At 41.7% G+C, this 72,089-nt stretch overlaps 1 protein-coding gene across 1 annotated transcript; it reads left to right on the forward strand.

The window, feature by feature from the left end:
* The first annotated feature begins 7,393 nt into the window (after window positions 1–7,393).
* On the forward strand, window positions 7,394–54,418 carry NDFIP1 (Nedd4 family interacting protein 1). The gene is made up of 8 exons (XM_081091767.1): window positions 7,394–7,684; window positions 28,769–28,859; window positions 33,762–33,892; window positions 37,944–38,031; window positions 38,900–39,024; window positions 42,659–42,725; window positions 44,600–44,705; window positions 53,244–54,418. The coding sequence occupies exons 1-7, from the start codon at window positions 7,622–7,624 to the stop codon at window positions 44,701–44,703; spliced, it is 669 nt and encodes a 222-aa protein (XP_080947893.1). The 5' UTR covers window positions 7,394–7,621; the 3' UTR covers window positions 44,704–44,705; window positions 53,244–54,418.
* The last annotated feature ends 17,671 nt before the right edge of the window (window positions 54,419–72,089 follow it).

Genomic DNA, 72,089 nt, shown 5'->3' on the forward strand with positions numbered 1-72,089 from the left:
CCTTCAGGATACCACTAAAATCACCCTCCCCTGGGGCATCTTTCCCAGCCACTCCAGCGCATGTGGCCATTTCTTCCTTTTCTGAACTGTTGAACTTGGTCAAAAATACATGGATGGAAAGAGGAGATGGATGGCTTGTCTTTTACCTGCCAACTCTAGACAGCTGGTAATGAGTGCTCAGGGCACTGCGTTGAGAAGGATTCTTAGGGGCCTCTGCTCAATGGGAGTGCTATGATCGATTATTGCTGTCTGTCCTGGGCCAGGATATATATGCATGTCCCCTGCCTTTGGGCATTAACTAGTTGAGTATTCCCCTTCACTCAACTTTAGGTACTTATAATGGATGCCATTGTGTTGTTATTGCTTTTATATTCCCTCAGAATCTCTCATGGAGCTAGGCATTAGAGTGCCCAATAAACGCTGTAATAACGCTATAAAAGGAGTACAACGGCACTCTGAAAACAGTGCTCTCCAGGAACACAATGGTTCCCAGGAATAGAAAATATCCCAAAAGTGCCCTCTGGTTTATGGTGAAGGTCAAGAAAGGTGGCAGGGAGTCGATGCAATGGAAAGAGGCATGTCTTTGCTTCTTGTATGTAAACAAAGCCTGCTTACCTTCAAGCTGTACTCACGGTGTGTGGGCTTTTATGGGGCAGAAAACACAGGAGTTTTTTAAACAGAGAAGGCTGCCCTTGGAGTGATAATTAAATATTATTTACTGAAATAAATGAGTGCAGGAATAAAAGAAAAGAACTGAAAGCACCCCTAACATGACAGTGTTCTATGGAGCTCAAGCATCACATGCCCCTGGCAAGAAGCTGGCAAGCTTGTCTTTGTCTTGAGAACAACTCCAGGTTAACACAGTGCCAGAGACTCCATTGGGAGGTCCTCCCGTGGCTGACCAAAGCCCTCTTCTCCATCTGTGGGCTGGCTGAAATTCATTTTGCCTCCTTCCAGCATCTGCACCCCGTTTTAGCCGGCATGAGTACAGCCTCAGAATTTCTTTTTTGCCATGGCCTTATCTCAGCACACGAGGAGTTACTCACGGAAAGCCCAGGCCAGGAAAACTCCCTGGGTCTCTGTGGTTGGAAAATCTGTGTTACCCGAGGTGTCACAAGAGAAGTCATCCCTTCTGCTTGCTGCTGTTTTGAAGAGGCAGAAACACACCAGAGGCACGTGATAGTTAGTTCCTGGTATTTGCAATTTACAAAGCACTTTTACATACATTGTCCCATTTAGAAGGTTAACGACTAGGTCAGAGACCCACGCCTTCTTCCTGGAAGTCAGCTGGCTTTAACAGAGCAATTATTGCCAAAGTTCGCGAGCAAGGTTTCTTTTCTGCTGCCAAGAGATACTCCTCTCCCTTCCCAAGAAGGAAGCCTCGTCTCCAGGTGGGAGACAGGCCTCTCCTTAAGCAGCTGCTGGTTTGGGAGGGAAGGGCTTCGCTCCAGGAAGTGATGTCTGTGTTTTGGAAAGGAGGAGGGACTGACATTTTTAGGCTGCAAGCCTCTTCTGGGAGAGCTGGGGACAGACCTATTTTTAGATGCGTTCTCTGCCACCCACAAAAAACTCAAAGGTAACCAAGCACCTGGTGGGTTTCCTGTGGGGAAAGTTGTAAGGGCCAGAGCGCTTCTGCGTGTTCTGAGTCATGAAGTTTGACGTCATTACTAATCTGATGCAGAGCGAGCAGGATGCTCCCTCCACCCTTTGAATCATAGTTTGATCGCATGATGGCCGCGGACTTGGGGTCGGCACACATCCGCAAATCCTAAATGACTGGACACGGACTCAGAGAACAGGAGGCCGGGACGATGTGTGCTAACCCAAAGTGGTAAATTGTATGGTTCAAGGATGAAATGAACCTTGTGTTTAGGCATCAGCTCTGCCTCTTCCTGGCAATGTGAACCTGGGCACGTGACTTCACCTCTCTGAGCTCCGTTTCCTCAGCTCTAAGGTGAAGAACCATCAGATGATTTCTAAAGCCCCTTTAGCCCTATTTTCTACGCCCCACAGACACAGGCAAGACCATTAGCCTCCAAGCCACTTGTTCCCTCATCCACAGAATAGAAATAGAAATAGACTCCACTTCATGTGTTTATTGCAAGCGGTAAAAAAGGTAATAATTGTACATTGCTTGGCACAGTCCCTGGCATAAGGTAAGTACTCAATACATTGAGTTATTGAAGTAGTGTTCTTGGGCCAGGGACAGCAGAGCACCTTTGTTAGGGCAGTGAACAAGTGTGTCTTACAATTTTTATGGTGAAGAACATCAGTGGGGAGGTAAGCTGGTGTTCTGGATGTTTTGCCGACTAGTATATTGATCACTGTGAAGTGATACTGGCTTAACAGGAAATGGAAAGACAGGGCAAGAGGATGTTTGATGTTTCAAGAGCCCAGATCAGCTTCCATTCAGCCACTTAGCCTATTGTGCCATTTAAAATTGAAATCTGAGTTTTTGTGACCTGCTTTATGTCACTCAACTCTAGAAAGGCTTTGTTCCCAGGGTGCCATCCCACCCTGTACCACTCGCCAGACTCCAGGGGAGGCATCTGGCAGGACGGGGGCCTGTCTTCCCATCTGTGGGCTTTAGATACTGAAGATGTGAGGAGGGAGAGCCTCACACAGGATCATGTTAGAGAGGAGTGCTTGAATAATTTGGCCAGGATTTTTGCTTAAAAACGTAGGTATTATTTATTTCTCGGTCCTCTTATAATCTTCTTTAGAACTGGAGATTCTCTCTTGAACGTTGCCTGAGGCCTGCTCTTGGTCCCCCGGGCGAGTTCCCTGAAGACCTGCAGGAACCAGCCTTCTGCCCTCAAGCTGCTGCTGAGTTGAAGTGGCATCAGCTTCTCCAGCGGGGACCCTGGAGGGTGGCCTCTCGTCAGTGTCGCAATTAGCGCACGTTGTTTCTCCCCCGGCACACCACCAGCAGCGCAGAGCTCCCTGCTTCAGTATTTCCCCCGTGTCATTGGGTTTCCCATGATACCCCCTAAACTCGCAGAGAAAACTGCCATCCTGGGAAATGTGAGAAACCCTTTCTTACCTCACAAATCTGCCCGAGGGTTCGAGAGTGAAGAGCTTTCCCTACTCACCTTGTTCTTTTTTTCAAGGCAATTAGTTATCACAATTGGCTGGTACACTGTGTTCAAAGAGAAGGATCAGACAGTCGATTTCCTTGTGGACACTTAGCTGTTCCTCATTCCTTCGCCACCCACAATACCCCTAAATGTACTGAGGAATCATTCGAAGATTTTATGGGGTCACCATCTATAAGAGGCAACGTACAGGGTGGGGGTGTCATTTGCATAGATTGTAATGGGAGGCTATTCCTGGAGTGTGGCGGTGCACAATTGCACAACCAATTGTGGCAGTCAATACATGGGTAGCTGTAGCATCATTCCTGGCTGGGGAGAGTCCCAAAACTTTTGGAAATGCACAGACATGTGGAAATTAAATCACGCACTGCTAAATAACCAGTCAGTCAAAAAAAGAAATTATAAGGGAAATTAGAAAATACTTTGAGATGAGTGAAAATAAAGACATAGCATATCAAAACTTGTGATAGCAACTACACTTAGTAAATAACCACCCTTAGCATTTCTTAATTTTATTTCTTAGCATTTCTTATATGAGAAACTATTCTTTTATAGGTTCAGCTTCTTGGTCTCACATTCTGCTTGCCCATATTGGTGCTAAATTAATATTTGTTGAATGAATGAATGGTGTTCCAGTGGCAAGAAGATAAACCAAGGAATCAGGAGTCCATGTTGAATTCCTACTTAGCTAATCCTTATCCTCTCACACTTTCGCACATGTATTTATGTTTTAAGATCTTTGATAAATTCTCATCCTCTTCTCTTTTTCCCCTTCCCTTTCCCTTAGGCCTTCTGCATTACTTTGTGGTTTAAACTTCCTACCAATCTCTTAACACATAAACTTTTTTTTGTCCCCTGTTACTTAGCTAAGGGGTTGGCAGACTACTGCCTGGGCACCAAATCCAGCCCACTGCCTATTTTTGTATGATCTGAGAGTTCAGAATAGTTTTAACATTTTTAAATAGTTTTAAAAAAATCAAAATAATAATATTTCATGACATGTGAAAATAATAGGAAATCCAAATTTCGGTTCCCTTAAAAAAAGTTTTACTGGAACACAACTATGCCAATTTGTTTGGTATTGTTTATAGCTGTGCTTACAGTACAATGGCAAAATGGAGTAGTTGTGACAGAGAGCTGTGGTCCACGGAGTCCAACATATTTACTGTTTACCTCTTTATATAAAAGTTTGCTGACCCTTTTCATACAAGCATAATCCTGACTTGGTATGCCTTCCCTTTTTTCCATCACAACAAAGCCTTTTTCTCCTCAGATGGACCTAGTCCTTTTATGTCCCGTATTTCTCTCCACACCCAGAGCAGCGCTCAAGATTTGTAGTCCAACAGATGTGAGTTTGAATTGTGGTTTGACCACTCACTAGCTGAGCAAGGTATGTTCATATCCTTAGTCTCTTCATCTGCAGAATGGATTTGTCATGAGGACTAAGGAGATGATGTATTCAACTTTAAATCATGGGTCGAAGGCCCAGGAGGTGCTCCACAAACAGTAGCAATCACCAGTGGACACTTCCTTTATTTGTGATATGAAGATGTTACCTTTTGCCCTTAATGAAACTAGTAGCAAGTCAGTAAAAATGGAACCATTATCCATGGTTCAGCTGGAGGCCTGTAAAGATTAGCTGGAGACATTAAGGCCTGAAATGAGATATTAGGCCAGCGAGCCTTTGTTTAAAATTTAACAAACCCTTCTTGGTTACTCATTGAGCTCAGGGCTGCGTAGTCTTAGGTGGATGTGAAAAAAGACCTCATCCACTGCGGAGGAATTTTTTCTCTGAACTGGGGGAATAAGGAAAAACAGACGTGAGCTGTACTCTTATTTGTCTATAATATTTCTCTCCTCTCTCAGGATGGATGATTCAGAGTCAGCAATTCACATAAAAAGTATTGGGCATGGAAATTATTACTGTTATTCTGCGGGGAAATAAGTTTATAAGTGCAGCAATCTGCAATGAATAACTTTCTCTGTGGAAACTCTCTCGACAACATCTCGAGACGAAGCCAAGAAGTGCAGTTTTTACAGCCTTGGATGATCTTCTCTGTCTGCTTGGCTTGCAGCAGGCATGGGTCCATGAGTCAGAGATTCAGACCTTTTCCCTTTCCCTGTACAGTTTGCTTGCCAACTGGAGACCATACACAGTGGAGACTCAATTTCTCAGTCCCCAATATATCCATCCATTGAATCAACACAAATCATCTCAATTTACTTATTCAAGGCGTTGGGAGAAAATCATAGAAGGAAAAAAAAAAGGCTTAGTCTTTACTGTTATCACAAAACATTTGGGTTCCGGACATCAGAAAAGGAGTGATGCTCTCCCTTTCTGGAGCTTGCCAGAGCCCCGCTCTCCCCCTCCCCTCCCCCTCCCCTCCCCCTCTTCCCTCAAGCTGTGGTGCCTTTACCCTTCTCTCTCCTAAGCTCCAAAGGCCCTTCTTTTGCTTCTGTAACTTGCTTCCTGAGCCCATTTCTTCTACCACTCACTTCTTCTACCTCAGTGACTTTCTAAATAAACTTTCTCTTACAGTATGAAAAAAGAGAAAAGAGAAGGAGATTGGAAACTGGAGATCAATTTTTTTTTTCTTTCGAGAGAAAATATTCCTGTAAGAGAGCCCAGTATTTATAGTGTGATAAATATTTATGTCCATATGCAGGGAGTGTGTCGCTATTGAAAGGAAAGTGGTTTAGGAAAGAAGTAGATGAGAAGGATAACAACTCTTCCACAAAAGCCACGGTGCGGCAGACATGCATAAAGATGGCAGCTGTAGTTCCAAAAGCCGTATGTGGCAGCACAGACGCTTCGTTTTCACTCCTTCTTACATGTAAGTTTAGAATATGAGCAAAGAAGTCTGGATTTCCACTTTCTATTGATGAGATTTTAAAAAATTTCAACTTAGATTCCCCCCTCCCCCCTATATATAAGACCACAGGGTAGGGCATTGTTTGGGATATTCATTGTACTGTATTACATTTAAAGTTTTCTTTTTCTGGCCCGGCCAGTGTGGCTTAGTGGTTGAGCATCAACCTATGAACCAGGAGATCACGGTTCAATTCCTGGCCAGGGCACATGCTCAGGCTCGATCCCCAGTGGAAGGTGTGTAGAAGGCAGTCAATCGATGATTCTCTCTCACCATGGATGTTTCTCTTTTCCTCTCCCTTCCTCTCTGAAATCAATAAAAATATACATTAAAGTTTTCTTTTTCTGGATTAAAAACAACTGAAGGACAGAGTAAGAGGCATACCATTTAAAGACTCTCAGACTGGCATGTTGCCGGAAAAGGGACAGACATGTAGGAGTTGGGATACTAGCAGAGAACTCAAGGTGAGGAAGCTAAACATCTAGAATTTTTATTGATTACAGTGGCTCCTGTGTACAGAAACCTCAGAGTAGTTTCAAAACACAGCTATAAGTGTAATATTGTAACGAAATTTGAAAATTAGAAGTTATACCAATAATCATATTAATGCCAACCCTAGACTTCCAATGTGGAAAGGAAATCAGGAAGAAACTGCAAACAAGCCTGAAAGATCACGTTTTCTTCTGTGTTGGATAATATGGGTGGAAGCAATCCCAGATGGCTGGGTGTGACAGAAAGAAACAAGACACCTCAAATGCATGCTGGCTGAGCTATACTGTCCTACATGCTATGGGAGATATCGAAATATTTAAAAGACACACACTACTCTTGTCCACAACGTTTATAATTTATCTGCATAATAATGGTTTTGAAAGCTTTTACATTCCAGCTTTACCCCCTTACTAGCTCTGTGTTATTGGGTCAAATATTTCATCTCTTCCGGCGTAATTTCTTCATCTGTGAAACAGTTAAGGATGATCGCTTATATGCCAGGTGTGCCTGCCTCCCTTCAGCTCCTCCGCAGGCGAGCTCTCACTCCCGCCCCACCTCTGCCCTTGCTCCTGCACCGGGAAAGCTTGCAGCGTGGCTCACTCTGAAGGCTTCCGCCTTTCATATCAGCTCCTCGGAGAGCTTTGGTTCAGAAAAGGATCGTGTCTTTATCCATGGACAAGGCTGTTAGAATACTTACAGGATGTTATTATCATCACCCCTAAATAGGCTTTGAGATCAGGTTCGGGCTCGGCGGGCTGGGCTGGGCCGGGCGGGGCGGGGAGGTTCGGGCAGGACCGGGCGGGGCGGGGCGGTTCGGGCAGGACCGGGCGGGGCGGGCTGGGCCAGGCGGGGCGGGGAGGTTCGGGCAGGACCGGGCGGGGCGGGGAGGTTCGGGCTCGGCGGGCTGGGCTGTGCCGGGCGGGGCGGGGCGGTTCGGGCTGCGCGCGCCGGGGGCGGGGCGGCGGCGTCGTGCTGGTCCCGCCTCCTCCCGGCCGAGTCGGAGCCTCCGCGGCGGCGCGCGCAGCCCGAGGAGAGCGGCTCGCTTGGCAGCGGCGGCCATCGAGACCCACCCGAGGCGCGACCCCCCGGCCTCCCGGCGCTCCCGGCCGCCGCGCCCGCGTCCCTCCGCTCGCCCGCCCGCCCTCGTCCCCGCGCCGCTGCGCCATGGCGTTGGCGTTGGCGGCCCTGGCCTCCGTGGAGCCGACCTGCGGCGTTGGGTACCAGCAGGTGAGCGGCGCGGCGCCCCCCGCGGGGGTCCCGGCCCCGGCCCCGGCCCCGGCCTCGCTGCCGGCCGCGCCAGGCCTCCAGCCCGGCCCGTGGCCAACTCGACCCCGCGGTTTGGCAGGCCGCGCTGGGCCTGGGCGGCCGGGCGGGCGGGCCCGCGCTCGGAGTCGAGGCCGCCGCGGGCCGGGCCGGGCCGGAGCCTTCGCGACCTCGGGCGGGGCCCGGGCGGCGGGAGAAGCCCTGCCCGCGCCGTCCCGGCGCTTCCCTCGGCGGGCGGGTCCCCGAGTCGGAACCTGCCCCCGCCCGGAGCCCCGGAGCTGGAGGCCTTGAGGTTCCCTTTCCCAGCGCGGGTTCGATGTCATGGGGAGGGGAGAGCAGGCGTGAAATGGAAGGAAACGAGGCGGAGAGAGATTAACGTCGCCGCCGCCGCCGCCCCCCTGGCGGGACCCGATTATCAAGGTTTCGGAGCCGGGTCCGTGGCGGAACCCATCCCCCACGCCTCCGCTTTGAGACACCAGTAAAAAGCAAACAAACAGAAAACCAAGCAAAAACCGAGGCGAGACGCGAGCCTGCATTTTGTAGTAAATCTGGAAAAGGCGGTGGTGAACTCGGATGGTATCCCAAAATGTCGAGCTGCGGGGCAGGCTGCGGGGCGTGTGCCCGGGTGTGTTTTAATGCGGTTCTCAACCTGTGGGTCGCGACCCCTTTGGCGGTCCAACGAGCCTTTCACAGGGGTCGCCTAAGACCATCCTGCATATCAGATATTTACATGACGATTCATAACAGTAGCAACATTACAGTTACGAAGTAGCAACGAAAATAATTTTATGGTTGGGTCACAACATGAGGAACTGTATTTAAAGGGCCAGAAGGTTGAGAACCGCTGCTTGGCAATGACGTTTCCCGAGATGGAAGAGCGTAGCCGGGAGGGCATGTAGGGGGGTGACTGGGCCATTATCTAGGGTATGATTTGTGAGTTGAGGCCCGGGGGGAGAGCTGTCGCACCCCTCTCTGTGGCCGGGTTTCTCCCAGAAATCCGGGGAGGCTGAGGGGTTTTAGGGATTTAACTCGTCGAGACCAAGAATCCAGCCGGGTGGTCACTGGTGGTGATCGGACCGCAAGTAACTGCGTTTGGTCGTGTTTCGAATGCTTTCCGTATAATTTGCGTAAAATGTCAGTCGTGCTTCGACGAAATGAACTGTTCTGTCTGTATTTTAGAAATAAAGGAAAACCAAGACGATTAATTACATTGGAAGTGACCCTGGTGTGGCCAGTTACTGACTTCTGTTTTGCTGTCATCTTCCCGGTGTTGTAATTTCCTCCTTCCTGCAGCCGGACTCCTGAAATGACTGGTTGAGAATTTAGCTGCTTGGTTTCATAAGCAGTCTGGTCCTTCGATCCCTCACAGCCTGGGGTCTGGCACATGCTTTTTTGTATGACCTTGGGCAAGGCTCTGGGTTCCTCTCCGCGAATAAAATACCAATGGCAGGCGTCACTTAACTGTCACCAAGATGTTTGCAACCCCCCCCCCCCCCCAGTGTGATTTAATTCATTCTTTTCATCTTGCCTTGGATAAGGCAAGCGAGCAAAATGCTCTGGCTTTTCTTTGTACTGCCATCTTCTTGAGCTATTAGGTAGTGCTCGCATACTGCTAGAATACAAAAAATTGGTGGAGTACAAAAATACATTCCTTGGTGTAATAGCCTTAAATACACAAAATTCAGGTATGTCAGGGAGAGCTCATCATTATTTTGAAGAAATAAGCTTCAAAAGAGAGTGAAAAAGAGAAATGATCTCCTTAGAAAAATTGGAAAATATGAAAGCCAAGAAAAACAACCATCCCACAACAAAAACCTATCACCCATAGATAACCAAAGTTAATATTTTGATGTGTATCTCTGGATTTATAGCTATATAAATACAAGTGTATAGATCAGTGTATATGTGTACAGATAAAGAAAGCTAATATTGATTTACTATGAGCATTTACTATGCTTCAATCACTGCGCTAACTGCTTTACATCCATTTTTTTCACAAAACCCCTATGAGGCAGGGTTTGGTAATAATGTGTCAGTGGTTGCCAGCCGGTGGTCCGCGGGCCACTGGTGGTCCGTGAGGTCCAAAAGGTGGCGAACGCTGGTACAGATGACAATGAGGACTCCGAGAGGCTTGGTAACTTGCTCAAGGTCACAGCTTGTAAGTAGTGATTACAAGGATAAACACATACTCACCTACTTAACACACAGGCTCATGGTCCAGATATAGGCATATGCACCCATACACACATACACAGGCACAACTTTGTACACACAAGTGCAATTTTACTGATTATACTTTACACACACTTTGTACACATGTACACATGTATGTGTTTATATACCCATATGTGCGTGTGTGTACCATGTTCAAAGACATGTGCATTAGCAAATTTGCATGTATATCCATGTACATGTACACATGCACATGCATGCAAAGGCACACAATATAGCTATATAATAAGATGAGTTCACATTTTTATGTGTGTATAGCATGTAATTGTATGGCTGCACCATAATGTAACCAGTTGCTCATTGTTGGTCACTAAGGATGTTTACATTTTTCATTGAAGTTTCTTTTACGTGAATCTTCATCTATTTCCTTGGTATAAGTTTCTAGATGTGGAAATGTTTGGTCAGAGAATATGCATATTTAAAAGACTTCTGAGTTATAGAATGTTGGTGAATTATCCAGGCAACTTGATATGAGCATGATACTCTTTGGTTGCTACAAAAGGCCATTCTGACTTCTGTTTGATCTGTTTAATCAAATTGAGCTTGTCTTCTGTTGAAGTAAATGTAATGAAAACCATGTGATTATTTCATAAATGCAAACACAGTTTTGCCTTTAAAGGTCTTTTTATTGGTCATGCGGTATATGCACAACTTGAATTTAGCATCATGACAGACTATCCAGAAAGACTGGGCTCATAGCTTCCTAGCAGCTTTAGCCCTCTCTGCCTTTTTTTGCATTTTAAAACGGAGATTGTGTGTCCAAACACTCTGAAGCACTGTTTGAAAAAGGTCTGGGGAAGGACAATTGTTGAGATACCTGTTAAGTATTGCATTTATTCCTGTTCATCCATTCCAAGCCCTCTTTGCGTCACTGGAATAGAGCTTTGCCTATATCATGAATTTTGCCAAATGCTTTTTAAAATATTTTGAGATATAAAATTTACAATTTTAACCATTTTTAAGGGTATAGTCTGTTTAGTAGCATTAAATACATTCACGTTGTTGGGCAACCATAACCAACATCCATTTCCAGAACTTTTTCATCTTTCCCAACTGAAACTCCATACACATTAAATATTAACTCCCCATTTCTTTCTCCAACCCCTGACAGCCATCATTCTATTTTCTGTCTATGAATTTATTACTTTGAGTACCTCATGTATAAGTATTTGTCCTTTTGCGACTGCTTATTTTATTTAGCATAATGTTCTCAAGGTTGATCCATATTGTTACCTATATCAGAATTTTCTTCTGTTTTAAGGCTGAATGATATTCTGTTGTATGTATATGTCGTATTTTGTTTATCCATTCTTCCACAGATGGACACTGGGGGGCTTTCACCTTTTGATCATTGTAAACAATGCTGCTGTGAATATGGGCATACAGTTATCTCTTGAGTGCCTGCTTTAAAGTCTTTTGGATATATACTCAGAAGTGGAATTGCTGGTTCATATGCTATTAATTTTTGAGAGCCTGCTATACTGTTTTCCATAGCAGTGCACCACCTTATTTATTTATTTATTTATTTATTTATTTATTTATTTATTTAAATCCTCACCAGAGAGGATATTTTGTCAGTTGATTTCTAGAGAGTAGAAGGGAGGAAGAAAGGGAAGGGAGGGAGGCTGAGAGGGAGGCTGAGAGGGAGGGAGAAGAGAAACATCCATGTGAGAAATACTAGTACATCGATACTAGTACACATGCCCCACCAGGGCTAGGGAAACTGCAATCTGGGCTCTTGACTGGGAATCCAACCTGTGACACTTTGGTCTGAGGGATGACGCTCTAACCACTGAGCAACCAGCCAGTGAACTGTGCACCAAGCGAGTGTAGTACATCCTGTTGTTAAATTAACCTGACTTTCCGAATAGCACAATTTATGTTAAAAATTCTAAATACTAGCTCTAAATACTGATAGACTTTAAGAATGTTTCTAGTGGAATATTTCCTTACTGATTAAAGAAGTTCCTTTCACATGCATATTTGTGTATATACCACCCCCCAGCAATTTAGTATAATCTTTGACAGCTTTTCTTTTAAGTTCATGTATTACAGTAATATTAGGAATCAGAGGCTAGAATGTGATTTGGAGGTCTTTCTGAAGGTAGGATAGTTTATGAATAGAATTATAGCACAAGGGGTTAGGAAGTGGATTCTGTTTAATTTATTCAGTGCTTAACTGTGGTATTTAAAATTAAACATTTCTTGTTGTACAGGAGTACACAGATACATTCTTCATATATTAGAGTCCAACAGTAACTTTGTAAAGGAAAACTTGATTTCCCTTACCTCAAGTTTGGTGTGCATTCTTCAGGCTTTTTTCTTATTTTTCATTTGCTTTAAAAATGTATTTACATTTTTTAAAAAATAAGCTTTCCTTTTTAAAAAATATATATTTTATTGATTTTAGAGAGGAAGAGAGAGATAGAAACATCAATGATGAGAGAGAATCATTGATCAGCTGTCTCTTGCACGCCCCCTACTGGGGATCGAGCCCAGCCATGTGCCCTTGGCCGGAATCAAACCTGGGACCCTTCAGTCCGCAGGCTGACGCTCTATCCACCGAGCCAAGCCAGCTAGGGCGTACATTTATTTTTTTTTTAATATGTTTTTATTGATTTCAGAGAGGAAGGGAGAGGGAGAGAGAAAGACAGAAACATCAATGATGTGAGAGAATCATTGATCGCCTGCCTGATGCATGGCCCCTCCTGGGGATCGAGCCCGCAACCTGGGCATATACCCTTGACTGGAATCGAACCTGGGGCCCTTTGGTTGGCAGGCCAACACTCTGCTTTGAGCCACATCAGCCAGGGCTGAGCTGTACTTTTTGTAACATTTTTAGAATTTCAGAAACATTGAGAAGATAATACAGTTTTCATATATCCCCAGACCCCAGTTTCTTCTGTTAACATTTTACGTTCATATGGTACATTTGAGACAATGAACCAATATTGATGTATTATCCTATATAATAAAAGGCTAATATGCAAATTGTCCCCTCGACCAGGAGTTCAACCAGGGGGTGGGGTGGTTCGGCTGGCCAACGCCTGTGGCCCCTACCCCCGGTTGGCCCACTCCATCCAGATTGGGAATTTGTGCACCAGGCCTCTAGTTATTAACTAAAGTCCATGCTTTATTTAGATGTTTGATTTATCTAACCTCCTTTTCCTGTTCAGGATCCCGCATAGGTTACCACATTACATTTGATTATCATGTCTCTTTAGGTTCCTCTTGGCTATGATAGTTTCTCAAAATTTCCTTGTTTTTGATGACAGTTTATAGAAGTATTGACCATGTATCCCTCAATTGGGATTTGTCTGATGCTTTTCTCATGGTTAGATTGGTGTTATGGATTTTGGGGGAAGAAGACCATATAAGCAAAGTGCCGTTTTCATCACATTATATCAAGAATGCATACTATCAACATGACTTATCACTGTTGATTTGACCTTGATCACTTGATTGAAGTAGTGTTTGTCAGGTTTCTCTACTGTGAAATTAGTCTCCCTCCCCCCACCTTTTCATGCTGTACTCTTTGGAAGAAAGTCCAACCCACTATGCACAACCCACCCTTAAGGATTGGGGAGTTATACTCTGTTACCTCATTGAGTGCAGAGTATCTGTGTAAATTATTTGGAAATTTTCTGCATGGGACATTTGTCTCCTCCATTTATTTATTCAACTAGAGGCCCAATGCACAAAATTTGTGCAGTTGGGTGGGTCCCTCAGCCCAGCCTACGCCCTCTTGCAGTCCAGGAGCCCTTGGGGGATGTCTGACTGATGGCTTAGGCCTGCTCCCCACGGCAGTCAGACATCCTTAGTGCTGCTGTGGAGGTGGAAGAGGCTCCTGCCACCGCTGCTGCGCTTGCCAGCCGTGAGCCCGGCTCAGGGCTTCTGGCTGAGCGGCCCCCCGCTGTGGGAGCACACTGACCACCAGAGGGCAGCTTCTGCATTGAGCACCTGCCCCCTGGTGGTCAGTGCGCGTCATAGCGACCAGTCATTCTGTCGTTCGGTTGATTTGCATATTAGCCTTTTATTATATAGGATTATATAGGATGATATCAGTATGGACTCATTTATTTTATCCTTTGGGTTACAATACAATACTACTTTATTTTCTTGCTCAAACTGTTCCAGCTTTGGCCATTGGGAACTCTTTCAGTTGGCACCTGTGTCTCTTTGACAGAGCTCCATCATTGTTGTTGTTTTAAAGCACTTCCTTACTTTTTGGCAGGAGGCTCATCATGTATATTTCCTGTGTCTCCTAGAATCGGCCATTTCTCAAGGAGCCCTGGTTGCATTTATTAGAAACCAAGGTCTGAGCTCACTGCTACTAGGGTATCATTGCTTGTAGGCCTTCTAAGCTGACAGAGTAAAGAAATATATGTGTGTATATGTATCTTTAAAATTTTTCTATATGTAACCATCTATATTAAACTAGCTGACTCTAATCTGTTACTACATAGATCTCTCTAGTCCCCTCCCCTCCCTTTCCTGTACACTCCCAGTCCAACAGTGAGAAATCCTGCTCCCACAATCCACTATCCACTTACCTAATTCTTTAATTCTAATATACATGTGTAGCAGTGTCAGAATTGTTAACCCCACACCCCATGGCATGGGAAATAGTTTTATCAGCCAGAGGACAGGGTGTAATAGTTACAGATTCTTTGGCCTTTAGTCATACAGACTATTCATTTCCAAAGTAATTTAGGTACTTACTTTCCCCCACGTTCTTCCATGGGGGTGTATCATACATTTATAATGCATTTTAATTGTTTTGTCACATTCTGCAAACCATACTGGAAACTACCACCAACTTAAATGGTGTTTTTAAAAATTTTGCATATATTCAAGTTCATTCTTTGTGCTGTAAAGTTCTATAGGTTTTGACAAATCCATAGCATCATTTTTTTCCTTGCATTTTAAACCATACTTTTTAAGAAAAATGGTTGACGTGAGCCCTTTTTTATTTTCCAATTTTTCTATTGAATATTCCTTTTTGAAAACTTGAAATAATTTCAAGTTTACAGAAAATTTCAAGAACAGTATAAAATAACACCCATATCTATTGCCCAGATTTATCTTAAACATTAAGGTTTGCTTAACAATGGATACACTCCTATAAAAATTGAATGAATTACAAGTAAAATCTAAGTCCTTTTACCCACCATAATCCTTTTTCTATAGGATTCAGTGCTTATTTTGCTATTTACTTTGTTATTCAATTATTTTTAATTTACTTTGTCCTCATTACATTTAGATGAAATTTTGTAGATTAGGGAGTCAGGTATATAGTTTCCTTAGTATTCTCAAGCTTTCATTTTAGGAGCTTTATGTTATAGCATCCAAACTTTTTATATAGCTTTGTATTAGTAAGCAGTTTTGAAGCTTGTAATGTAGACTTCAGTATCTAGAAGGTTCACCTTGGGCCCTAAGTAGAGGCTGATTCGGGAGAACATAAAAGGACTTTATTAAAACGTTTAATCACCAATAGTCCAGCCTCTGTTATGAAGTAAGTGGTGTGTGACTGTGGGCAAGAACTTTAACCTCCTTCTAGCCTTCATTTTCTTACGTAAAATGAGGTGGTTGGACTAGATAATTTTGACTATTTGCAGCTTTAAAGTGTGGTGTGTGTGTAGAAACTGGTGGCAGAGAGACACCACTATTGATGACTTAGGAAATTCCTTTTGTAATACATAATTATTTTTAAAAGCAGATAGGTGAGTTTATGCCAAAAGAAAGAAGTTATGCATTATTTAAAGATACAGAAAATACCTTCTTAATAGTACATTTTAAAAGAATGAGTCACTGATAAAAATACAGAATACTGTTTTGTAATTTTGCAGTAGTAAAAACACTCTGTTTGTCTTAGCCTTCTGGTCAGCCTCAAACAAACATTGTATATCATGGCAAAAAATTAATAATGCTTTTATAAATCAGAAAAATTAATAAATTTTAAAATGTTCAAATAAATTATTTTTAGGGAAATTTTAATTCACAATAAAGTCAATCTTTTAAAAGCAAGGAAATATTAATTTTAAAAGTTTAACTTTTTAAAAAAGAAGCTGGCTCTTTGATTTCTAGTATTATTCGTTGCTTTTAGTAGTTGCATTTTCAGAAGTTTTGAAAACCTGCTTATATTACTATAGAAACAACATAAGAAGTATGATAGAGTTATCTGCAGCCTCAGAGATCTTATACATGGTTGAGGAAGGTTGATTGTCCTTATGTTGCTGAATTGCATTTTCAGATACAGTATTTTGAAGTGTGCTTACAGTCAGTTCTCAGTCATGCATGTTTAGGAGCAGCATTAGGTTGCTTAAATTATTATTTAACTGTCCCTAGTAAATGCTTTAATTATTTCTGAGAAATGAACTCTTTAAAAAAAAAATGGACTGACTTTCAAAGAATAGTTAATGATGAAGGAAAATTCCACCATATAGTGAATAAAAAGGTTATAGATTATTTCTATTCCCCCCAAAGGCTAGAAGGATATCTGAAAGATGGGATCATTGTGATTTTTATTTTCTTCTGTATATGTTTACCAGGTTTTCTCCTTGTGAAAGTACACATTTTTAATCAAGAAGAAAAAAGTATTTTAAAAAATCCTCTGTTCTTTTTTCATGATTGTAAAAATGTTATTTTTGTGCTTGTCTTAGAATATGTCTAGAGTACAATGTATATTTCTCCCACAATTTGTATCTTGGTTTTCAAAATGTCAAGCTACCATTCACCAAAGATGATTCATTTGTAATTTAAGTGGCATTTAGGAAGTGCCAGGTACATGTTTAAATGCTACGGAATGCACAGGATGCGCCACAGGCCTTCCTGGTTATAAGTTTACTAAGTACCGTGGGCTGCTGCTTTGTTTGTTGTCTTTCTGCCTTTTCCTCCCTTCCTTTTTTTCTTTTTCTCTCTTTTTTTTTCTTCTTTCCCTTACTTAGTAGTACCCTGCACAATTTTATGCACATATTAAGTACTCACTAAATTCCTGTTGAGTAACTCTAATCAATGAGACTATATTATAGTATTATATAATATTAATTATAGTAATTCAGAGAATGAGATAGTTGATAATTTAGAGAATGGGATAGTAGATAAAAGGTATCACTTTGAGATAGAAGAAGTTGCTTGGTTCCAGAAACTACTGGGAAGCTTCTGAGATGAAACTTGAGCCTGCCCTTGAAGGATGGGTAAGATGGACATGAGGGAGACAAGGACTTTTGGGGGAAATGGTGGATTCTCGTGATCTGTTTGCCACGGGTAACTTGTTCAGTTCCTATAATGCATCATCCTCTCTGGCCCGGAGACCCTCTGCACTCTATTTCCTCTACCTGGAATGGCCCCTCTCCCCTAGCCCCCCCTTAATTTTGGTAGTCCCTCCTAAGGGGAGTCTGAGTATCTTCTCCTCCCCTTAATTAGATTAGTTTCTGCAACAGCATGGATGGAACTGGAGAGCATTATGCTAAGTGAAATAAGCCAGTCAATGAAAGAAAAATACTACATGATCTCACTCATTTATGGATAATAAAGACCATTATAAACTGATGAACAAAAATAGATACAGAGGCAGAGCAGCATCGAACAGACTGTCAAACTGCAGCGGGAAGGCCGGGGAGGGTTGGGGTGGGGGGTAAGAGATCAACGGAAGGACTTGTATGCATGCGTATAAGCATAACCAATGGACACAAGACACTGGGGGGTAGGGGAGGCCGGGGGAAGGTCAAGGAGGAAAAAAGGAGACATATGTACTACTCTTTGTAATACTTTAAGCAATAAAACAAAATTAAAAAAAAAATTAGATTAGTTTCCCCTGAGCAAGGCATCCTCCTTTTGTGACACATTTTGTAATCATATTTTTATCTTTTCTTTTTACTTTTTATTTTGTTTTTATATCAAAGGTGTACACACATAAAGGTTAGAATCAAGTAGATTTTTTAGGATATTAGCAAGAGCAGCAGTCTTCTGCTTACCCCACCTTCTCCTTAGTTGTTCTAGCTGTTTCTTTTGCTGTTTTGCGATTATCTTTGTAGTTAACTAACATTTACAGTGTGTGTTTTAATTTTTCTGTTTTCAGCATTGTAAGATAAATATTTTTATTGACTTAAGAGGGAGGGGTGGAGAGAAAGGGAGAGAGAAACATCAGTTGGCTTCCTCCTGCATGCCCCCTACTGGGGATGGAGCCCACAACCCCCGCATGTGCCCTGTCCGGGAATTGAACCGGTGACCTCTTGGTGTATGGAACGACACTTAACCAACCGAGCCACACTGGCTTTGACAGTTTTCTGCTTTTTTTTTCGTGGCGGCGGCGGGGTGGGCGTGGAGAGGAGATGAGTGGGGATTAATCCTCACCTGAGGATATTTTTCCATTGATCTTTTAGAGAGAGAGTGGAAGAGAGGGAAAGACAGAAACATTGATGTGAGAGAAACACATCGATGATTGCCTCCTGCACAGACCAGGGCCTTGGCCGGGGAGGAACCTGCAACCAAAGTACGTGCCCTTGATGGAATCAAACCGGGGACCCTTTGATCTGCAGGCCAATGCTGTATCCACTGAGCCAAACCGCCTAGGGCGGTTTTCTGTATTTTTAAAATTGACATCAGTATGGGATATAAGGATTTAGCTCTCTTTTACCGCTCACACAACACTTCCTGTTTCTCCATTTTTCTAAAATAGTTATATGTGGTTAGATTGATATTCAGCATTTCAATAGTTGAAAATATGTAGTATACTGTGGTTACTCTTCTTTGAACAGTACTTGATTTTCCCTAAAGTTATTTTTTTGTTTGCTTAAATTTCTATGTACATATCATAAATTTGCCAGTAGTACTAATTCATCCTCAGGCTCTCACCTAATAATCTTAATAGTTTTTTGTTATGTTCAAACATATCAGATATTTTCTTGATTTCATTTAGGGGGTGTGGACCTCTTTCCTGGTCCTCTGACCTGTCCTAGAAGGTTGCTCTTCAGTTGTCATTCTGGGGATTTCCTTTCCCAGTCCTTTTCATTGAATTGCCTTTCCTTGAGTCACATATTTCTCTCTTGGTTTACTGCTTCATTTTCATGGAACACACCTCCAGTATTTTTTGAGGAAGAATGCATGGGAGGCTGACTTATCTTCACACTTACTTAGATTTCTGTGTTGGAAGCATTTTCCTCTAGAATTTTGAAGGCATTTCTTCAATTGCCTTCTAGGTTCCACTGTTGCTATTAAGAAGCCTGAAGCCAATTATGATGGCTGATTCTCAGATGTGGCCTCCTTTCTCAGCCCTTAGGCCTCCTTTTATCCTCAGCGTTCTTACATTTCACTACGTTGTAGCTCGGTGTAAATCTGTTTCCACCCATTGTGCCAGGTACTGAGTGGGGATTTTTGGTCTGGAAGCTCATGTCTGTCAGTTCTGAAAAAATTTTTAAAGTATGTATTTGATTTTTCTTTGATTGATTTTCCCCCCCTGTTCTCTTTGCAATTTGGACTTCTTGTATGGATTCTTTACATTATAAAAATCTCATATATTTCACCTCTGTCTTTTTCTCTACTTTCTCTGAGCCATTCTCAATTTTATATTCTCTTTGATACAATTTTAATTTCTTTTGTTATTTAATTTTTTTTGCTATTTATTTTTTAATATGTTTTTATTGGTTTTTAGAGAGAGGAAGGGAGAAAGATAGAAACATTGATGAGAGAGAAACATCATCAATTGGCTGCCTCCTGCATGCCCTCTACTGCGTTTTGAGCCCACAACCCCAAGTATGTGCCCTAACCGGGCATCAAACCAGTGACTTCTTGGTTCATAGGTCTGTGTTCAACCATTGAGCCACATCGTCTGGGTTACTGTCTTTTTAAAAAATGTCAGTAGTTCCTTTACTTGATATTTTATGTTTTACCAAGATAGTCTTTCTAGTATACTTTGAGATGAGACGTGGGCCCATTAATTTCATGACCATATTTCTAATGCATATTTGTTCAAGTATGTAAGTATTAAAATAATTCTGATATTTGCCAATTGAATATATATGTAAATCTGTATATCTCCAACCCTACTTGAGTCTACAGTGAATCTCTGTAGTTATGTCTAATCCAAAAATCCCTCCAATTGTCTCTTTAGTTTTGTTGAATTTATTGACGTGACATTGGTTAACAAAATTATGCAGTGGTTCTCAACCTTCCTAATGCCGCGACCCTTTAGTACAGTTCCTCATGTTGTGGTGACCTCCAACCATAAAATTATTTTCGTTGCTACTTCATAACCGTAATTTTTCTACTGTTATGAATCGTAATGTAAATATCTGATATGCTGTATGTTTTCCGATGGTCGCGACCCACAGGTTGAGAACCGCTGTTAGGTTCTGTAATATATCATCTGTTTATTATGTGTTCATCATCCCAATCTGTTGAATTTTCAAAACTCTTCTCTAATTGTTCCCCTTCTTCTTTTTTAAAATAGCACCCTTGTTATATGGTTCTATTTTTTTCTCTTGTTTTTCTGAGAGTATTGAATTTTTTTCCTCTCTTTTAAAAGTTTTCATCTTCAGCATAGTTGTTTCCTCTGCATTGCATTTACTCTCTTTGCTTTGACCTTTTATGACCTTTTTGTTAGAAGCTTGCTTTTGGTGCATGGTGATCTTTGCCTGCTTGGTTAAGAGTGCGTGGTCTGTACAGCAGTTTGGAAGTTGCTAGTATGCTTGATGGAGCTTCTCATTGAGGTCTGTAATTAGCGTGACCTGACTAGGCTTTTTCTTTGAGTGATAGTGGCTTCAGGTCTTTACTCCGGCTGGTCATTTCCCCAAAGAACAGGCCTGCCTGCTAGTATTCTAGGATCTGATTGGGGGGAAAAGGCTGGGGAATATCAACATTTAGTACATAAATCTCTCAATCGCTTTTTTCTGAGAGGCTACTCTTTCTCCTAAAACTCTGTGTCTCCAGCCCATAAATCTCTGCTTTACTTTCACCAGAGAATAAATCTCTAATCTTCTAATGGAGATTCTGGGAGCTGTGTGTGTTTAACTATATCGCTAACCTTTCTTTCTGCGTTTAAATCTCATTTTCACTCATACTTGCACCAGTACCTGGTGCTACCCATTCCTTTTTTCTTTTTCTTTTTAAAATTTATCTTTATTGTTGACAGTATTACAGATGTCCCCTTTTTTTCCATATTGACCCCCTCCTTCCGCACCCATGTCTCCCCTCTCCCACCCAGGCCTTCACCACATTATCGTCTGTGTCCATGAGTTATGCATATCCTATATAATAAAGAGCTAATATGCTAATTAGACCAAACAGCAGAACGACCGTCTGGGCCACCTTCTGGACGACCTTCCGGATGAAGCCCGGGCTGCGAGGGCCAAGGCAGCACCTGGGGCAGCTATGAGAGCCTACCCTTGCACAAATTTTGTGCTCCCGCCTCTAGTATGCATTTAAGTTCTTTGGCTAATCTCTCCCCACCCACCCCTGCCTTCCCTCTGAGATTCATCAGGCTATTCCATGATTCTATGTCTCTAGATCTATTTTGTTCATCAGTTTGTTTTATTCATTAGATTCTACATATGAGTGAGATCATATGATACTTGTTTTCCTCTGACTGGCCTATTTCGCTTAGCGTAATACTCTCCAGGTCCCTACATGCTGTCTTTTTTTTGGCAACTGAGTAGTATTCCATGTGGTGCCACTGATTCTTGAGAGTATAGTGCAAGAGAGGTTGTTTTTCTGCTTTCTGGGTTAGGATTCCGTTTCTTGGGTCTACTGTGTTACTGCTTCTAGCTTTCAGGATTTTATTGCTGCTTCCACCATTGTTACTTATCTTTTGCCTTACAATTAACAATTTTTTAAAAAAATATATCTTTTTATTGATTTTTTACAGAGAGGAAGGGAGAGGGATAGTTAGAAACATCGATGAGAGAGAAACATCGATCAGCTGTGTCCTGCACAACCCCTACCGGGCCTGTGCCCACAACCAAGGTACATGCCCTTGACCAGAATCGAACCTCGGACCCTTGAGTCCGCAGGCTGACGCTCTACCCACTGAGCCAAACCGGCTAGGGCTAAAATTAACAATTTTAACATTTACATTTAAGAGAGTTTTGGAAGGGATAAGAGGCACATGTGTGTGTTTAATCTTTAACTGGAACATTATAATTGTAATTACTTCTTTTGATTGACCTTTTTTACTAAATGACAGGCTTAGTGAGGTAAAAAACACTAGTCATGTTCACTGTTGTGTCCTCAGACTGCACAGCCATCCTGGCCTGATGTGATCATTGAATGGTGTTAATGTATCAGTTAAACACTTGTATAATGGAAGTTCTTTGATGATGGGGTAGAGAGAACAATATAAAATGCCTGCTACATTTCCCTCTTGACTCTCTCTTCTTGCAGGAAAAGGGGACCTCATGATTAGGCCTAAATTAAGGCAGGCTCTTTTTTTTTTAAAAAAATATATTTTATTGATTTTTCACAGAGAGGAAGAGAGAAGGATAGAGAGTTAGAAACATCAATGAGAGAGAAACATCGATCCGCTGCCTCCTGCACACCGCCCACTAGGGATGTGCCCGCAACCAAGGTACATGCCCTTGACCGGAATCGAACCTGGGACCCTTGAGTCCACAGGCCGACGCTCTATCCACTGAGCCAAACTGGTTAGGGCAAGGCAGGCTCTTTTGAATAGAATACCTTGTCCCACCATAATCTCTGCCCTAGCATGCTGGACACCAGGTAGCTGTGGTGGCATCGGTATCATTATCATAAGCAGTCATAGCTTTGGAACTTCTCAGCCTGACGGAGAGCTCAGTAGCTCATGGGCTAGCAAAGCCAAGCAGGCTGCATGCATCCAGCACATGTCCCTGGGTTGTAGGCATGTCCTTGTCACTTTCGGTGCCTAGATATTTGACTTCACTGTCTTTTTAGTGTAGACTGTTTCATTTTTTGCATATGCCACTTGGTTGTTTTTAATATATGTGAACTGGTAGTTAAGATTAGCTGCCATTTCTTCATGTAGTTTTCTGTTAGAGCTCCACCTCGGGCTTTGTGAACATGATGTGACTCACTGTTAAGTGCTGGGTGGATGAGTGCAGCCATAAAACATGCAGAGGTCCCAGGCTACAAGAGCTTGCAGTCCACATCTCATCCTCCCACAGCTCCTTTTTCCTCCTGTCTGAACTGTTAGTGAAGTCGGGTTCCCACTTTCTACACACACTCAACAATGCTTGTTATTTTCTTTTTCAATTTTTTATGGCCATATTAGTGGATGTGAAGTGGTATCTCATGGTTTTGATTTGCATTTCTCTGATGACTAATGATGTTGAGGATCTTGTGTATACTGGCCACTTAGATATCTTCTATTAAATTTTGTACCCTTTTAAAAATTAGGTTGTCTTTCCATTATTGAGATTCTATTTGTTAGAATTATTTACCTTATTATAAATGTTATCCCCTAATTAATAATATAGAACTGTTCTTGAATGTAAATAATTTGGTTAGAATAACACAATTTATAGTCAATGTACAATCAGAAATCTACAGTCTATATGTAATAGGAAATTTACAGTCCTCATGAACTTTGGCTGTTTCTGAACAACAGTAAAATAGTATACGCAGTTGTTTATGCACTAGCAGAGCCAGCTCTAAAGAAATGTGCTTATTCACTTTCTGGTAATTATACTGTCTCATTTGGTAGGATTTTAAAGAGTATGCAGAAGTAGTGGGTTGGAATGAGAGGTTTAAAAATTGCATTTTAAGGTAAAAGTTTTATAAATTAACTCTAAAGTTAGAAGTGGTAACATTTAAAGCTAGAGTTTAGGCATTGGTCCAGGATTTTCTGAAATTTACTGATAATCACTTGAAGGGATTTAAAACTTAGGAGAATTTTGTATACTTGAAACCTATATGGTTTTATTAACCAATGTCACCTCAATAAATTAAATTAAAAATACAACTTAAAAAAATCTTATAATTTTCTTGCTGTTTAAATAAGACTCAACCAAGAAAAATGTGAGCAGTATGCAAATACTTGTACTTCACGGAATTTTTGGATAGTTCAGCATTATTTTACACATGGTTTTTGTGTTCATGTGAATTACTAGTGTATGGTATATTTTGATACTACTACTTGTTTATAAGGATTTATGTATATGTCTTTGTTGTTTTTCTCTTTGTTGTTTTGTAGGGTTTTTTTGTCGTCCCATTCTTAGTGAATAGAGATAATCCAATTTAAAGACTTTTAAGTGCCCTTAGGTACTGCCACTGGTACAGTTGTAAATTTTGCTCCTTATTTAGGCCTAATCCTAGCCCTGGCTCTGCTATTGCCTAAAAATAGCTCATTTCTAAATTGAAGATTATCTTTAGAACTACTTAGGGGAGGGTAGCGAGGAAGCCTTCTTGCTGGGGTGGAAACTCAAATAAGAATTTAAATCTGTAGGTTGTGAGTCTTTAAACTTGTTAAATTCAAGTTTGCTTCTATTAGTAACTAGAGCTGTGAATGATTTCTATACAGGAGATTCTTTAAACTGTTGTGTAGCTAAAACATCATATATTTATTTCTAATAGCAACAGTATAGGTAGGATACAGACGAATGTAGTAAAGAGGAAAACATTCATTATTTTAGATGTGCTATATATATTTCATAGGCAAAATCTAAAGGGCAAAACATTATTACCACCTATTTGTAGGTAAATATTAAACAAGAAATCAAGAGTGATCAAGGCCAAGAGACAATAGCAGATTGTGATAAATCTCAGGACAAGTTTTAGGGTTCTTCTGGGGAGCCATGACAGAGTCTGCTCAGAGTAAAGAGGGGCATCAGGAAAGTGGGAATGAGGCACAGTTTAGGGCAGCCGTGGGCAAACTACGGCCCGCGGGCCGGATCCGGCCCGTTTGAAATGAATAAAACTAAAAAAAAAAAAAAAAAAAAAAAAGACCGTACCCTTTTATGTAATGATGTTTACTTTGAATTTATATTAGTTCACACAAACACTCCATCCATGCTTTTGTTCCGGCCCTCCGGTCCAGTTTAAGAACCCATTGTGGCCCTCGAGTCAAAAAGTTTGCCCACTCCTGGTCTAGGGTGTGGCAAAGAGAAAGCCCATCTGAAGTGTACGATCATTGGATTATTCCTATCTCAGCAATGGAGATATAGGTAATTTTGTACTAAACTTAGTGCTTTATATGGCATCTAGTTACATGTATAACTCTTTTCTGGGGAAAAAGCCATTTTTACTTATTTAGAGATAAGTAAAATTGATCAAAATTGTTTAAAAGAATACATGACATAAAAGAATCCAACCCTCAACATGTAGTTATTATCTGTCACCATTATCTGTCACCATTACATAATGTAAGGATCTCCCCCACCCAATAACACAGAGCAGGGAGAGAGCAGAAGGTCCCACCACTTTTCAAACCTGCCTCTCGCAGCATCTCCTACAAACCAGGATTCTGGGACAGTAGGTTGTACTTAGGCTCCCACTGACCCAGTTGATAGAAGAGATGGGGTATCTTTCCAACACCAGCCCCACAGTGACAATGATGCTTATTTTCTGAGAGGCTCGGGGAGAGCCTGAATCCCTGAGCCCTAGGGATGTGGCAGGGAGGACTACAAGGAAGGGTTCTTAGGGACAGAAAAGGGGAACCTTAAAAATACATTTTGGAACCAAATAACCAATTTTATAGTCTTAGTGGTTTTCAACCTTCTTAATGCCGCAGCCCTTTAATACACTTCCTCACGTTGTGGTGACCCCCAACCATAAAATTATTGTCATTGCTACTTCATAACTGTAATTTTGCTACTGTTATGAATCGTTATGTAAATATCTGATACGCTATATGTGTTTTCCGATGGTCGCAATCCACAGGTTGAGAACCTCTAAAGCTTAGAGGTAAGTCCCACTCCAGTTCTAGTGCACATGTGCTGCCCCCCCCCCCCCCCCCCCGTTAGTGTGCCTAACTTGTTTAGCTGGCAGAGTAAATTCATGGCTGTAGATGCCCCCAAAGTCTAAAAAGATGTATAGTTAGGGATTCAGTTGTTTAGCAAGTTGTTATTCCCCCAGATGGTGGTCACCAAATACTTGTTGAAGATGGTTATCTCTTTTCCTCCCACACTGTAGTATTTTATTTTAAACACATTTCTTGACAGAGCCTAAATGTATCACCAGCATTACAGAAAACATGTCGGTACAGTTAAGTCCTGGATCTCTCCAATATGGGGAGCCTCTGTAGTCACAGTGGGTGTTTTTTGTTGTTTTCAGTTGGAAATAATATTAGTATATGATTCTGAAGTGGTGAATCTTAATGGAGCAAAAAACGTCACCTATAAATGTTTCTTTTTTGCTCACCAAAGAGAAAATGGGGGTTTCTGTGACGGTTGGAATTTCTTTGCTCTGTTATCTGTTACTCTGGTGTGGGATGATCAAATTTCTCATTTCCAGGTTGCTAGGAAACAGGCAACCTATCTTATAGATACTGGCGTATTAGACCTCTTTATTCTTTGGACCTCTGTAATTTCTTAGAATTGCCATGCTTCCTTTCTAAAACCTAAATTATGCAGAGGCAACATGATTATTTGACCAAGCTCAGGAAATATAAAACAATCAAAGATATCAAGCTATGTTTAAAGAACATTACTAGGTTTAAAAAGCATTACTAGCTACAGTATATTGAGGCAATATTCTTGAAAAGTCCATGTTTGCCTCTGTTTTTGCAGCAGACTCTTGATTTTTTAAAAAAATATATTTTTATTGATTTCAGAGAGGAAGGGAAAGGGGGAGAGAGATAGAAACATTAATGATGAGAGGGAACCACCAATGGTCTGCTTCCTGCATGGGGGGGATCAAGCTCACAACTCCAGCATGTGCCTGTAACCGGAATTGAACCCAGGACCCTTCAGGCCAAAGGCCGATGCTCTATCCACTGAGCCAAACTGAATAGGGCAAGACTCTTGCTTCTTTTGCAACATTCTGAGGACACTCCTAAGTGTGGTTAGGAGTAGGCTGAGAATACCCTGGTAAAGCTTCAGATAATGTTGAAAGTATTCCAATGTTAAAAGTATCGACAAGCCCGGCCTGTGGCTCTGTGATCATGATTAGAGTCCTGGTCAGAGCACATGCCTGGATTGCAGGCTTGATCCCCAGTTAGGGAGAGTGCAGGAGGCAGCAGATCAGTGCTTCTCTCCCATCATCGATGTTTCTATCTCTTTCTCCCTCTCCCTTCCTCTCTGTGAGGGGAGGCGGGGATAGTATAACAAGTGAACCATGGCCCCAGGAACTCTATTTAAAGAATTTACTGATTTGGTGTCCTAGAAATATTGGCATTACTATAGCTATTTTGCCCATATGTCTTCCTTTAAAAGGAAAATTCATCTTAGGTTACAATATAATTACTTTGGGAATGCTCTAAGTTTACCATTAGATTACAGGGGTTTAAAAAATGTGATCAGATGGTAGATGTTGATGGAAATTTGATACAGGAATTCGTTTGAAATTGAATGCTTTGTAGAATTAATCAGAAAAGTTTTGTTGGCTTTTGATGTTGAATAGTATAGGGATTAGAGTCTGAGATGGTTAGTTAAAATTTAATGAATTAGGGAGCTCTACTATATGTTATGACAGGTCAGACTCTCTGTTTTTCTCTCTCAATTCAAGATACAGTTCTTTGTAGCAGTTGGTTTAGAGGCTATTTTACGAGTGGCTTAGTTGGCAGTATGTATTATGATGATATATGGCCCGGACGCAGAACCCCCAGTGAGTACTTTGTTATTACTTTACAGATTGATTCCCATTCTCAGCCAGTTTATCTTTTAAATGAGCTGTAGTCTATTGTCACACTGGAAAAATTAAAACAAATGTCTTTGTTCAATGAAGATGAATTGGATAGACTAGCCATATGGCAATAGCAGGAAGACACACTTTCAGTGTGAGTTAAAGTAATTGCAGCTGTAGATTTGACTGGCGAGGAAGTTGCTTAGATGAAGTGACAGAGGTTATATGTATAATTGGGTAGAATTTTATGTTTTAATTTAAGATCTAATTTCCATGCCCAAACTGAATATAATGGTTTACCTGAATATAAGGGTTTGTGTGATTTGTCTTTGTCTTAACAGATTATTATTATTAGATTATTTTTGTCACTTAGAAAATTACACAAGTGATAAATGTTCATTACAAAAAGTTAGATGTATGTATAAAAAATATTCCAGTGATCACATCACTTGGAGATAAACAGTGTAAGCTGAAGATGTCTATCATTCTAGACCTCCTTTCCATTAAATATCTTCCAAAACCAAATTGTATGATGCATACTGTTTGTTTGGTAAATTTAGGTGTTTTTTTTTTTTTTATGTAATAGTATTTAGAGTGAATATCTGTTTGAGCCATCAAATTTTCTTTATTTTCATTTTTATAGCTGCTTAGTAGACTTTTGTGAGATGAACTGTAATTTATTTAATAAGTTTCCCATAATTGGAATTTAGGTTGTTCTAACTTTTGCTCCAGTGACATTTACAGTGTTGGGCAGAAGTAGGTTTATAGTTGTTTGTATGGAAAATAAGGCAATAAATAATGATACAAGAATAAACTCTTGTGTTTTGCATACTCACAACTGTAAACCTACGTTTGCCCTACCCTGTTTATATACCTTTTTGCCTCTGTCTGATTATTTCCTTAGGATAAATTCCTGGGAGTAGAATACTTTGTAAAGGATTTGCACAATTTAAGACCTTTGAAACAAATTGCCAACTAGCTTTCCTGAAAGGCTATTCCCGTTTTCAGGTTCTTCTCTCTCTTACTGGCTTTATACTTGAATTAAAACGTGAACTTTTTATTTAGTTGCAGAATGTGGAAGAGCCTGTACAGCTGGAACAGGTTGCATGTGACGCTCCTCCTCCTTACAGCAGCATCTCTCCAGAGAGTGCAGTAGGTAGGTAATGGGCCAGAGGACCACTGAGCTCTTGAAGTGCACTGAGCCATAGACTTGTCTAGTATGTGTTTATTGGTGTTTATCTTTGCTTCGGCTTCCCCTAAATAGTCTTTGAAATTATATTTAGTTTGTAGCTTGAGGTGGAATAAAACTAATGTTACTGTTCTGAAAAATAGGTCAAACCCCATTTTATTTTGGAACTCAATTTCATTCCAACAGACTCTTAATGTAAAAGAAGTAGAAATTTAGGAACCAGGTACATTACCTAATTTTTGTTCTTTTTGTAGTTTCCTTATTAGCTATTTTGCTTTTTGTGACTCTAGTACCTGTGGTGTGGAATATAGTATGTTACATTCTTATATGCTAGTAAATTCTTAATTAAAAACAAAACAACTAGAAGTCTCCTAACTCTTTCATTCTGTTTCTCATGTTTTAAATGTTCCTCATAGTTTCCACCTTCCTTAATTAACCTTTCATCTTCCCACATTATGTCTGTCAGATTATCTTTTTAATTTTCATGTATATGTGTAGAAGGAATAGGGAGGAAGAAAACAATCTCATTAGTTGAGGACTTTTGGTCGGTAACTAGAGCTTTCTGATAACCAGTTCTGCTTTTATTGCTGAAAGTTGACCACTTTTAATGAAACCTCTTCCATATTCTCTAAAATAGAACTGAGGCAAGTACATGGCCCATGGTGCCACAACTCAACCCAATCCACTCCCAGGGTGGATAGGCAAGTTGAAGACAGCATTCATACCAAATGGCCTCAGAATCCTTTTCAGTACAGCACCTCAGGCAGTTGTCATCAGTTGATGTGAGATTAAATCTTTTGGTAGTCTCTGTGGCCCAAGGCTGCCATTGTGATTAGATGATCATAGAAAGTTTCTCACCTCTACTCTGGCTTCAAATTCTGAACCCCATCATTTTGTATTAGTTAAGGTATTTTTATTTATAAGTTTCTGAAACTAACAATGCTAACATGGTTTTAGAAGAATTCTAGGGTGCCTTGCAGAATCACATTAAGACAACAACAGCAAGACTTGGGAAAGAATTGCAGTGCTAGTCGTTATTCACTCATCTCTGCCTAGACCAGCAGTCACCAACCTTTCGGACCTCGTGGACCACCGGTTGGCGACCGCTGGCCTAGATTATTAGTACTGGTCTTCCATTAAATACATTCATGAAAATTCCAACTGATAAATAAGAAATTGGATTTCTGTTTATTAATGATAAAAGTTCTTCATTTTTATAAGGAGGTAATTTTTCCTGAATATCTTAGTTTCTATTTTGTATAAATTTTCATAACCATTCTATTTATTTTATTTTATTTTTTAATATATGTACTTTTTTATTGTTGATAGTATTATAGATGTCTCTCATTTCCCCCCATAACCATTTTAGACAGAAATCTCCCTCAAACACTTCTTTCCCTTATTCACTGACATTTCATATTCTTTTTCTTTTTTAAATATATATCTTTATTGATTTCAGAGAGAAAGGGAAATGGGAGAGAGAGATAGAAACATCAATGATGAGAGAGAATCATTGATTGGCTGCCTCCTGCATGTCCCCTACTGGGGATCAAGCCCGCTACCTGGGCATGTGCCCTTGACTGGAATCAAACCTGGGACCCTTCGGTCCTCAGGTTGACGCTCTATCCACTGAGCAAAACCACTAGGGCTGTTTAAAAATTTCTTTATGATTTAGGGATTACAACAGAAACAATCTCTGGAAGGTATTCTGTTCTGTACTATAGTGGTGATGCCTTTATTCATTGAGATTTGTAGAACTTTTGACTCAAGAACCAAATTCCTCCCTGGTGTGTCAGATAACATCTCCTTTTGCTTTCAGCATGAGGTCCTCTACCTCTTTCTCTTGTTTTTGTTAATCTTGCTATGGGCCTCAATAGCAAATAACAGAAGTTTCTAAGATTGGGTATAAAGGAAAGAAACTGTAGAATAAGGCCTGAAGAGATCTCTCTTGAATAAAGTCTTTGGGCTTTGTGGCATTGTATCCAACTACAGAGGTCTTAAAAAACAAAATAAAACGAACACTTAAGTTCCTAGGTCTCTATGAACTCTTTTAGTTCCAGGTTAGGGAAATAGGTTTTTAGAGATCATAAGTTACTCAAGCCCATTCATTTTTTTATTACTTAAGAACTAGGGTTTTTCTTTTTTCTTTTTTTTTTTAAAGGAAACCTCATTAATGGCTTAATTGGCCTTCCACCCTTTTTAAATTAACATGGCTTATTTTTAAGATAAATGTTAACTGTGTGGACTTATTAGTCCATTTATGTGAAAAAAAGAAACAGAATGCAACACCCATTTTGGTGGGGGGAAAAATAACAAATCAATGTTTTGTATTTTCATTTTACCTATTTTAATTTGTGATATATAAAATTTAACAGTAACAAATACTGGATTTTTTTGTACTAAATAAACTTGAAAAAATTGTCAAATTTTCATGGAAACTTAAAATTGTATGAGATCTATAAGGATGGATTCTATTTTTAAAAAATCTTTTGAAATAGGGAAATTAAAATGTTCTTGTTTTTCCTCAACTTAAATAGTAGATATCAGTTTTATTTTTGTATTAAAAATTACTATGGCAGTGGGCTAATTCAAACTGTACATTTCTGTTTGTGATGTGACTTTAGTATGATTTGATTAAAAGTAAAAAGAAATTTGATAGGAAGTTAAATGGAATATTTTATAATATACACCAGTGATGGCGAACCTTTTGAGCTCGGCGTGTCAGCATTTTGAAAAACCCTAACTTAATTCTGGTGCCGTGTCACATATAGAAATTTTTTGATATTTGCAATCATAGTAAAACAAAGACTTATATTTTTGATATTATTTTATATATTTAAATGGCATTTAACAAAGAAAAATCAACTAAAAAAATGAGTTCGCGTGTCACCTCTGACACGCATGTCATAGGTTTGCCATCACGGATATATACGTACACATGTGTACATGTATACATGCGTATATCTAGCCAATCCAATAAAAGAGAAACATGTAAATTGACCGTACCTTTGCTACGCCCACAAGCCACGCCCACCACCCCAATCAGAGCGACTATATGCAAATTAACCCAACCAAGATGGCAGCCGGCAGCCATGGAGCTGGAGCAAGCAGGAGGCTTGGTTGCCCCGGCGATGGAGGGAGCCAAGCTTCCCGCTGGCCCTGGCCGGCTGTGGCCTCCGCTAAAGGCAACAAAGTTTCAACTATAGACGATAAATAAATACCAGATACCTGCTTCCAGCCAGCTTCCACTGGGAGCTTGGGTGGCTGGGGGCCATGGCCAGCCTGCAAACAGCCATCAGCCACTCACCCAGGCTGGCCAGGCACCCCAGCAGGACCCCCCCTCCCTGAAGGGGGTGTGGCCAACCTGCAAACGGCCCTCAGCCCCTTACCCAGGCTGGCCAGGCACCCCAGTGGGACCCCCACCCTGATCCGGGACACCCTTCAGGGCAAACCAGCCAGCCCCCACCCATGCACCAGGCATATAATAAAAGGGTAATATGCAAATTGACCCTAACAGCAGAATGACTGGGAATGACTGGTCACTATGACACACACTGACCACCAGGGGGAAGATGCTCAATGCAGGAGCTGACCCATGGTGGTCAGTGTGCTCCCACACGGGGAGCTCTGCTCAGCCACAAGCCAGGCTGACAGCTGCTAGCACAGCAGTGATGGCGGGAGCCTCTCCCACCTCCTCAGCAGTGCTAAGGATGTCCAACTGCAGCTTATGCCTGGTCCCCGCTGGCAAGTGGACATCCCCCGAGGACTCCTGGACTGCCAGAGGGACGTCTGACTGCCAGCTTAGGCCTGATCTCCTAGGGAGTGGGCCTAAGCCAGCAGGTGGACATCCCCCGAGGGGTCCCAGACTGCCAGAGGGCACAGGCTGGGCTGAGGGACTCACCCCTCCCCCCCCTCGAGTGCACAAATTTTTGTGCACCGGGCCTCTAGTATATATATAAAAGCCTAAGTGACCGGCTGACCATGTGGTAGCTAAGATGCTGACCACCAGGGGGCAGACCCTCAATGCAGGCTTGGAAACCACAGGCATGGAAACATGGAACAGACTGATGAATCTCAGAGAGGAGAGGGGAGCATGGGAAGAGATTAACTGAAGATCTTATATGCATACTAGAGGCCTGGTGCACGGATTCATGCACTGGGGGGGCCCCTTTACCTGGCTTGTGCCCTCTCGCAATCTGGGACCCCTCCGGGGATGTTGGACTGCTGGTTTCGGCCAAGTCCCCGCAGGTCAGGCCAAGGGATCCCACCGGTGCATGAATCTGTGCACTGGGCCTCTAGTATATGTATATTTATGTATATATGTTAAATAGTTATTTTGACTTGGGAAAAAAAACCCCAAGTTTCTTAGGTGGCAGATTTAGTTTAAATAATATGTTTTCCTGTATTTATTTCTAAAAGATTTAATATTTTATATTTCCCATTTACATCTGCATTTCACCTGAAGTTGTTTTTTCTTTCTTTTTGTTTAAACATATTTTTATTGATTTTAGAGAGGCAGGAAGAGGGAGAGAGAGATAGAAACATTAATGATGAGAGAGAATCACTGTTCAGCTGCCTTTCGCACGCCCCCTACGTATACCCTGTCATATGCCCTGACCAGGAATCCCAGCGGTGATCTCCTGTTTCATAGGTTGACAACCACTGAGTCACAGCAACTGGGTGAGAAGTAGATAAATTTAAAAGTCATTCCCATTCTTATATTCATCTGTAAACATCTTTTGATTCAATTATGTACATGTGCTCTTAGAGGAGTGCCTGGTTTTTATTTGCCAGAGTTAGTAGAAATCTTTTTTTTCCCCTCCGTTCAGCTAATCATCAGATAATTGTGACTTCCTTTTAATTCTGCAGTGTATTTTGACTACAAAGACGAGTCTGGGTTTCCAAAGCCCCCATCTTACAATGTGGCTACCACACTGCCCAGTTACGATGAAGCCGAGAGAACCAAGGCTGAAGCTACTATCCCTTTGGTTCCTGGAAGAGTAAGTCCATGGGAATCAAATTATTTTCATTATTATCCACTTTGATTTATTACTTACAATTGTATTGATTAGTAAAAGTACAACTAATTTTTAAAAACAAGCATATTTTCTTTGGAGATAATAAACTCTTATCTCTTCCTGAAAATGATAAGAAAATCACTAGTTAAGCCAGCTCATTTCCCCTGTATCTTTACTACTACCACCACTTTCTCAGTTCTCCTGGCATGGCTGAAGTGTCTTGGAGCAGGAGCTGTTTTAGGAAATACACTGCCTTCCCCTTGATTCTGCACACTTCAGTTTTGGTGTTAGGTAGGTAGCTGTTGGGGAGATCTATGGAGATAATGAATAAGTGCAACTTTATGGAATTAAACTCATAAAAGTGTCCTGACAATCATCTAAGATGACCCTTATGCTTCCAGTGCAGATTACAGCATTTATAGGGCAGTAGTGAATTCAGATCCATCTGACCTGATGTTAATTAACGGGAGTGCGGGTGGGGTGTGATAAAAGCCAGCCCGAGATTTGGGGGCACTCTTGGTAAATGATGTAGATGTGGTTTAAATATCCATCCAGGTTGAAGCTGATATAGGTAGGGCCTTGAAATATTGAGACAATGGGAAGCAGGATCCAGTCTCCAGGAATGTGGATTGATCAGGACTTTAGACTCTAGTTCCGGCAGGAAACTAGAGTGAAAGATAAAGAAGGGAAGCTCAGTCTGGGTGACACAATGGCACAACCCCTAGAAGTTCAGGCCTTAGGGTAGGGAACTGTTTACAGACCACATATTCAGGGATGGGGCTCCTAAAACCACTGCTTGGTGGAAATAATAGTTTATAAGTCTAATCTAAGCTGATTCTGCATGGTGATGGGCATTCAGTTTTTATAGGTGCCAGGGAGAAAATAAAAACCTCCTGGAGCTTATTGCCTTGAGAACAAAACAGTCTTAATGTAACTTCTAGTATTGGAAACAAACAACATGATTGATCCTATGTTTGGTGCTTTCATATAGTATTTTGTATATTGTTTCCAGTCCTCATAGTAACATCACAGAGTAGGGATTATATTATCCCTATTTTACAGATATAAAAACTTGAGTCCCAGAGAGATTAAGTAGTTTGCCCAAAGTTATGTGGCTAATAAGTAACATAGACGAGAGCCAAACCCAGATATTCTAGACTCTGAAGTCCTTGTATGTATGCTGTAGACCTGTTGGAGTATATGGCAACTGTCCTATGGAAATAGACCAAGATATTAAATCTGACTAATCACAGAACTCTTTAGAATACTTTTATTTCACAAGTGTGTATACATATTTAGAAACATCTTTTTTAAAAATATGTTTTTATTGATTTCAGAGAGGAAGGGAGAAGGAGAGAGTGATAGAAACATCAATGATGAGAGAGAATCATTGATCAGCTGCCTCCTGCACAGCCCATACTGGGGATCGAGCCTGCAACCTGGGCATGTGCCCTGACTGGGAGTCAAAGTATGAATTCATATCCCATCTCTCTGCTTTAACAGAGGCATTCTCCTGGTTCATAGGTCGATGCTCAACCACTGAGCAACGCTGGCTGGGGCTCCTAAACGCTGGCTGGACAAGGAACATCTTAAAGGGTTTTCTTATTCAGCAAACCGATATAGAGCACTTTTTTACTACAGTGTGCTTACTGTGTATTTTGAGATGGGTAGGTAGAAAGTTTTGTATAAAGCAGTGTCCCTGCCAAGAGCTTTAAATCCAGCTGGGGAAAAGGCCCTTCAATACCCATATCTAAGCAGCAGCACAGGAGCAGTGAGCATAAGAACTGTGACTTTTTATTGTGTGATCATGGGGAAGATGGAATTTGAAATGTGCCTTGAGGTTTAAGGAAGGCATTCCAGAAGGAAAAGCCTAGGAAGCAGGTGTAAAGTCAGCCAGGTACAGGGCAGGTTCTGTGGATTTAGTCATTGGTTTTGCTTGAGAACAGATTTGTAGGTGGTGAAGGGTATCCCAAAATTCACGCAAGAAGTAATTTTGATAGAAAACACAGGTTTATAATTAAAAATTGTAAAGTTTTTATTGATTCATAAAGTATACAGTATAGGGTTATGTATGGAATAGCATATCGGGTAAATGGCCTCCACGGCTTTGCTGGCACATACGCACTCTTTTGTTATTGCCTGAGCAGCCGCATTTTCGAAAAAGAATGGTCCGATGATGCCTCCAGCCCAAAATCCGCACCAAACAGTGACATGTTGTGGATGCATTTGTTTCTCAACAATCACTCGTGGATTTTCTGAACCCCAAATGCGACAATTTTGTCGATTAACCAAGCCATCAAGATGAAAATGAGCCTCATTGAAATTCAGCCACATTTATGCAAAACAGTCATGGAAAATTTCAACAAAAGAGTGCGTATGTGCCAGCAAAGCCGTGGAGGCCATTTACCTGATATGCTATCCCATATAAAACCCTATACTGTATACTTTATGAATCAATAAAAACTTTACAATTTTTAATTATAAACCTGTGTTTTCTATCAAAATTACTCCTTGCGTGAATTTTGGGACACCCTTTAGAATCTCCTGAATGCTAGGCTGAGGCATTTAGACTTATGTGCAGGCCACACAGAATCCTTTGTAGTTTTTGAGCAGGGGTGTGGTAAGACCCGTATGGTGTTTTAGAAACATTATCCTGGCAACAGTCGGTAGGGTTACGTCGTGATAAACCCATTGAAGGTTGAAAATATTTTTAAGTTGAAAATACATGTAATACACTTAAACTACGAACATCCTAGTTTAGCCAGCCAGTTTCTATTACTGCATATCACTTTCACACCACCGTATGGTTGAAAAATTGAAAGTCAGACCATCATAAGTTGGTTTCACTTCCATGTATTTTTGTAGCATATATGTCTTTGACTAATTGTGCAAAAAAAACAATTTCTAATTTGGCAAAGCCTTATTTATCCTGCTAATATGAAGTCAGAATACTGGGTATTTAGTATTTTAAAAAATAAAATAAAAATCACATTCTTATAAAAATTTTAAACAAGAGAGGAAACATGTTAAGTTAGAAATGGAAGCTACCACTGATCTTCCCTTTTTTTAGTTCCAGCTCCCCAAGGGAAGCATGTTAACAGCTTGTTGTGGATATCCAAGTTCCTTTTCTGTGTAGGGACAGTTTTGATTGCCCCTCAAGTTTTTTTGTTTGTTTAATTTGAGGAACGCTTACTGGGCTGTGTACAAGTCTATCACTTTTACTGTTAAGCATATATTCACTTATTTTTCAATGTCTCAACACATCTACATCAGTTAAAAAGGTAGGCTACAGTATGTTGGTGTCAATATTGATCAAGATTTTGTTCCTTCTTGACCTGCAACATTATGTCTTCATGTTAGGATGGAAGAGATCCGATCTGCCAATAAAATTGGAAGTGAGGTTGTTTCAGACCTAGATTCCCACATAAACAAGTGATTATGGAGATGAGCAGTGGGCAGCCCTATAGACTCTACATGTATGATGATGCCATCCTTTTTTCCCCTGTGTCAGACTCATAAAACACCTGAGCTACTCAATTGTGTCTCCTTAATAGGCCCTGGATTACTGACATTCTAGAATTTAAGCCAGATGTATAAGTAAATTTTCTCTTTTTAAAAGAGATATATATATATATATATATATATATATATATATATATATATATATATGACTTTGTGTTTATAATTTTTGAAGTATATTGTTAAAGAACTTGGGTTATAAAATGAAAAAAAAATCACTTAGAAAACTGGAGATGGAAGAGAAAGATTTGTTCTTTTCTCTAATTATATCCTACTCTTAGGTCTCTTTTTAAAATTTAGTTTTATTGCAGTAACATCAGTTTATAGCATTATATAAGTTTCAGGTGCAAAATGACATGTAAAAACCATACTGATCCTTAATGCTCATAGTTTTGAATTGAGCCAAAGCAGTAAGTTTTCTCCTTGGTACTACTTTTGTCCCTCTCTCTTTTTCTAGATGTCTTTCCTTTGCCTAGAAATGTGAATTTACCTTATTCTTTTTCTTTTCATGTAGGATGAGGATTTTGTGGGTCGGGATGATTTTGATGATGCTGACCAGCTGAGGATAGGAAACGATGGGATTTTTATGTTAACTTTTTTCAGTAAGTACATACACATAGCAGAGCCACTTCCCACAGACTGGATGGAGTACTTTGGATTATGGGTGAATCTGACTGAATTAAAATAACTAGTGGAACTAATACTATTTATTTGGTGCCTTTTACTGAAATGTCAGAGCTTAGTACACTTTTATCTTAATATCCTTTCTCTTTGTCTTATATTTTTATGAATTTCTATGGAAAATATTAAAATAATTAAATAATTAAATTGGTTACGGGGCTGCTGCATTTATGTACGAGCCAAGCTCATCTTTCCGGTCTGCAGGGCTCCGTGGCCTTGCTCTTACTTATACCTGACCTGTAAGTGCCTTTGTCTGATGAATTTTGTTTTTTGTGACCTTTTATTTTCTAACAGATCAAAGTCAGCATGATTTTTGTCTCCTTAATGTTTTGCATTTATCTTTCCATGTGTCTCACTTAAAGTGAGCGACCTTATTTCTTTTATTTGTTATATTAAAAATATATGAAGGAAATGCAATGCTTTTAGAGGTGACGTTATGTAAACTACCAAAATTTATAGAAGCAGGAGGATGAATGACTTGAATCAAATTATTTGGGTGCACTAATTTAATGTTTAAGGCATTTATTTTATTTACTGAAGTTTAACACATAGAGCAGAGTCATAAGCATACAGTTACGGCATTTTTAAAAGAGAACAGCAGTAGCTATAATAGTGTATCATCTGATCTTCAGAGAGGATGTTTTCTTGGTTGCTTTGGGGGAGCGGGTAAGGGTTGTGGCTTTCTTTTATCCTTGGGAAAGCCACTTAAGCAGAAGCAAGTCAGAGGGCACACTCTTGCTCCAGGGTAATAGGACATGTCTGATACCTTTTTTCTCTCTGCTTTTACAGTGGCATTCCTCTTTAACTGGATTGGGTTCTTCCTGTCTTTTTGCCTGACCACTTCAGCTGCAGGAAGGTATGGGGCCATTTCAGGATTTGGTCTCTCTCTAATTAAGTGGATCTTGATTGTCAGGGTAAGTTGTACACCAGAGATGATAGACTCTGTAGAGAAACAAAAAATAGAGTAATTTTGAATATTTTATTGTTTTCATTTGCTTTATTTGCATTATGTCAACATTTAAAATGATTTTTGGTTTGTCTTTGTTCTGGTATCATGAAGTTGAACCTAAATCAGTTGCAATTGGTTCATGCATACAAGTTTTGTAGCCAAATCTAGTGAATATTAGTGGTCCAGGAGCATCTATCCTACAGGTTTTTCACTACCTACTCTCTCTCTCTCTCTTTTTATTTTATTTTTTATTTATCTTTAACTGTTTAACAAGTGCTGCTCCATTAGGGGGTCTTATCTATAAAGTAAATTAGAGATATCTTCAGTGATTTGGAAGTTAGAATCACATGAAGTAATTTTAAAGTTATAAAAGATCTAGTCTCTTCAAGTGTCTTCTGATTTCAAGTAAGTTTATTACTATTGACAACTTTATAAATAAAACAAATTATTCATCATAATCTGGCATTAATAACTAATTAATGGGTGTTGACCGACCACTGTGGTTTTTCAAACTTATTTATTCTAAAGAAGTTGTTAACATTTTTTAGGATTCCAAGTTCCTTTCTTTTTTGTTAATCCTCACCTGAGGATATTTTTCCATTGATCTTTTAGAGAGAGTGGAAGAGAGAAACACATCAGTTGATTCCCTCTTGCATGTACCCCGACTAGGCCTGGGCCAGGGAGGAGCCTGCAGCCAAGATACATGACCTTCACTGGAATCGAACCCAGGACCCTTTGGTCCACAGGCCAACACTTTATCCACAGAGCCCAACCCGCTAGAGCCCAAGTTCCTTTGAGAATCTGATAAAAGTTACGGGCTTTTTCCCTAGACAGCTAATATGTAGTCATCTAACGCATGGATTTGAGGTTAAGAAACCAAGCCCTAAAGAGGTTTTTCATTCTTTCTCTAACTCTTCATTGTTATTTTATTAAGAAATAAAATACTATACTTTAATACTCAGGTTTTAACATAGACAAACTGTTAAATTTTTGAACATCAAAGCCTCCAATAGAAAACAGATAAAATTGCCGAAACCGGTTTGGCTCAGTGGATAGAGCGTCGGCCTGTGGACTGAGGGGTCCCGGGTTCGATTCCGGTCAAGGGCATGTACCTGGGTTGTGGGCACTTCCCCAGTGGGGGATGTGCAGGAGGCAGCTGATCGATGTTTCTCTCTCATCGATATTTCTAACTCTCTCTCTCCCTTCTCTCTGTAAAAAATCAATAAAATATATTTAAAAAAAAGAAAAAGAAAAAGAAAACAGATAAAATTAGTTCCCAGGTTTTTGGGTTTTGTTTTTTTTTTTTTTTACTAAATTTAAAGCTGAATTTAATGAATCAGTTTGTATCAGTTAGGATGGCTTTGTATGCAGGTAACAAAAACTTAGTTCAGAATGGCTTGGAAAACAGTGGGAAAAATTATTATCTAGGAAAACAAGTTCTGACATGGAGATTAGTTAAATCAGTGTTTTATTGACGTCATCAGGGACAACTGTTCACCATGTTGGAATAGCTGCTCCTCCCTGAAGGTTAAGGCATTGTCACAGAAACCCACAGTGCTCAACAGAAAAAAGGGAACTATTGGTCCTTTTCTTTTTCCCTTTAAGAGCAGGGAAACCTTCTCAGCAGGCTTCAATTCCCATTGTCCAGAATAACATTCTGTGAAAGGAATGGGGTTATCATTATGTACATGAGAAAGTTTTCAAGGTCAAGGCATGGCTGGAGGAGTAGGAATAAAATCAGGACTCATTAGAAAGGAAGCCAAATAGTTGGTTTTGGCACTGAGTAAACAAAGTAAAAGTGAGAACCTGGCTGGAGAACCTGACTAGAGAACCTGGCTAGGCTGCTGATCAACTGAATGCTGTCTTCTGTGTCATTTCTTCTTCACTGACTCTGTCCACACCTTTGGGAACCCCTGGACCTGCTGGGGTTAGACCCCAACAATATCTCTTCTATACACTTTACCAAATTAATTTGATTAACAAACTCCTTTTTAGAAATGCAGTCGCTTAGGTAGTTTTCTTAAGAAAACTTTAGACTGCCCGGCTGGTGTGGCTCAGTGGTTGAGCATGGACCTGTGAACCAGGAGGTCACGGATTCCCCCATCAGGGCACCTGTCCTGGTTGCAGCTCTATTTCCAGTAGGAGGCATGCAGGAAGCAGCCAATCAATGATTCTCTCATCATTGATGTTTTTATTTCTCTCTCCCTCTCTGAAATCAATAAAAATACATTAAAAAAAAAACAAAAAAACAACAAAGTAAAAGTATTAGTAAAATGTGTTTCTAGAAGGACCAATATTATGTGAGTAAAAGATTGAGAAAACTAAACAGATTTGAGCACTTTCAAAACAAGGAATCTATAAAGCTGAAAGCTATCATATTTCAAGACTACTTTTCCATGAAAATAAAGATATTTATGTCGTAAGCACTTCAAACCAGTAATATTTAAAATACTTTTATTTATTTATTATTTTTTTTAAAATATGTTTTTATTGGTTTCAGAGAGGAAGGAAGAGGGAGAGAGAGAGAGAGAGAAATAGCAATGATGAGAGAGAATCATTGATTGGCTGCCTCCCGCACACCCCCTACTGAGGATTGAGCCCGAAGCCCGGGCATGTGAATTTAACCTGGACCCTTTAGTCCGCAGGCCGATGCTCTATCCACTGAGCCAAACCGGCTAGGGCAGTGGTTGGCAAACTGCGGCTCGCGAGCCACATGCGGCTCTTTGGCCCCTTGAGTGTGGCTCTTCCACAAAATACCACGTGTGGGCACGCACGTACAGTGCGATTGAAACTTTGTGGCCCATGCGCAGAAGTCGGTTTTTGGCCTGGGCGAGTCTATTTTGAAGAAGTGGCGTTAGAAGAAGTGGGGGGTGTCTGTCGGTCCAGCTACGGGAGACGCGGCGCGCCTCGCGCGTGCGCGCAATTCATGGACGAATTGAGTGAGCCAGTCAGCAGTCTCATTGTGGAGTGGTTAGTGCTAGTCGCCTCGGCAAATTGAGCGCGGGTGACAAAAGTACCTACTCGAAGCATAAAGTTACCTGTATTTTTCCAACCAGCTGCAAATCCTACAGGTATTTTTGTCATCAATTTAATAATTGTAATTATTTTGTGTTGGTGGCTTTATTATTATAAAATGAAACATTTTTTTAGGTGCCCTGTATGTTGAGATGGTTTGGACATACAGAGAGGATGAATGAAAGGAGATAGACAAAACAAGTATACAAGACGAGTATGGATGGGAGAGATGGAAGGGGTCGACCTCAGCGAACGTACCTCAATCAGATTGAGGATGTTTTTAGCAAAGGCCAGCTTAGGAGTACCCTAATTAAGTTAATAACAATGTACCTACCTATATAGTTTAAGTTTAAAAAATTTGGCTCTCAAAAGAAATTTCAATCGTTGTACTGTTGATAGTTGGCTCTGTTGACTAATGAGTTTGCTGAACACTGGGCTGGGGCACTTTTATTTATTTTTAAGAGCTAAAGGACAGCATTCATATACAAAATAAAGTCTTATGTTTTGTGTGCCTGTAAGTTAAAATGTGAAATTGTATCGCTAAACTGCTATGAAATGTTTTTGTTTTTGTTTTGTTTTTTCAGTTTTCCACTTATTTCCCTGGATACTTTGATGGTCAGTATTGGCTCTGGTGGGTGTTCCTGGTTTTAGGTAAGTGCTTTTAACATAGACAAAGGAGAGAAAAGATTATGTTAAATTTTAGAAGTGAGATTACTTTTAGTAAACCCTCATCATATTATACAGCGATAGATTAATCAACAATAAGTATAATTTTAAAAATATTTCTCCCTCAAAAATTAGGCTTTCACCATCAGAATAACATGAATGTTAATAAAATGTCTGTTAGTAGTTGTAGGTTTTCCCTAACTCATTCATATTCACTTCTCAGGTTCCCCATGTGACCAGTGGGACACTGATAAGACTTTATAGTCTGGATTTTTTTCCCCTTGTGAATTATTGCCGTAAAGTCATAGACTTAACCCCAAATTGCTTTTAAGCATATTGTAACCAGTTAAACTACTCATGAGTATGTGTGTTGGATGTGTCAGTAGAAAACAGAAAATATATAGCCCTGTTAGATATAATTTCTGGAAGAAGCACTATTGGGTTTCCAGAATTCTTTAGTTTGTTATTAAAATAAGAATTTCTTTTGTGTTGGGCAGAGGTTTTTATTTAAAAAAATAACAGATATTTCAGGTTGGCCTTAATGTTTTATTTTTTACTCTAAATATTTATTTTAAAATCTTTTTTTCTAAGATATTTTAAAGCAAAGAAATGAACATTGAGGTGAATATTGTTGGCTTCTTCATTCTTTGTAAAGAAAATATTTTTGATAATAACAGATCACTACCATTTCTATAATATAATAGCAGGGCCATTATATCTATATATCTATTAAAGATGGTATAATTGCCTTGTTCTGCTTCTGTGACATCCCTCTCTCCTGTTTCCTGGTTTGGGCCTTTTTGCTGCTTCCTTAATTAAGACCCCTTATGGCAGTGCTACTAATGGGTCTGGCTAGCACCGTGTAGTAGCACTATGCCCAATGGGTACTTAATACATTCAGGACTTACCTTCTTTGTCTCATGCATTGCTGACCCTAAATTATATTTAGAAAATACAAGTCATCCGTCATGCCATTACTCACCTTCCAATAGCATCATCTACTTTACCAATAGTCATTATAATTCCAAGGAAAGAAAAATATGATCCCCTCCCCCATGATTATTGAGAAGCTTAATAATAAAAACGACCTGCCAGAGAGTCACTTTGGAGGAATAGTTCTGAAGAGGAGGGCTGGGAGTGTCTGAGCTCCCATTAGAGGGCACACCGACTTCCAGCTCACGGTCTTCCAAGAGGTACAGACGCCGTGAATGTGTAGATTCTGGTGTAGCCATACAAATCAGCCTTACTCTTTTACCTGCCTGGTAAGTAAATGGCAGAGTGCCCTATTTGTATGTATTTTTTAAGAATGAAGAAATAGGATTTAGAGTTGAAAATAAGAGACTTACTGTAATAGGTAAGGGGATCCTGACATCTAGAGGTCAACATTATGTACTGTTGACAAAAAAAAATCCCTTGACAAGAAAGGATGAAATTTGTTTTCACTTGAGAAAAAGTTTATACCCCCGCCCCCGCCCCCCCCCCCCCCCCCCGCCCCCCTTGTTTTGAGTTAATTATCTTGGAATGCTTTTTTGGAACTCAGAAGGTAGATTTTGATGTTTCTCATAGGCTTTCAAAGGTAGATATTTAGCCCCATCTTTTTTTTTTTTATTTCCCTTTTAGACAATTAGATTCTGAATGTGCAAAAGGCTTTTATTTGGTTTTTGAGATTATGTTTTTTTAATGAGAAATGGAAAATTTGGTGTGGAAATCATTTGGAAGCTTTGGAGGAAGTTGCTCGTGTCTTGATAGCTTTTAGTAGAAAAACGATGAATTAGTGCTATCAGGGGGGACATTTCCGGGGAGGAGAGACTTAAGGTGGAAATTATAAATTTATTCCTGATTTTTCTTTTTTAAATTAGGCTTTCTCCTGTTTCTCAGAGGATTTATCAATTATGCAAAGGTTCGGAAGATGCCAGAAACTTTCTCAAATCTCCCCAGGACCAGAGTTCTCTTTATTTATTAAAGGTATTAAAGAAAAATCAAACTTTGCTCTAATCCCAGTATAATGATGTGATGCATTGCAGGTTTCTATTCCGGTTCAGAGTAGAGCGTACCTCCTGTGGTAGGGGATATGGAGAAGGTAATGAAACCACAGTCCTTGCCTTTTAGCAGCTTCTGGTTTTGTGAGGGGTGTTTCTACAAAAAGCTGTGGGAAAAGGTAAGTTAGAAAACTGCCATAGGAGGAAACGTTATCTCATGTTCTGACAGTGCAGAAAAGGCTGGGGTCTTAGTAGTCATCAAGGAGCTAGGATATTTGGCTGGGCCTAGGGATTTACTAGTAGATCTTTGAATCTTGAATCCCGAAGTCACTGCTTACTGTAGTACCAGTTCTAGAAGACAGTACTGGGAAGGGGCCTTTCAGCTCTAATTATGTAGGACCCTAAACCCCTGAGCTGGGAGAGTTCCTTAGGAACTCCTTTTGCCTGGACTTCTAACAAGCCCACCAAGGCTTCCATTTCTTAAAAATTAGTCAGGGATGCTTTCTTGGTGCCTTGTTTCAGGGTTACACCCTGATTTTACCATTCTGGTGGTAGGGTGGGTTCAAACGAAAGGAAGGGGAGAAAAGGTCTTTTCTCCTGCCTAGAATAGGAGGACTAAGCCCTGTAGAGGCTCTCAGATTTAAAAGAGAAGAGTAGGTAATTACACCAGCAAGGCCTCTCCGGTACCAACATCTAATAGGCCTTCTTGGACTTCACTCTTTGTTCCTTAACACTGGTGAGGATGGTGAATCAGCTCTGGCCTGGCCCCTAGGTATCTTGAACAACACCTAGGGGCCAGGACAGTTAAAGCCTCAGGCAAGGCTTGTAAAAGAGTGTAGCAATTGAGATAAGCTTTAAATGATAGGTAGCATTTATGTTAGTGCAAATTAGCTAGGTGGGGAAGAATTTCGGAATCACTGAGGCAGAGTGGAGTGCCAAAATACAGGATGAGAAGTGTGAAGCTTCCCCAAGGGACCACAGTTTGATTGTAGCATAAAGGAGCATTGGGGGTCAAGACTGGAAAGCTGGGTTGAACAAATAGCTGTTCTGAATAATAATATCTTGAATACTAAGGCCATTTGCAGTGGGGCCAATAGAATACATAGAGCATTACTTTAAACTTAGTGACATGTTGGCTCAATTCAAGGCTAACCCCATCTGAACATCAATCAGTTTGTTCAGTATTTGCTGTTGGGTTATCATAGTTTATTTAGCTAATCATATGCTAAGGGTGGAGTTCTCAATGTTGAAGATTTGTGTAGGTCTCAGAATGTATCTATCCTATCTAATAATAGATAAATAGGGTAATTAACCGTACCTCCGACATGCTTCCCATTGGCTAATCAGGGCAATATGCAAATTAACTGCCAACCAAGATGGCGGCCGGCAGCCAGGCAGCTGAAGCAAACAGGAGGCTTGGTTGCCCCGGCGATGGAGGAAGCCGAGGTTCCCTGCCTGCCGCTGCCGGGCTCTGAGCTGCACTCTAAGCAACAATGTTGCAATTATAGAAGCTAAACAATCCCCAGATACCTGCTTTCAGCAGCAGAGGCCTCAAAGTTGGAGCCGGCTCTCAGCTCCAGTGACAGCTATAGAAGGTAAATAAATCCCAGAATAAAAAAAAAGGAAAAAAGGAGAGCTTGGGAGCTTCAGTCGCCCACCAGCCTGAATACGGCCCTCAGCCCCTCACCCAGACTGGCCAGGCACCCCAGGGGGGACCCCCACCCTGAAGGGGGTGTGACCAGCTGCCAACAGCCATCAGCCCCTCATCCAGGCTGGCCAGGCACCCAAGTGGGACCCCTACCCTGATCTGGGACACCCTTCAGGGCAAACCAGCCGGCCTCCACCTGTGCACCAGGCCTCTATCCTATATAGTAAAAGGGTAATATGCAAACTGACCTTAACAGCAGAAGGACTGGGAATGACTGGTCACTATGACACACACGGACCACCAGGGGGAAGACGCTCAATGCAGGAGCTGCCCTCTGGTGGTCAGGGTGCTCTCACATGGGGAGCTCTGCTCAGCCACAAGCTAGGCTGATGGCTGCCAGTACAGCGGTGGTGGTGGGAGCCTCTCCTGCCTCCTCAGCAGCGCTAAGGATGTCCGACTGCAGTTTAGGCCTGCTCCCCGCTGGCAAGTGGACATCCCCCGAGGGCTGCAGGGCTGCCAGAAGGATGTCTGATTACCATCTTAGGCCCAATCCCCCCGGGGAGCAGGCCTAAGCCAGCAAGTGGTCATCCCCCGAGGTGTCCCAGACTGCAAGAGGGCACAGGCCAGGCTGAGGGACTCCCCCCCACCGAGTGCACAAATTTTTGTGCACTGGGCCTCTAGTATATATATAAAAGCCTAATATGCTAAGTGTCAGACCATTGGTCAACTGCTTGACCATTCTATGATGCGCACTGACCACCAGGTGGCAGACGCCCCGACTGGTAGATTAGCTTGCTGCTGGGGTCCAGCCCATTGGGACTGGGTGAGACGGCTGGACACACCCTGGAGCCAACCTCCCGCTCTCCCTCCCCAGCGTCTAAAATATTTCTTCTAATTAATTTCTTTTGAATGTGCACGAATTCGTGCACCAGGCCTCTAGTGTTTCTAGAAAAGTATTTAATTTGCCAATTTAAGCAACAAAATATGATGAGAACTTGAGTGTACTAAAATTTGTTTTAAGCATGCACAGTAAAAACTAACACCAACTTTTCCATATATCAGATAGTGTATTAGATACTTTACATGTGTAATTTTATGCAAGTAACAGAAGGCTTTAGTGCTATATCAACTCAGATACATGCAGGTGGAGTGTATTCATAGCATTTCTTATAAAAATTCAAGCAATTTTTGGGTTCAATTTTGTGGGTGCCATAGCTCACCTTCTTACAAAGGGCACTAAAATCACCTGCAGATTTGGATTTTCCCTAAACCAAAGTATACTGAGGGGACAGATTTTCTTTAAATAATATTTCAAGAACTTAGTCTTGTGTTGGTTAAAGTTGTTTTCTTCAAGGGACTGCACTTTTATTTGAACTAAAATTATAGTCATTAAGAATACCAGTGTGGCCCTAGCTGGTTTGGCTCAGTGGATAGAGTGTCGGCCTGCGGACCAAAGGGTTCCAGGATCCGGTCAAGGACACGTACCTTGGTTGCAGGCTCCTCAGGCCCTGGCCCTGGTTAGAAGCAACCAATCAGTGTGTTTCTCTCACATCGATACTTCTCTCTGTCTTTCCCTCTCTCTTCCACTCTCCCTAAAAAAAATAAATAAATAAAATAAAAAATCAATGGTAAAATATCCTTGGGTGGGGATTAACAACAACAACAAAAAACAAATAACAGTGTGTTTATGATTTTTTTTAAAAGAAAGGTTATGCTTATTGTGTGTTTAAATTCAGGCGTGCCCTGAGTTTGAATTAGGTTACAAAGTCTGAGCACACATGGACATTGGCACCACTGGCCTAGGCCTTGATGCCAAGATGGGTCTTTCTTGTGTCTAGGACATTTTAACTCTAACAGGCTTATCAGATGTTCTATGTAGTTTTATGTAATTACCATTGTCATCTTTTTTTCTTTTTTCTCTCTGTCTTACTATATTTTATAGTCACTTCCAAGCCTTAGATTTAACTCTTACCTACCACAGAAGTTAATCCTTTGTGGGTGCCATAGCTCACCTTCTTACAAAGGGCACTAAAATCACCTGCAGATTTGGATTTTCCCTAAACCAAAGTATACTGAGGGGACAGATTTTCTTTAAATAATATTTCCTCTAAGTCTAGTCGAAAGGTAGCTTTGAATTTTTAAAAAATATATTTTATTGATTTTTTACAGAGAGGAAGGGAGAGGGATAGAGAGTTAGAAACATCGATGAGAGAGAAACATCGATCAGCTGCCTCTTACACACCCTCTATTGGGGATGTGCCCACAACCAAGGTACATAACCTTGACCGGAATCGAACCTGGGATCCTCGAGTCCGCAGGCTGACGCTCTATCCACAGAGCCAAACTGGTTAGGGCAATAGCTTTGAATTTTTAAATGGATTGAGATCACAGCCCTCTCTATTCTCTTCATTCTTCTGTTAGAAATTTCAGTCTTTTTTTTTTAATGTATTTTATTGATTTTTTTACAGAGAGGAAGGGAGAGGGATAGAGAGTTAGAAACATCGATGAGAGAGAAACATCGATCAGCTGCCTCCTGCACACCCCCTACTGGGGATGTGCCTGCATCCAAGGTACATGTCCTTGACCGGAATCGAACCTGGGACCCTTGAGTCCGCAGGCCGACGCTCTATCCACTGAGCCAAACCGGTCAGGGCAGAAATTTCAGTCTTTATTAGGAAACTGCACACCTTCTTCATCTTGCTTCTAATACCTAACAAATGACCAGGTGGAGAGAAAGCGTGAACAATTCAGCTTTACTGAATTGTTAGGGACTTTATTTAAAGTTCCGTAAATTTGTTGATTTCTTTTTCTTTTCCTTTTTTTGTTAATCCTCACCAGAGGATATTTTTTCCATTAATTTTTAGAGAGAGTGGAAGGGAGGGGGAGAGACAGAGAAACATGGATGTGAAAGAGACACATTGATTGGTTGCCTCCTGTACTTGCCCCAACCAGGGCCAGGGAACAAACCTGAAACCTAGATACATAACCTTTGACCAGAATTGAACCTACAACCCTTTGGTGTGCTGGCCGACACTCCAAACATTGGGTACCCCCGACCAGGGCTGATTATTTTTTTAAAATCCTCACCCGAAGACATGCTAAGAGAGGGAGGAGAGAGGAGGGAGAGAAGTTAACAGCAATATGAGAGATAAACATGTATCAGCTGCCTTTGGTACATAGTACATGCCCTGACTGGGAATTGAGCTGGCAATCTTTCAGTGCACAGGACTACATTCAACCAATTGAGTCACTTTGGCCAGGCTGATTTTGTTTTGTTGTGATTTTCTGAAATCTCTGAAATGTTTCATGGGTGTATCCTAAGTGTAAAATGAAGCATCTTTAGGGTTATGATTTGAACGAGGTAGTTCTTGGTAATAATGCTGTTGGAGCTGTGAGGTTGGTTATAGGCCTGCTTGTCTGAATTTGGGAGTCAGAAGCTTTAGATTGGAGTTTTAGGAGTTCTCAGAAACTCTGAGGTTTGTGAGCTTCCCTCATTGGAGTGCAGGGTAGGGTTTCTTTGCTCTTCTGTCTGACTGGACTATTCTAGTTGATGCTAAATTATTCCTGACATGCCTAGAGGATTCAGAGCTCTAAATTAAGGGTTTGGGGACTTAGAGCAGCAATCGGAATTCTAATGACTTCCTTACTAATTTTCACTATCCCCAGAGGGGTAAGCTATAATATCCCATGAGACTGACTTCTTTTGACAATTGATAGGGAGAACTGTCCATCTAGATCCAAATGTAGAATATTTCCTTTTTCTAGTTTAGAGGAAATTCAGTTTTAATTAAGTTTAAATATGTGCTAGAAAACCATTATGTGAAAAGTAAATATGTTCTTTTCTTTCATTGAGACTTCTTTTTCTTACTTTCTTTAATGGAGATGTCACTAATTAAAAGCTAGCTAGAGGCTTACTTTTTGCCAGAAAGACACAGGTAGGGAATTTTTAAAATAACTTTGCTAGAACAAAATAATAACTTAATTCAATGCTGTACTAAGATCTAGCATTTTGCTGGAAAACGTATAGGAATAGTGACTTTTCTATTCAGGCTATCAAAAAGTTAGTACACACATACACACACACAACCCCCATACCCGCCCACCCCCTCCCCCCCCACACACACCCACACCCACACCTTGAAATGACCCCAGGGGCATCTTTTTAATGAGCCCAAGTAGATGTTACAAAAGCGGAGCACCAAAGCTTATGTGTTACTAGCATAGGGGCAGCTCTCAGGTTCCCTTTTGAAGCCCATTTAAGGTTAAAAAAGGAAATCTGGTGTCCTACCCACAGCCGGAAAAGCCAGCAGGAACTGCTGGAGGTGGCACATGGGCATCAAGGAGAAGTGACTGTGAGGAAGCAGGAAAGACAAAATGTTCCTTCTGTGTTGTACAAAAAAGAAACATACCTTGTAGAAACATCTTTCTCTGAAATGCTGAAATATGTGAGTGCTCATGCTTTCTCTTACCAGTATTACATTTCTATGCACTGGCACTCCCCTGGGGCTGCCAGGTCATTGAGGGCAATTAATAGCTGCAAGGTGGTAGCACAGTTAACTGTTATCTAAATGCCATTCCTAAAGCACTTGTGCATATGAAGCATAATAGATTTCTGTTATTTTAACAACATCTGAAATAAGAAGAAAGAGAACTTGTAAGCTCTGGCATTAATGAGATAATAGGGCCCTTTGTAGTTAGATAGTGATTGCTAAGACTGGTGAGCTATACCTACTAGTCTTAAGATAGTTTAACCTTTTCCATATGATGATTTAACTTCTTCCAAATGCTTTCATTTCCCTTTTTCTATAGTATCCCTCCCCCCACTTTAATATCTCTCTTAGAGAAAATTCACTCAAGCTAAAGTTTGATTTATTGGACTGTGTTACAAAGTAGCAAGACAGTAAAAAGGTTTCTAGTGTGATTTTTTCCTTTAAAAAAATCAGTGTCCAAGAAGAAATGGTTGTCTTCCTCTTGCAATTAAACGATTCGTAGACTGTTGGATTCCTTTTGCTTTTGAAGCATGATATACAGTTTAGTAATGATGTCCGAGGCCCTAAAACCTGTCTGACCTCCAGTTCATGTTCCGTGTTCCACCATTATTGTAACAATTGGGAGTCAAGTTGATCTGAATAGGCCTCTGGTCTTAGAGCGCAGTGAGTGCCTCTTTAAGTAGTCTTTTTCATGTGGTGTTTGTGTGGTGTTAAGATCACCCATAGAAACCCATGTAGGTCCTCTTAGTGGATTTTAAATGTTTTTTGGGTGGCTCTGGCTTTGAGGGATCTATTAAAGCCAATTAACTGCTGTGGAAGCAGTGAGAAAAGTGGCTAGGTGGTCATCTGGACTGTATTATATGTTCTTTCAAACTCTAGTGTTTTGACCTAATAATTGTTACATTAGTTTTTATCTATTTATGGAAACTGATAAAACTGAAGTTACTTAGGTTTGTATTGAGTCTGGGCTCATTGCAAAAACCCCCATTTGACATCAGTCTACCAATTTTCTTTTTGCTTCTGCTTGGCTTTTAGAGTTTCTTAAATTCTTGCATCTTTGACCCTGCACATGTTAAGGTTTCTCAATCTAAAGAAAAGTTGCACTTGTGCCAGTATCATTGGTTTACTTTAAATCAAAACACCGACTGAATTTGGAGTTTGGTGAAATATTAAGTTTATAAAGAATATGTTGATTTCCTCCAGTGTTGTAGCTTCTCTGCATTTTGTCAGCCTTTTAAACATGTACACAGCAGTCTAATCAGAAAAGATATGAAAGGCTGCTTATGGCTTTTACAGTAATTTGGAAAGATGGAAAAGTAAGCTAAAGGCCTGCCTGTATATGAGGTCATCCAGTTCTCTCTCGGTGCAGAGTAGCATAAAGTACTTTCTCAATAAATATTTGTTAAGTAGTTAATGTATCTCTTTCATGTTTCTTTTAGCATTAATATAGGGAGTTACTTGTACTTTTCCCCATTATTTCCATGTGAATCAAAACAATTTATTATGCCAATACAGAAATGCCTAAAGTATTGGATGAAAACTGCATTTAACAAAATTTATGGACATTATTTATTTCAGTCATGTTTATTCCATTTTATTTTTATTTGTTTTTTAAAATCCTTACTGAGGATATGTTTATTGATTTGAGAGAGAGAGGATGGGAGAGAGAGAGAAAAACATCTATCTGTTGACTCCCGTATACACCCCAACCGGAAATTGAACTCACAACCTTTTGGTGTACGGAACAACTACCAACTGAGCCACCTGGCCAGGGTTGTACATTAAAAAGTAGTTTGGGGCTACAGATATCTTTTTTTTTTTCTTTTTTCAGAGACACATGCCCAAAATAACATTGCCTATTTTTCTAATTTATTTTTAAAAGTACTTGTGATACCTCTGAGTTGACAAGCCGTTCTTTAACTTTGCCACGCTCTGAGACAGCATGACACGATTGGCACCCTTACTAGAAATCTTCCTTGTGTGAGACCTGGCAGCATTGGCAGGGTAAACAGTAGCTGCAGATGTATTAGGAAAATGTCTCTTTTCTTCAAGTTTCAGTCATTGCTGTTGAGGTTAAGTGTGAGATGAAGTAATTGCTACTTGCATTTCATTCTTTTGTTAGGAGGTTTGGAGAGTGAGACCCCTGACTTCATGGGTTTTAAAGAAAGCATTCAAGTTTTTTCTAGTTAGAGTCCTTGATAACTTTAAGAACTGGAAATTTAATGTTTATTGAATGCTTTGATGTCAGTGTATAGTAATCTTAAAGCTGTGTTAAAATGTATTTCTTGTGTCTCTAAACATCCTGCCTTCTTTTGTGACCACATCCTTCTCTCAGCCAAAATAACACACTAACTGAGTTTCAATATTCAATATCCTTCTCTGGCAGATGTTTTCTGGCAAAGGCCTTCCTGCGTTTATGAATTCTCTCTCAAGAAGCAAGAGAACACCTGCAGGAAGTGAATCAAGATGCAGAACACAGAGGAATAATCACCTACTTCAACAAAATAAAGTACTGTTGAAAAAGATCATGTCTCTCTATTTGTTCCTAGGTGTTAAATTTTAGTAGTTAATGCAGAATTCTGTAATCATGGAATCATTAGTGGTTAATGTTTGAAAAAGCTCTCGCAATCAAGTCTGTGATGTATTAATAATGCCTTATCTATGGTTTGTAGTCATTTTAAATAGCATGAGCCTTGTCCCTGTAGTCACTAGGGGGCAATCTTGCTTTATTCATCCTCCATCTCAAAATGACTTTGGCATAAAATATTTTAGTGTAAGATAATGTGTAATGCTGGCTATCTTAAAGGGGTTTTCTCAAAAGTTAAAAATTTGTTATGACTGCATTCATTTCTGCACATAATTCATATTTACCGTGAAAATTAATCTAGAAATTGATGCACTTGTATTGTGAACACCTGAAAGCAAAACCATAGTGCAAATACATTTGAGATTTGGTCAAGAATATGTTTTTAATTGGAAAATAATAAGCATTAATTTTTTTATAGTTTGTATTCTAAATTTTGCAGTACCTGTTGTTCTTTGTTGTGTGCCTAAGGGATTGTAAATGTGTTGTCACTGTATAGAATAGAAAGGACAGGGACAAATACAGCTTAATTACTAAAATGCAATTCTGGACACTTTCTGTATGATTAGAGTCTCCCTATCCCTTCTTTGTCTTTTTCTCTTATCTCCTGATGATGATTAGGCCAAGGGCTAGGAGTAGGGAGGGGATTAGTTACTAGGAGCAAAGAATTTGCTTGGAACTTTTGAGATGATCCCTAACATACTGTATGTACTACTTGCTTTTACAATGTGTTAGCAGAAGCTGATGTGTTATAAGTGTAGAATGATGTGCTTTCTGCCAAGTGGTTATTCACCTTGGTTTGCTATATTAAAACTGTAAATACAACAGAACATTAATAAATGTCTCTTGTGTAGCAAATTTGTTGTAGATTAGTGTTTAATTTTTTGGTTTGCATTTGTTGATTGCTAAGGCAATTTTTCTAAACTTCATTCATATAGATTTCATACAGAATAACTCAATAAATATAAACAAATTTGTCTTGGGCCAATTTTTTTCTTTTTCAGTACAGGAAGTTCCCTTCTTTCAGATCATACTCAAATCATTCCTAAAAATGTATGTGAAAATTGGTTCTGCAAAAGTTAGTGGACTCAAATAGGAAGGAGTTGTAGAGATTATAAATCACCCTGCCATTCCCAATTATGTTTCATTTTTTAGACATAATCTTAGATCATTTATTCTCAATATTTCTGCATGTTCCCTGCATTTGCCTGTTTTCTCAATTGAACACAGCCTACTGGTTTAAGTGCTATGACCTATGAGCACCCAGTTGAGGCAAAAGATTTCTCGTTCCTCTTGATTTCTATTCTTATCTCAGTTGTGTTAAATGTAGAGATAATGGTTCTTACAATGTCAACCATTTGATTTTTTTCCTTCTTCCACTTACTCAAATAAAACATAAAGGACAAAAATGCAGCAAAATGGTCAAATAATGACAAAATAGCACTGGCGTGATAGCTGTGCCTGTTCGTTCTCCGCCGCAGGTGAGCTCTGGGGTCAGCATAGGATGTCTGTTCAGGGTGTCGGTGATGAATGCACAGACGTACAGGTGGTTTGAAAGCCAAACAGGGAAATTGAGAGCCTCCTGGATTGATTGACAAGGCAATGATCTTCCTAATTTACTGATTATTGTAAGTAATAGGATAGTATGTTCTTGTTCAAAAGTTCTGTTTTGCTGTAGGTAAGTAGGGGCTTCATGAAAGTCTAACGATTTTTTTTATTTTGAATTAGATTATATCAACAATAGTTTGAAAGAGTATGTAGCTTATAATGTTCTAAGTTGCAGAATGCTGTATGTCTAACAATCTGAATAAATGTGGACATATGCAACAGAGAGAACTACTTAATTACCTTACAGTACAAAATAGAAGGGCCCTAACTCATGTTACTCAGACATTGTGGACTTGCTTTGTTTCATCTTTAGGTCCCTGTGCCTTATTCGGTTCTGTATATTCAGAGACTCGAAATATTTGCATTCCTATTTCTACATATTTGGTTTGTAAGACTTAGGCAAATGTAAATCTACAGTTTGATATGCTTTAAAAATATTTCGGAGGATGATTTTTTTTCCCTTTGAATGTTCTAAAAATTAAAGTCCAAAAATTGTCAATGGAAGATATAGAGTTCAGAACCACACTTTTAAGGTCTCTCAAGAACTGTTTAGAAGCCGCCGATAAACTTAATGAGATCTACAAGAAAACTAATGAGACCCTCGATCTTATATTGGGGAACCACATAGAAATTAAGCATACACAGACTGAAATAACGAATATTATACAGACTCCCGACAGCAGACCAGAGGAGCGCAAGAATCAAGTCAATGATTTGAAATGCGAGGAAGCAAAAAACACCCAACCGGAAAAGCAAAATGAAAAAAGAATCCAAAAATGCGAGGATAGTGTAAGGAGCCTCTGGGACAGCTTCAAGCGTACCAACATCAGAATTATAGGGGTGCCAGAAGATGAGAGAGAGCAAGATATTGAAAACCTATTTGAAGAAATAATGACAGAAAACTTCCCCCACCTGGTGAAAGAAATGAACTTACAGGTCCAAGAAGCGCAGAGAACCCCAAACAAAAGGAACCAAAGAGGACCACACCAAGACACATCATAATTAAAATGCCAAGAGCAAAAGACAAAGAGAGAATCTTAAAAACAGCAAGAGAAAAACAGTCAGTTACCTACAAGGGAATACCCATACGACTGTCAGCTGATTTCTCAACAGAAACTTTGCAGGCCAGAAGGGAGTGGCAAGAAATATTCAAAGTGATGAATACCAAGAACCTACAACCAAGATTACTTTATCCAGCAAAGCTATCATTCAGAATTGAAGGTCAGATAAAGAGCTTCACAGATAAGGAAAAGCTAAAGGAGTTCATCACCACCAAACCAGGATTATATGAAATGCTGAAAGGTATCCTTTAAGAAGAGGAAGAGGAAGAAAAAGGTAAAGATACAAATTATGAACAACAAATATGCATCTATCAACAAGTGAATCTAAGAATCAAGTGAATAAATAATCTGATGAACAGAATGAACTGTTGATTATAATAGAATCAGGGACATAGAAAGGGAATGGACTGACTATTCTTGGGGGGGAAAGGGGTGTGGGAGATGCGGGAAGAGACTGGACAAAAATCGTGCACCTATGGATGAGGACAGTGGGTGGGGAGTGAGGGCGGAGGGTGGGGTGGGAACTGGGAGGAGGGGAGTTATGGGGGGGAAAAAAGAGGAACAAATGTAATAATCTGAACAATAAAGATTTAATTAAAAGAAAAAATAAATAAAAATAAAAATTAAAGTCCAGATGCATCAAGTTGGTACCCTATGTCACTTACAGTCCTCATTATTCAGGGTGGAAATGTTTATACTGCACACTTTTCATTTTTTCTTTCTCATTCTTTTCTGTCTCCCTTTGTATGCTTATTACTAAGAATAACCCTTTCAGCCCGGCTTGCGTGGCTCAGTGGTTGAGCTTTGACCTATGAACTGGGAGGTCACGGTTCGATTCCCAGTTGGGGCACAAGCCCAGATTGCGGGCTCGATCCCCAATAGGGGGTGTGCAGGAGGCAGTCAATTAATGAGTCTCTCTCATTGTTGATGTTTCTATCTCCCATTCCCATCCTCTCTGAAATCACTAAAATATATTATAAAAGAAAAAAAAGTAACCGTTTCAGCCTGGCTGGCGTGGCTCAGTGGTTGAGTGTTGACCTATGAACCAGGAGGTCATGGTTCGAATCCTGGCCAGGGCACAAGCCTCGGCTGGATCCCTAGTGTGGGCGTGCAGGAGGCAGCCAGTCAATGATTCTTTCTCAATGTTTCTATCTCTCCCTTCCTCTCTGAAAGCAATAAAAAAATATATTTTTAAATAATTTTTTCAGAAAAAACGCACCTTTAAAATAAATTGTTTGAAAGGAGATATTGAGGAACCACTGGTATGAAATAAACTAGCTTTGACCCTGGGCTAAGGGACAATGATGGCTCACCAATGACCACAGAGGACTCTTATATAAGTTTCTTGTTACCATTTGGAATCATACAACTATGTTTAAAGGATTCTGCATAGCCATTTCATTTTTTTTCAGAGAATTAGATTGTGTGAGAATTAAAGGTGTTATTAAAATTTACTTGTTAAGAAATGTTAAGGATGAATATCTTTACTAATGGGATCAATTTCATTCAGAAGTTTAAAGAAACAACAAGATTTTTAGTTTGGCATTCTTGGTGAGTATGTTATCTGACTTGAGGGGTGTTCCATCATGAGTCAGTAGTAACACAGATGAAGTTCCTTTTGGCCTTCTCTATGTTCTTATAGTAGGATATATTCCAGTTAGCTATAAATTGTTTATATTTAAAGGAAGAAAGAGCCCTGGCCAGAGTGGCTCGGTTGGTTGGAGTGTTGTCCCTCCCATACACCAAAAGGTGGCAGGTTCATCTCCTGGTCAGGGCACATACCTAGGTTTCAGGTTCAATCCCTGATTGGGGTGTATACGGGAGGCAACCGATCAATGTTTCTCACATTGATGTTTCTTATCGATCTTTCTCAAATCAATATAAATAAATACATAAAGGAAATAACTAATGAAAGGGAGTTTCAGGACTAAAGAAGTGATCATTTAAATGGGTGCCTGAGGTGGCAAGATTCTCAGGTGAAGATGAACAAAAACAGCTGTGAATGGAGCGCTGGCCTCAGCTTTGAATCCAGCCCAGCCACCTCTTCCTGATGTCTGACCCTCTTAAGAGTTGACATGGTAGATACTGAAAAATCACTTGGCTCTGATTCTAGTAAATACCAATAATCAACTCTTAGACATGCCAAGAATAGACACAGAACTATACGTTTATGTAAAGTGTTATGTAAAGTGTAAAGGAGTGTTTTATGAAAGAAAACATAATTATCACCTACCTCAACAATACATTCAGGTAAATCATGTACAAGATGTAGTTTAATGATTTTCAAGATTCTGCTGGTGTTTTCAACTACTAAAATTTTCATCTTTTCAGGCTTTCTGAAGATTTGAGGGATGATGAGAGTTGTAACAAAATGCAAAATATGTTTCCATTGATGCTTTGTGCATTGTTAAAAATTTGTTCTGCGTATTGTTAAGCCTAAATATTTATAGCCTGTAAGTTAGATAGATTGAGAGCGTTTGTTAAACCAAAACAAAAGTACCCTTGGTTTAGCTTTCCCTTTTGTGTTCTCCTATGTACTTGTGTAGATGTGTACAGTTGCACTCATTTAGAGCACCCTCCAAAAGTGCTCTTTGATAGGTAGCCTCTGAATATTGGTGGTTTGTAGGCTCTGCTACAAAGTAAAGGACATGTCAAAGAAATAGACCAGGGAGACTATGTTTAGGTTGAGAGTAAAAGGTTTTCAAGAGGAAAAGATAGTGACAAGCTGGTTTGCATCATCCCCATTCTAAAACAAGGCTGTTTTATAACCCAGCTCATTATATCACCTACAACTTTATGGCTATAGAAGCCTGCTCTTACGGAATATGAATGGAGAGCTGTCCCCCTGTCTATAACGTTTGAAATGTTCCATCTACTGCATAGCATTTCGATCCCCCGAACCCTCCAGTTAGCCTCAGAATTCATCACTTGCAGAATAGAGATATTATTCAAGTTTTGGTTTGATACCTATTTTTACTTAAAAGTCTTTTTTTTTCTTTACCAAAAAGCATCTTTCCTGATTTTAAGTATTCATTCTTACATTCATCAGTTGGTGAATTAGTAAGAGGTAAACCTAAATGCAAACAAACCCCTTAAACCTGAATAGAGAAAAAATGAATTATAAAGAAGTCTCTTGCATGTCTGCATGGGTCAGAAACTGAGATGCAATTGTGTGAAACAGACATCTCCCAACCTGGCTTTGTATGTTGTTCATCCTGCTCCAAAAGTAGTTCTTACTTACTAGTGTCCTGGTGCATGAATTCATGCATGGGTGGGGTCCGGCCAGCCCGCCCCAATGGGGGCCCATCGGGCAGGCTGGCTGGAGAGAGGGGCCCTGGGCAGTTGGCCAGCCACCCTCATCCCCGATCGGGGGGGGGGGGGGGGCAATTTGGTGCAGGGCCAGCCGGGGGGGAGGGGCCATGAGTGGTTGGCCAGACGGTCCTGATTGGGATGATGGGGGGCAGGGTCGGCCGGGGGAGGGGCTGTGGGCAGTTGGCAGCCGGCTCTGCCCCCATCAGGGTGTTGGGGGCTGATCGGGGCAGGGCTGACTGGGGTGGGGGGTTGATCAGGGCCTGGATCATGCTGGTTGCCTGCCACAGTGTGCATCATAGCCACTGGTCGTTTCGGCCTTTCTGGTCGATCCGCCATCCGGTCACTGGTCTTATGTATATAGATGTGGGAATGAAATGTCTCGCAAACTTTCCCCCGTCCATATGTGATTGCAGGTTTAGAGACACCAAAACAGAGAAGAGTGGACACCGGGGGGTAGGGGAGGGAGGCCAGGGGATTGTCAAGGGCGGGGAAAAAGGAGACACATGTAATACTGTTTGTAATACTAAGCAACAAAACAATTAAAAAAAAAAACTGAGAAAAGTGGTTTCCTTTAAATCAGCGGTTCTCAACCTGTGGGTCGCCTAAGACCATCGGAAAACACATATATAATTACATATTGTTTTTGTGATTAATCACTATGCTTTAATTATGTTCAATTTGTGACAATGAAATTGGGGGTCACCACAACATGAGGAACTGTATTAAAGGGTTGCGGCATTAGGAAGGTTGAGAACCACTGCTTTAAATCTTACAAAGAATAGTGCTGCAGATCTGAGGAGAAGGCAGCAGTCATTGTTATTCATTAGTTGTCTGGAAGGTTCATGAGTGGTAAACGCTGTCTGGGAAATAAGAAGAGTCAAAAACCTAAAAGGAATCTCAAATAGAGAAGGTGATTTCTTGACACAAAACATTATCAGCTAAACTGTGGAACTAAAGAATGTGCTGCCTCTGCCTCTGAAACCCAGCCTGACTCCTGGAATTCACCCTGAGCGGCAGTGGTTTTCACCTTGCCTTTAGAGTCTGCATTCGTGTCCCTGCTGCGAGCTGCTTCCCCCATGTAAGCCAGCTACTTCCTGAGCCAAGTAGAGCGCATCGGAGCACCTATCATCATAACTCGGCTAAAGTTACACTTGGTGAAACATCCTTTGCATGTGCACAACCTTCAGAAATGCCTGAAATATTCCCTTTAAATGAGGTTTTAGAAAGAATTTTGCCAGCTGCTTGCTGATGCCACATCTTTTTTTTGACAGAACATCTCACAGGCTGTATTTGTCAGTCACTGGGTTTAGATGTCATTAGAGTATGTTTTCTTCCCTGTGGTTATCAACACTGAAGATGTTTACATCCGTGAGTGATTTCCAGTTTACATTTTACTGGGATTGCAGATAAATTAGTAAGCAAGCCACCGGGTGGATCAATATTTTCACCAACCCTTTTTATTACTAGCACCACTTGGTACTATACAGTTGTAAAAAGAAGAAAGAAAAAAAAGTGGGCACTGGTGGCCTAAAGAAGCAAAATCGGGAGTCCATTTTTTCCCAAGTCTGGCTCAGTGACTCTCAGGGTCACGTGTGTGTGAGGGAAGCCTTGTTTGGGTAGTTGTATATGTTGTTCCTGGGGTTCTATGTGTGAAATGGGGTTTAATCTGTACTAGGTCTCCTGTTGTTTGGGGCCTAAGCCCTTCTATGACTTAGCAGTTCCCTAGATGTAGGTATTAAAATCAAATCTTTTGCCCAGCTGGTGTTGCTCAGTGGTTGAGCGCCAACCTATGAACCAGGAGGTCACGGTTTGATTCCCCGTCAGGGCACATGCCCGGGTTGCAGCTCGATCCCCAGTCGGCATGTAGGAGGCAGCTGATCAATGATTTTCTCTCATCATTGATGTTTCTATCTCTCCCTCTCCCTTCCTCTCTGAAGCCAATTAAAAAAAGAATTATATTGCCTTAAAAAAAATCAAACTTTTTTTGAAAATCCTCACCCGAGGATATTTTTCCATTGATTTTTAGACAGAGTGGAAGAGAGAGGGAAAGACAGAAATATGGATGTGAGAGAAACACATCGACTGGTTGCCTCCGGCATGTACCTTTAACCAGAGTCGAACCTGGAACCCTTTGGTCCGCAGGCTGACGCTTAATCCACTGAGCCAAACCAGCTAGGGCAGTGGTCGGCAAACTGCGGCTTGGCAAAGCATGGTTCGCGAGCCACATGCAGCTCTTCGGCCCATTGAGTGTGGCTCTTCCACAAAATACCAACTTCTGCACATGGGCCACGAAGTTTCAGTCGCAATGTACGTGCGCGCCCGCACATGGTATTTTGTGGAAGAGCCACACTCAAGGGGCCAAAGAGCCGCATGTGGCTCACGAGCCACAGTTTGCTGACCACGGGGCTAGGGCAAACCTTTATTTTATTTTTTATTTTATTTAATCAATGTTATTCTAACACCCATTCTGTAGAATGATAAATGGTCAGACTTGTTTCCACAGAACTTCCAAGTAAGGATAATAGGTAAGTACTAATTTTGAATCTTCAATCTCCATAAAAGAAGGTTGAATAGAAGAAACTTACTGACACTTTACACTGTGGGTTGGGTTTTCATTAGAATATTTGCTGGGCATTGATTGTTGAGTAAAATGAAGAATTATTCTGTCTTCATGTAAGTCTTCTCCAAGCTCATGGCTACAATAGTTTCCACTTCTTTACATAGGACCATGAGGAGGGATGTGTCAGAGCAGTGGGGAAAGGCCGTAGGAAAATTAATTTCTAAATATTTGCTAAGAACGATTGTGGACTCTTCCCTGAGGTCTTTAAAAATAGGGTTGATTCTCCTTGTTTGGAATGGCTTAAGGGTAAAGGGAAAGGAATGGATTAGCAGGTCCCTTGAAGTCCCCACCAGCTCAAGAGGTTTATATGTCAGTGACAGATGGAGCAGTCAGTGCGACGGATGTCACGTCTGCTTTCCCAGGCTGTGCTCCCTTTCATGTGGTGCCTGGGAGCACTGTCCTAAAGAGTCTGCCGGAGAGAAAAGAGTGCGTCTAAACTTGTAAACCTAACTTGGGTGGCTTGTGACTTACTGCTACATTCTTGTTTTTTTAAGATCCAATGATCAAAAAGAGTTGCACTTTGCTCAGAATTCCAAAATGAGAAAACATAAAACCACTATCTCATTTCTGAAGCCATTTCCAAACCTTTGTATATTCTTTTTTTTTTTTTTTTTTTTTTTTTTTTAAATATATTTTATTGATTTTTTACAGAGAGGAAGGGAGAGAGATAGAGAGTTAGAAACATCGATGAGAGAGAAACATCGATCAGCTGCCTCCTGCACATCTCCCACTGGGGATATGCCTGCAACCAAGGTACATGCCCTTGACCGGAATCGAACCTGGGACCTTTCAGTCCGCAGACCGACGCTCCATCCACTGAGCCAAACCGGTTTCGGCATGTATATTCTTTTTTTTTAATCATGATTTTTTTCCAAGGACATATTTTCACTTTTGTTTATATAGACTGACTTCTTGCTGTGAAAGATGAATTCGTTTGCCCAGCCACACTGGCGTGAACACGAGGTTCTGAAAATACTGAAGCCCTTCTGTACCAGTTAGTAAATGTCAGCCACTGGACTCTCCCCAGCTCCCTCTCTCCTGGCTGCCCCATCCCACCGCCAGGACCAACCCCAACCCCCATCTCCCCGGGACCCAGAGCTACAGGGGAGATGGGACTGGTCCCGTCTCCCAGCCCCTTCAACACCCACCACTTCGCCCCAAGCAGCTTAGTTTCCATCTTTTCCTATAGTGGCCGTCAGGTAAGGCTTTGTTTGCAGAAAGTATTCAGTGTGAAAACTGTTAGAAAACCCCTGCTCAAGGTCAGCCCCCTGCTCAAGGTCAGCCCTCAGGCCCCTGCAAGTTTGCACAGTCCAGGATTTCGGAGAATGGAGGCCTTTCTCCCAAACACACTAGCTCCTTATAAAGTCAAGTGCACCTCTGCATCCTGGTGTAATTACCTTGCATCCAAATGGCAACAGACACAGGCCTGTGGGTATGGAGAGGACCCCTGAGCTGGGTCCAAATCGGATGAGGCAGAAGGTGCTGGAGCCCAGACTCAAGTGGAGGCGGCAGAAAAGGAGTGGGCTTTGCTGTGTGCCCAGCCCTGTGCCAGGTGCTCACGGTCCAGATCCTCTCCAATCCTGTGAGAGGCGTTTCTTTGCTTCTTCCCTTCCTCCCTCCCTCCGTCCCTTCCTTCTGGCTTTACTGAGCACCTGTCTGTGCCAGGGGCTGGGGTACAAAGCTAGCATCCCCCAGACCTCACCGCCCCGTGAGAGCATCATCCAGAAAACCGCTGTAACTGGGGTGGGGGCAGGATGCAGGGGGAGCCCCAAGTGACTCAGGGGAGGTTCTCCAGTGGAATTAAAGCCGAGCTGGGATTTGAAGGATGAGGAAGGGCATTCAAGGTGGAGGGAACTGGATGTGCAAAGGCAGGGAGGCAGGAAACAAGCCCTCCTGGTGTGGGAACTGGGTGGGGTGGCGGGGGGAGTGACGGGGGGCGGGGGGGGGGGAGTGGTGGAGAGGCCAATGGAGCAGAGGTCCAGGAAATCTGCTGTGTGAGTAGTAGAACCCACTACTTGGACCCTCTGCCTCCTTGACCTCTTTTGCCCTCAGCTGCCTGGCCAGGAAGAGCCCCCCCCCCCCCCCCCCCCGCACCTGCACAAAAGGAGGCTTTGAAGCTGGAAGAGAGGGAGTGAGGAGGGAGGGGCCAGCTGGTGTGTATTTTTGGATTGCTTCCCAGAAATCTCCTTCTCCTCCGACACCATGGCAACCAGGTGGCAGCTGGGGGAGCCACCTGTGAGCTGGGCTGGGTTGAGGGGGAGGTGGGCTGGGGATAGGGGCCTCTGCTCCCCCTCTCTGAGCCTCAGTTTTGGTATCTAGAATATGGGCATGACAACCCAGTTGCTGGCTCCTGTCAACCCAGGTGTTCCAGGAAGTCGAGGCCCAGGCTGGACTCATTAGGGGGAAGGCCTGGGACGTAAGGGCGAGGCTGGGGGTACCCTGCATCGTCTGCAGCTGGGGGCTTGGCAGGGCGGCTAGGAGTCCCTGAGCCACATAAGCTGTACTTCCCACCAAGCAGCCTGCCCTGGTGCCCACTGCACTGTCACTGCCAAGGAGTCCCCAGGGGAGCGGGAGACTGGGCCGAGGCAGACACAGGGATGGATCTCCCTGTGAGCCCTGCAGCGAGAGGTCTACGGGGTCTCCCCTGCCGGATCCCAGAACCCGGTCAAAGCCCCAAAAGGAAGGGTCTATTTCCTGAGGCTGCTGCTCTGATGACCACAGACTGGCCTAAACAAACAGGACATGTGCTCTCCCTGTTCTGGGGCCAGAATCTGAAATCAGGGTGTCTGGGGCTGTGCTGCCTCCAAAGGCTCTAGGGGAGGGTCCTTCCTTCCTCTTCAGCTCTGGGCCCCCTGGCCTCATCCCTTCAATCTTCACATGGCCCCTCCTCCATGGTTATAAGTTTGTTCACGTGTCCTGGCCCCCTTGTTCACATGCCCACTCTCGCCTGATCACATGCCCCGCCCCCTTATTTAGGTGCCTACGCTCCCATGTTCACGTGGCCCCACCCCCTTGAGACCTTGCATGGTCTCTGTTTCCAGGCGCCACCTCCCTGGTTGGCTGTCTGCCCCTGCTCTCACACCTGTCAACAGCCCCTTTGCCAAAGTCCTTCCAGAAGATCGTTTGCGCATGCCATCTCTTTCCTGCTGGGACTCTGACAGCTGGGATTGGAAAGGAGACAGGAGAGCAGTGGCCCATCCAGAGTCCCTGCAAGGGGTCCAGGGGGGCCTGTGCAGTCGCTGGAAGGCCCTCTGAAGGGTAACCAGGTGTCCCTTTGTATACTCTGTAGGGATTTTGTTTAGGTGGCATTGCCTACTATTGTCTTTTTTTAAATTTTATTTTGAGAGTTTTCATTCGTTGTTTTTTTAAAATATATTTTTTATTAATTTCAGAGAGGAAGGGAGAGGGAGGTACAGATAGAAGCATCAATGATGAGATAGAATCATTGATCGGCTGCCTCCTGTTCACCCCCTACGGGGGATTGAGCCCGCAACCCGGGCATGTGCCCTTTGACCAGAATAAAACTCAGGACCCTTCAGTCTGCAGGCTGAAGCTCTATCTCCTGAGCCAAACCAGCGAGGATGGCTAATGTTACCTTTAAGAATCCCTGTTCTCAGGGGCCATGGGTGGAAGGGAAGAAAGAAGATGAGGTGGGTGAGGAGGGCTTGGAGGAAATGAGGGCTGTTTCCTAAAAGAGAGGGCTGGTGAGGACAGCTCATCGGGCCTTTTGTTCTGTGCTCCTGCTCGAACCTATAGACTCAGGACAGTATTGCCAGCTGATTGCTAAGAGCCCCTGTAAAAGGATTAGCCTAACTGAAGAATAAATTTAAAGAGCGACTAAGATTTTTTTTTTAAAATTCCTCCTTTATTAGGGTCACTTTTCTTTACATATGATTATATCTCCAAGAAGTGGTCCGATATCCTATTGAGAGACTTTCTTTACAAAAAAGAAAAAAAAAAATCTCTGAAATTCCAAAGACGCTTCACCCTCCACTGTAGCATTTATGTCAGACTGTGATGAATGAGACTGTGGATTAAATTTAAAAACAACCCCAACAGGCTAATTTGCTTTATGGTGGCATTTTTATACAAGTGACTCATTGGTGGAAGTATATGGACCATTTTAAAGTGCAACCTGATCTTTCAGGGGGAGACGTTTAAACCCCGAGTATAGACACGGTACTGAGGACAAACTATTCTCTTCGTGCCTCAGTGCCCATCTCAGCCGTGTCCTCGTTGGGTGCTTATTTCCAAGTAATGCCTGATCCGTCCAAAAAAACAGTACACTAAAAACTGTCATTAAAAACATATCAAGTTTTAAGAGAGAGCCATGGATACTTTTACTGCCTCTTATTTATTGCCGGGTGTATTTTATTGGGAGGCAAGGTAAATAAAGGTGTTTTGCGGGAAATATGTAGTGTGAGCCAGCTCCGGTAGCAGTTAGGCTGTTATTTCGTAGCTAGACGGTGGAGCATTTGCACACTTAGTTTATTAGTGACCTCCCATAAAATTCTTAGGAGCACAGGGCCAAGCAGGGGCCATAAGTCTATCCCAGCTGGCCCTCGAGAGCACTGCGTGGTGACCTCAGACAGCTGCCGCGAAGCCAGGGCGCCTCCCTGCGTCCTCAGGCTCAGCGGCCTTGGCTGCGCCTCCCACGCCAGTGTTTCATTCCTCTCGGGAAGACGTACAGGTGAAATTTGGGAAATCACCTGTGTTAGGAGTCATACATTTGTACTATTGAAAAATATAGTTTCTACATGTTCAAAATACTCAAGATCTGGCTTCTTTTTTTCTTTTTATTTATTTTAAAGCCACTTTTTGGAGATATGATTGACATATAAAAAGCTATTCAGCCCTAGCTGGTTTGGCTCGATGGATAGCGTCAGCCTGTGGACTGAAGGGTCCCAGGTTCGATTCCAGTCAAAGGCACATGCTCGGGCTGTGAGCTCAATCCCCAGTAGGGGGTGTGCAGGAGGCAGCCGGTCAATGATTCTTATCATTGATGTTTCTTTCTCTTATCTCCCTTCCTCTCTGAAATCAATTAAAATATATATATATATATTTAAAAGCTGTACATATTTCATGCCTACAACTTGATGAGTATGGAGGTTGATATACATCTGTCTGTGAAACCATGCCATGAACATATATGTCCCCTCCAAAAGTTTCTCCCAGCCTCTTTATTATTATCTTTTTTTGTGTGTGATAAGAGCATTTAACAGAAGATATACCCTCTTTACAAAATTTTAAGTATACAATACAGTACTGATAACTGGGACTGTGTGTATAGTAGCTTGCATAGCTGAAATGCTCTGGCTTCTTGCATAGAGTCGTTTCAGGCCTTCATTTAATAAATTCTCATTTGTATTAGCTGATTATAGACAACCTTGTGCTGGCTACAGTGTATGCAAGATTTGTACAAGACAGCCCCTAGCCACAGGAGGTTCTGTACTAGGGAGGAGGTTGGGCAGGACTGAAGACCCTCTTGTCCAAGAAATCTTTATATATATATATATTTCAGAAAGGAAGGGAGAGAGAGAGAAACATCAATGATGAGAGAGAATCATTAATTGGCTGCCTCCTGCATGCCCCTTACTGGGGATTGAACCCCCAACTCAGGCATGTGCCCTTGACCAGAATCGAACCTGGGACCCTTCAGTCCCAGGCCGACACTCTATCCACTGAGCCAAACCAGCTAGGGCTTCATTGATTTTTAAGGGGAGTGGAAGAGAGAAACATCGATGTGAGAGAAACACATCGACTGGTTGCCTCCTGCATGAGCCCTGACCAGGTCCAGGCCGGGGAGCAGCCTGCAACCAAGGTACATGCCCTTGACCAGAATCAAACCTGGGACACTTTTGTCCGCAGGCCAATGCTCTATCCACTGAGCCCAACAGCTGGGGCCAAGAAATCTTAATACATCATAATTGTATCTGCCTTCTTTGTGTTGTGGGGGAAGAAGCTCTTTATTCTTTTCAAGTTATGATGGTCTGCCTCTAGTTTGCACCAGAAGGGGACGAAAGAGCTTCATAAAACCAAATACCCGCCAAAGAAGGAAAGATGACTGCCACGTGGGGAAGCCACTCCTGAGGCCTAGGAGGGCGAAGGGGGAGCATCTCACGGTGCCGCGGGCCTGGGACCTGGAAACCAGCTGCAGAGGGAGAGGTGAGCGAGTGGACTAGCCGAGGGCTTGAGCACTCCATCCGGTCCTGACTCGCTGTGTCATATTGGGTCGTTCGTCGCTCTCTCCAAGCTCTGGTTTCCTAACCTGTGTACCAGAATATTCTCTCCCGGGGCTGTCTTTAGTTCTAAGTAGGATAATGTAGGCAAAATGCCTGGCACATAGAAGACAGGGCTAAGCCCAAACCTGTCATCCGAACCAAGGGCTTTCATTTCCTCCTCAGGACCACGTAGCTTTTCCACGTCCTGCCTTTCCTCAAGGCAGCCACCAACTAGACCACTCTGATGAACCAGCCCGTGCTTCCTCCTACATTTCTGAAGCCCACGTGAGAATATTTCTTCCTCTTGTTTTCGGGCAATGCCACCATGCATTTATGGAGGCCTGCTATTTGTGTACATGTTCGTCTGATCCTCACGGGTTACTATAAAAGGGATCATTGCACATTCTTTACCAGCAGGCAGCCAAAGCCTTCCTCCCCTGGCAAATAATTTTTCAAGACTCATCACATCAAAAACTCTATAAATCCCATCAACGGACTCTCACGTCCTGTCCTGAGTTCTATAGCCTGAAATTCTGGCCTCCTTTTTTCTTGGGCCATTTGTACTATCTTACAAAATCTGCCCAACACTATCATCGTGTGGGTTTAGGTCTTCAAAGCGTCCTTTGAACTTCCCATCCTTTCTTTGTTTCTTTCTGCATTTACCTTTAATTCTTTGCTACTTCTTCATCTGTGGCTCGGTCATTGAGCGTTGACCTATGAACCTGGAGGTCACGGTTTGGTTCCCGGTCAGGACACATGCCTGGGTTGTGAGCTCGATCCCCAGTGTGGATCGAGGATGGTGTGCCTCTCTCCCACCCTGACTTCACCTACCCTGAGCCTTGGCCTTGTCCAGAATGGACTCCGGATGGCAGTTGTGGATGCTCAGAGCACAAAAGGTTTCTTGTTTGCCCAAGAGTCTATCAGTGTTTAAACAGAACCAGCGGAAGCTCAGGCACACGGTCTCAGCAGCTTATCAGGCCCAAGGTTTTCCAGGTACATTGCTAGTCCCTTAGTTTATCCAGCTCCATCGGCACTGAGTTAAAAATGGCCAGGCCAGGCTGTACCGCACCGAGATAGGGCAGGGAGAACAAGCCAGTTAGTGAGGGTAGGGGTGTGTGGGTCCTGGAGATCTCATTTGCATTCTGCCCATGTAGAGAATAAAGCTGTGGTGGCCTGTGTGTTAAGAGGCACCCAGAGAGAACCAAGTCTGGTTTAGGAATGCATCCAGGAGGTGGGCTGACTCCAGGCCTTTTCTGGGGCGGAAGGCGGAGGAGCGATGGCTTGGTACCCTGGCTCTCTATCTTAGTTTACCAGGTCTGCAGTCGGTTCAGGGAGTGCTTACAGGAGATGCCAACTGTGAACACCTTAAAATTGTATGTGATTTTGGCATTTGCCAGTGTGTCTGCACACACGTTTCGCTGGGAGCGGATCCAGGGCCCACAGGGTTAAATGGTCCTGCACTATTTGGGCTGCATCTTCTTGGAAGGAAATTTTCGGGACAGATAGATGGGCAGACTGTTTTAAAATGAGTCCTTTCCATTTACAATCATCACTCCTACTGTCTAAGCACGTGCCGTATGCCAGGTGCTGTGCAAAGCACTTCGCGAGCATCGCCCCATTTAATTCTCAGAACAATCTTATGACATTGGGATTTTTATTTTCGTTTAATTAATTTATTTTTTTTGTGAATCCTTACCCGAGGACATTTTTCCATTGATTTTCAGGGAGAGTGGAAGACAGAGGGAAAGACAGAAACATCCTGCACATGCCCTGACCAGGCCCTGGGCCAGGGAGGAGCCTGCAACCAAGGTACGTGCCCTTGACTGGAATCGAACCCGGCACCCTTTGGTCCGCAGGCCAACACTCTATCCACTGAGCCAAACCAGAGAGGGCTATTTCTACTTTATAGCTGATGGAACTGAGGTTTAAAGAGTTGTTACTTGCCCTGGCCAGTGTGGCTCAGTTGGTAGGCGCGTCCCCCTGTATACTGAAAAGCCACAGTTTCGATTCCCAGACAGGCATATAACCAGGTTGTGGGTTTGATCCTCTGCCCTGGTCAGGGTATGTGCAGGAGGCAACAGACCTTGGTGTTTCTCTCTCACACTGATGTTTCTCTCCCTTCTCCTCTCTCTAAAAATCAATGCAAATGCCCATGGATGAGGATTTTTTTTAAAGAGTGATTTGTCCAAGGTCGCAGAGCTAAGTAAACAGTAGAGCTAGCATCTGAACCTGGGCTGCCTGATTCTATAGCTCTTAGCCCCATGGAAGTTGTTTTTTTATTGTTGTTATTGTTTTTAATATTTTTAAAATTGATTTCAGGGAGGAAGTAAAAGGGAAAGAGAGAGAGAAACATCAATGATGAGAGAGACATTGATTGGCTGCCTCCTGCACACTCCCTGCTGGAGGTCAAGCCTGAAACCTGGGCATGTGCTCTGACCTGGTCCACAGGTCGACACTCAACCACTGTGCCACACTGGCTGGACAGCACCATGCAAGTTTTGTGTCTAATGTTTTGACATACTTGTTTGAGCTTCTCATATATATGTAAGCACTGGTTAGTTTGTTTAACTGGCACAAAATTGTCCCAAACTTTAGCCATCTAAAAATCAGCTTCATGAATTTTGTTCTATTTATTATGTTTTGAATATGTTTTTTATTGATTTTAGAGAGGAAGGGAGAGGGATAGAAACATTGATATGAGAAAGAAACATTGATTGGCTGCCTCCTGCACACCCCCTGCTGGGCATCGAGCTCAAAACACAGGCATGTGTCCTGACCGGGAATCGAACTCTTGGCTCATGGGTCGATGCTCAACCACTGAGCCACACCAGCCAGGCTGCCCAATTTATATACTGCCTATATTATTAAATTACTATTTAATTAAAACTTTTATTATTAAATGTTATTAAATTTGTTAAATCTTAGCATCATCCTAAACAATGTCCATGAAATAACCATTGATGTGGTTTTATTTTTCTTGAATTTACACTGAAATAACTATATAACCATTCAAATGAAAAATGTTATGTCCCACCTAACATCATTTATGTCAGTGTATGGGTGCTGCACTTTGAGCAATTCTGATGTCAGACTTCAAGGCTGCATGTCCATGTTGCAGCAGAACTGTGGGTGAACTACAATAGCCTTTCTTTTTTTTCTTTTTTTAAATCCAAGAGTATTTTTTAATATATTTTATTGATTTTTTTACAGAGAGGAAGGGAGAGGGATAGAGAGTTAGAAACATCGATGAGAGAGAAACATTGATCAGCTGCCTCCTGCACACCTCCTACTGGGGATGTGCCTGCAACCAAGGTACATGCCCTTGACCGGAATCGAACCTGGGACCCTTGAGTCTGCAGGTGACAAACCGGTTAGAGCTACAATAGCCTTTCTACCCCCAACCCCAGGCAGCCTGTCCTGCCCAGGCCCCGCCTCCACACGGACTGTGATGCTGGGAGCCTGATAGGTGGCTGGGTTGACTCCAGAGAAGGCGCCCTTGGTGGAGACCACACTCTGTATCCTTCAGGGCCTGTTTTCACTGCTCTAATGAGACAGAGGTGCCAAGAAAAAGGATATTACTTAGCTTGCTTTGCGGGGGTGTCTTCAGGTGCTGTGTGCTCCCGCTGAAGAGCATTGCTGGGGCTCTGGGTGAAGGAAGAAATGGCCCTGCCAGGGGCAGAATCTGGGTGATAAGGGGTCTCAGCCTGGGCTGACAGAGGCCTCTAACTAAACTACATTTGTTCCCATTTCTGTACCAACCAAATGCTTCTCCCTGAATTCCATCTGCTCTGGGGCAGAAATTAAAGGGAAAGTTGAAGTCCAATGG

This window comes from Myotis nattereri, assembly GCF_964212035.1.
Source record: "Myotis nattereri genome assembly, chromosome: 5".
In the NCBI taxonomy this organism is placed as follows: Eukaryota; Metazoa; Chordata; class Mammalia; order Chiroptera; family Vespertilionidae; genus Myotis; species Myotis nattereri.

Bases quoted from the DNA above. Each gene is read 5' to 3' on its own strand.
- NDFIP1 (XM_081091767.1), top strand. From the start codon at position 7,622: ATGGCGTTGGCGTTGGCGGCCCTGGCCTCCGTGGAGCCGACCTGCGGC. The intron at 7,685-28,768 runs GTGAGCGGCGCG...CTTTTTATTTAG, and splicing joins GCGGCGTTGGGTACCAGCAG to TTGCAGAATGTGGAAGAGCC. The intron at 33,893-37,943 runs GTAAGTCCATGG...CTTTTCATGTAG, and splicing joins TCCCTTTGGTTCCTGGAAGA to GATGAGGATTTTGTGGGTCG.